Here is a 72,089-nt window from a genome sequence, read left to right on the forward strand (position 1 = left end):
GGAGATTTGAGTCCTCCCTCAGGCATGGAAGCATCGGTGTGTGTGTGTTGTCCTTAGTGTAAGTTAGTTTAAGTTATATAAAGTAGTGTGTTAGCCTAGGGACCGATGACTTCAGCAGTTTGGTCCCATAGGAACTTATCACAAATTTCCAAAATTCTCATCTGCAAACCATCAAAGATGTCTATTCAGATTATCTCTTAAATCAATTGTACATGGTGTTATGGGTTTTATGGGTACAAATGCAGATATTTCTATTGATAACGGAGGACAGTGCAGTGAACCACATTACACGAGTATCTAGGCTAGGCTATTACTAGCAGTTTGTTTTTAGATCGCTTTGTACCTCCAAGGAAGGGTAGCACAAGCAATCTATTAATGTTTACATTCCCCTGGGAAGCATGTCAAGTATTGAAATGTGAACTCATGGATTCAAAACGGATAATCTACACTACTGGCCATTAAAATTGCTACACGACGAACATGACATGCTGCAGACGCGAAATTAAACCGATAAGAAGAAGATGCTGTGATATGCAAATGATTAACTTTTCAGAGCATTCACACAAGGTTGGCGACGGTGGCGACACCTACAACGTGTTGACATGAGGAAAGTTTCCAACCGATTTCTCATGCACAAACAGATGTTGACCGGCGTTGCCTGGTGAAACGTTGTTGTGATGCCTCGTTTAAGGAGGAGAAATGCGTACCATCACGTTTACGACTTTGATAAAGGTCGGATTGTAGCCTATCGCGATTGCGGTTTATCGTATTGCGACATTGCTGCTCGCGTTGGTCGAGATCCAATGACTGTTAGCAGAATGTGGAATCAGTGGGTCCAGGAGGTTCATACGGAACACCGTGCTGGATCCCAACGGCCTCGTAACACTAGCACTCGAGATGACAGACATCTTATCCGCAGCCGGCCGGTGTGGCCGTGCGGTTCTAAGCGCGTCAGTTTGGAACCGCGTGACCGCTACGGTCGCAGGTTCGAATCCTGCCTCGGGCATGGATGTTTGTGATGTCCTTAGGTCACTTAGGTTTAATTAGTTCTAAGTTCTAGGCGACTGATGACCTCAGAAGTTAAGTCGCATAGTGCTCAGAGCCATCTTATCCGCATGGCTGTAACGGATCGTGCAGCCACGTCTCTATCCCTGAATCAACAGATGGGGACGTTTGCAAGACAACAACCATCTGCACGAACAATTCGACGACGTTTGCAGCAGCATGGACTATCACTCTGAGACCGTGGCTGCGGTTACCCTTGACGCTGCATCACAGACAGGAGCGCCTGCGATGATGTACTCAACGACGAACCTGGGTGCACGAATGGCAAAACGTCATTTTTTCTGATGAATCCAGGTTCTGTTTACAGCATCACGATGGTCGCATCCGTGTTTGGCGACATCGCGGTGAACGCACATTGGAAGCGTGTATTCGTCATCGCCATACTGGCGTATCACCCGGCGTGATGATATGGGGTGCCATTGGTTACACGTCTCGATCACCTCTTGTTCGCATTGACGGAACTTTGAACAGTGGACATTACATTTCAGATGTGTTACAAGCCGTGGCTCTACCCTTCATTCGATCCCTACGAAACCCTACATTTCAGCAGGATAATGCACGACCGCCTGTTGCAGGTCCTGTACGGGCCTTTCTGAATACGGAAAATGTTCGACTGCTGCCGTGGCCAGCACATTCTCCAGATCTCTCACCGATTGAAAACGTATGGTCGATGGTGGCCGAGCAACTGGCTCGTCACAATACGCCAGTCACTACTCTTGATGAATTGTGATATCGTGTTGAAGCTGCATGCACAGCTGTACCTGTACACGCCATCCAAGCTCTGTTTGACTCAGTGCCCATGCGTATCAAGGCCGTTATTACGGCCAGAGGTGGTTGTTCTGGGTACTGATTTCTCAGGATCTATGCACCCAAATTGCGTGAAAATGTAATCACATGTCAGTTCTAGTATAATATATTTGTCCAATGACTACCCGTTTATCACCTGCGTTTCTTCTTGGTGTAGCAAATTTAATGACCAGTAGTGTATAATGACAGGTATAATCCACTTCACGGTGTAGTTACGACCGTGCAGAAAACATCAGGTAGTAAATTTCGTGATGCGTTTGTAGGAAGACCGTCAGATGCAGAGAAAAAGCAACTGACATATTAATGCAGCAATTATCAGAATATCTTTACCTATGATCCTAACGCCCTGTATAGATTAGTAACACCAGAGGTTCTATACCACATGGTGAACGCTCGAACACGTCTCGTGAATGCACTGAGAAAGGGAGGAATAAGAATGGAAACCATCCCATTCCACACAAAACGAGATGACTTGCGAGCCAAAGAAGCTCCACCGAGCGCATAATGTTCGACCTGTCAACCCGGCGACGATGCTGCGTTAATTCTGCGGAGTGATTATCCTTGACACCACTGCCAATGTCAGCTGCACAGCTGGTTCAGAGAATTCTGCTTGCGGCTGCGGCTGCGGCTGTCTTTCGCTGCCGAGGCCGCCAACAAGAAGTCCTGGAATGAGCCGCGGTGACGTCACGCCAGCCGGACGGCCAGCGACATTAAGTAGTTACGCGTGCCCTCCAAAGCGTGGAGTCTGACACCGGCCGCGGTGACGACGCGTGTTGCAGGTCGCCGCCTCCACGGAAGCGATCAGTTCCTCGAGCGCAACCACGTGAGCCACTCGCCTGCTGGAAGAGGACGCCGCCTACTGGGCACTGGTTGCCTTCCGCAGAAAAGAGACGCGAGGCGGAAGATGTCGGTGCAAGGCAGGGAGGACGTGCGGCACATCAGGGAGTGGCTGGAGCATCAGCCACACCTGCCGCAGATCACGGGTGAGTTACGGGACTTTTACTCATTTGTTTAACCCGATCATATAACGGCCTTCATTGCCTCACTTACCTCAGACCGAGGTGTTACACATACAATAATATTTACATCAGAGTTACTTATGGACGCTAAAAGTTGTATGTGACAGGTCAGATATTTTCTGAAATGATTTGTCTAAACGTAAGAAACGGAGTAAATTAGAGAAACTTTCGACGCACTCCATTTGTTGCACATGGTTTCGAGCATAATTCAAAGGCGCGTCAGATGTTCCTCTAATTACTTTATTTATTTCTTTCTTCTCTGCCTCGTGATGTCCTTAGGTTAGTTAGGTTTAAGTAGTTCTAAGTTATAGGGGACTGATGACCATAGATGTTAAGTCCCGTAGTGCTCAGAGCCATTTGAATCATTTTTTATTTATTTCTTGTTGACAAATAATTTCACAAAACATTTGACCGATTTTCTCCTCAAGTTCTTTCTTTTATTCTTTTATTTTCAAGGCTTGATCAGAAAATAGGCTCGATCAGAGAATATTATCTTATTGACAAGTCATTTACTTTCCTAACATCTTCTGCTCTGTAAGCGTCCTGAATTTAGTAATTGATTCGAAGGAAACCAGTTTGACAGTCAAATAGCACATCAGTGGAACTTTTTATGCACGAAATAGCCAGGCTTTGAAAGGATAAACTATTTTGCCTTCCTGGTGTCTGCTGATCTCGAAATTTCCTAAATTTAGTGCGTGATCCGATGGCAGTCAGTTTAAAAATCAAATATCACAGCAACGCGAGTTTTATTATGCAAAATAGCTACCCACTGAAGAGATCAACTTACTGACACCTCATTTGCCTTCCTATCTTCTTCTGTTCTCTAAATGTCCTGTATTTAGAACTTCTTTCTAAGAAAGCGTTTTTGACAATTACTTTCACAACAATATAACGTTTTATGCACTAAATAGCTCAGTCTTGCCGAGATAAACTTTTTGACGCTTTATCTACATAGCTAGCAGTAGCTGTTCGTGAAATATCTCAATTTTTCCCTCAAATCACTACGTAAGTTTTTCTGAAGTTCCCAGATTTCTTCAAGATGTTCATTTTGATACCCTTTGTCCATTTCCCACTCTTAGTTTCGCTATGAAAACGGATGAAAACTTACTGGCAATCTTGTTTTTACTCCACTTAGTTTTGAACAAAAATAGTAGTAATAGAATTAAAAGTGCCGTAAAACAAGTTACGTATGTATGTGGTGCTACTTTGAGCAACAGTATTGACGAAGAAGTAATAGGAATAATACTACCGATGCTAGTACTGCTATTGCAACAACAACAACAATAATATTAATAATAACAATAATAATAATAGTGACAGTAAAAGTTAAAAAGCATATGAAGGTTGTAAAAAAGTGTGGTTTTCTGACCGTTCAAGTTGTGAGGAAGTTATGGGCTTTGGAAAACGAATATGCTGTGGAGGGAAGGGAGGGTAATTAGTTCTTATAGCGTAAGGAGTACGTACAGAACAAAGAGATCCATATTAGTTGTTTTAGTAGATATGAGTTGCTTTTTGAAGCTGGAGATTTTATCATTTCTCTGATAACTCAGGGAGACCATTTCAGAGATAGCGCTTGCTACTGAAACATACTTAGAGAAGACAACTGAGTGATGAAAAAAGAAAAAGGTATTCCTCTGACGGGAAAGAGAGTTTCGGTTGCATTGTTCAGACAAGAAGGTTAAGGTCGTCGAGAGATATGAGGGCTATATACTTTGATAAGCTGGTAAAGGAGAGAGTTTGTGGAAACCTCTGCCTCTGCCCATCGTAACCAGGACATCTGTACGTGATGTGGTAAAATACAGTCAAGAACGTAGCCGCCCGGTGTGGCCGTGCGGTTAAAGGCGCTTCAGTCTGGAACCGCGTGACCGCTACGGTCGCAGGTTCGAATCCTGCTTCGGGCATGGATGTGTGTGATGTCCTTACGTTAGTTAGGTTTAATTATTTCTAAGTTCTAGGCCACTGATGACCTCAGAAGTTAAGTCGCATAATGCTCAGAGCCATTTGAACCATTTTTTGAGTCAAGAAGGCTAATGTCACAGATGTGTGGTACGCACGTGTGCATCACCAGTTACAAGCGCTCCGAGCTTTCCTGAAAAATTTCTTTTTGGATGACATCGTTGAATTCAACAATTGGAAGTACAAGCGTTCGTTTAAGTTTTTCTTGCAGTTGAAAAGGAAGAGCTTTATTATTTTTGTAGGGAATGGAGAGATGCATTCTTGAAAACCGTGGCTATGCGCTCAGCCCAATGTAGATTTCCATGTATTAGTACATCTAGACTTTTTGCAAAGGGAGAAAAATTTATATTTTTTCTATTTTGGATTGAAGACGATAGCGACTCCCGAAACCGGCTCTTTAACTGTCGATCACGTGCCACAACTATAGAACAATGCGTCACGTACAAAAGAAAAGATTAAGAAATAAAACGAAACTACGATAATACATTGTCGAGCAACATTGATGTGATCACCTGTCAAAAACCTAAATAACTACCTTTTGCGGACTGCTGTGATACGTGCAGGAAGAGAGTCGACGAGATTCTGGAAGGTATCGACAGTGATGTGGAGTCATGTCGACTCCAGTGCCGTGATCATCTGTGCTCGGTTTTACGGTTGGGAATTCTCGCCGCGAGCAGTCCGATCGGAGTGGTCCCACAAATTATCGATTGTGGTTAAGTCGTGGCAGTCTCGTGGCCAGGGAACAACGGTAAACTCACCCTGGTGTTCTCCGAACCACACACGAACACTGCAAACCGTGTGACCGGTTACATTGTCCTGCTTGTACACTACTGGCCATTAAAATTGCTACACCACGAAGATGACGTGCTACAGACGCGAAATTTAACCGATAGGAAGAAGATGCTGTGATATGTAAATGAGTAATTTTTCAGAGCATTCACACAAGGTTGGCGCCGGTGGCGATTCCTATAACGTCCTGACATGAGGAAAGTTTCCAACCGATATCTCATACACAAACAGCAGTTGACCGGCGCTGCCTTGTGGAACGTTGTTGTGATGCCTCGTGTAAGGAGGAGAAATGCGTACCATCACGTTTCCGACTTTGATAAAGGTCGGATTGTAGCCTATCGCGATTGCGGTTTATCGTACCGCGACACTGCTGCTCGCGTTGGTCGTGATCCAATGACTGACTCTGCATCACAGACAGGAGCGCCTGCGATGGTGTACTCAACGACGAACCTGGGTGCACGAATGGCACGACCACTACGGTCGCAGGTTCGAATCCTGCCTCGGGCATGGATGTGTGTGATGTCCTTAGTTTAGTTGGGTTTAAGTAGCTCTAAGTTCTGGAGGAATGATGACCACAGATGTTAAGTCCCATAGTGCTCAGAGCCATTTGAACCATTTTGCACGAATGGCAAAATGTCATTTTTTCGGATCAATCCAGGTTCTGTTTACAGTATCATGATAGTCGCATCCGTGTTCGGCGACATCGCGGTGAACGCACATTGTAAGCGTGTATTCGTCATCGCCATACTGGCATATCACCCGGCGTGATGGGGTGCCATTGGTTACACGTCTCGGTCACCTCTTGCTCGCATTGATGGCACTTTGAACAGTGGACGTTACAATTCAGATGTGTTACGACCCTGGTTCCACCCTTCATTCTATCCCCGCGAAACCCTACATTTCAGCAGGGTAATGCACGACCGCCTGTTGCAGGTCCTGTACGGGCCTTCCTGGATACAGAAAATGTTCGACTGCTGCCCTGGCCAGCACATCCTCAAGATCTCTCACCAATTGAAAACGTCTGGTCAATGGTGGCCGAGCAACTGGCTCGTCACAAGCCGCCAGTCACGACTCTTGATGAACTGTGGTATCGGGTTGAAGCTGCATGGGCAGCTGTACCTGTACGCGCCATCCAAGCTCTGTTTGACTCAATGCCCAGGCGTATCAAAGCCGTTACTACGGCCAGAGGTGGTTGTTCTGGGTACTGATTTCCCAGGGTCTATGCACCCAAATTGCGTGAAAATGTAACCACATGTCAGTTCTAGTATAATACATTTGTCCAATGAATACCCGTTTATCATATGCGTTTCTTCTTGGTGTAGCAATTTTAATGGCTAGTAGTGTATAAGCCATCGCTCTGAGTGGAAACAAACTGCGTGTAAGGGCGGAAATGGTATCCAAGGACAGATGCATACTTGTTTTTAACTGATCTGCCGGCCAGAATGACGAGATCACACAGCGAATGCCACGAAAACATTTGCCTGACCATAACGCTCATTCCTCCGGTCTAGACAACTTGCTTTCAGACGTTTTATGCTCTAGATGCCAACGGCAATCTGTCCGATGGAGCATAAAAAGTGATTCATCCGAAAGGGCCACCTGTCACCGCTCAGTGGACTTCGAGTTGCGATACCGGCGTGCAGATTCTATCCTTCCTTGCGCCGCGGGGATTAGCCGAGCGGTCTAGGGCGCTACAGTCGTGGACTGTGCGGCTGGTCCCGGTGGAGGTTCGAGACCTCCCTTGGGCATGGGCGTGTGTGTTTGTCCTTAGGATAATTTAGGTTAAGTAGTGTGTAAACTTAGGGACTGATGACCTTAGCAGTTAAGTCCCATAAGATTTCACACACATTTTACATATCCTTCGTTGCCGATGAGCAGGCTATACGCAGCAGCGTTCGCTAAACGATCATTAAGGAGACCCTGTTGTTAGCCCCTTGCTTCATCTCTGCTGGCCAGTTGCTCAACGGCTTCACGACTATTTGCCGTACATGTCTCCAAGGCCGCCGTTCACCCGTCATCTATGGCCCCTGGTGCACCATAGTTGGCTTGGTGCCGGATTGGATAGAGCCATTTTGGCATGCACTGCATTCTTCAACTACGGCAGCACGTGAACAGTTTACGAAATTAGCCGTCTCGGAAGTGCTTTCATCCTTGGCCCGAAAGCCAGTGATCGTGCTATTTTCGACGTCAGATAAATCGCCGCTTCTCAGCATTACAACGACGACTGCACTGTTTTCCCGCACATGCCTCTTCTGTGAGTATTTCATCTCGGTCTGCGTGTAGTATTAACCCCTTGTAGGTTTCGCCTGTTGATTCTTTTGGTCTGTGTCGTCAAGTGCTTCTAGTTGTAACGGTACAGTAGTTTCCGCTCTATAAGCAGCAGGTTTCGCTGCTCGCTCGCACCGGGAAATAGAAACAGAGGCGGCTACGCAGCCAATTTTATTACACGACGAGGCCGGCCGCGGGTGCAATAGAATCCAAGTGGACGGGTGGAAAGAAATGTGTCAGGCTTCATAATACGTATTTATATGTGTCGTGTATTATGCATTTCTTGTACGTGGATGTGAATCTGCACATGGACTTTCCTAATCCTCCTCACACCTTTCCGTAAAGCGTGGCCAAATCTTTGTTGGGAAGTAGTTCTGTAGTATAGTAGTGCCAACCTTACTCCTGGCTAGGGGATCAGAGAGACAGCACAGGCAGGTAAAAGTCAAAGACTTTCCAGTGTCACAAGATTTGGGGTGGAGAGGTTGGTCACGGCCAAGTGGTTCGACCACCCCCTCCACCGGGGCCCAGGAAGACCTCTGGGTGCCCGCCATATTCTGGGAGTGTTACAGAAGACGGGTATGTGAGCAGACGTGCCCTCAGTGCGTCTGACTCAATGTTCACGCATGGAAGAGAGGTATTAGACATTTGTACTAATTCTTTTGTTTCCAGCTTCGGATCGAGTAAGGTAATGAATGTGCTCGTTTGATTTCGGAAATTTGACCCCCTGTGTTAAAGTATCTGGTCCCCAGTTTGCCCGTTATCCTCCTCACATAGTGAATGTCCTATGTAAAATATTGGGAGACTTTGGTGGTATACATTTGGACAACGCAATTCCGTCTTACCCGTAGAAATGTGCGTGCAGATTAGTATATAATACACCCGAGCTATAAGTTGTAAAATTGTATTATCTGTAAACTGAAACAATTGGTGCTATCGCTATAGAGTCGAGTAATAATGTTTAAAATAAATAGGTAATCAACTGTCATCAATCTTTAACATACCTTAAAAATCACAAAGAAGTCAAGTTAAAAGAATTTATTTAAAATAAAAGCTATAGAATGCAGGGACCCACACATCAGCGTGTGAGCCCTCCAGCCCCTTGGCTAGTATCGTACAGAAAGGACACGCTCTCTACGTAGCGCTCTCAAGCTCCTCTCCCCAGTTATCCGTTGAGCTATTTTGATTCAGGGGTTGACATCAACTTTCTTCTGGCGTCCCTAGGCAAGGAGGTAAGGCGGTAAACTTTCATAGTGTTTATGCGTCTTCACGATTGGCAGTTTCATGGGCAGTGTCCTCGTCTGGTGGACTCCTCTCTTTAAAGGTGGAGAAGTGTCACCGGCCGTTTGTGGCGGTCCCGGTCGTCATTGGTATGTCCGAGTTGGTTGAGAAGTGGGTTGTCCGAAACCCAAGTCTTGTCGTAGAATTTCGCTGCTATCTGGCGAAATCTGTCGATGACTAGTGGTTCCTCCGCTGCTTCATGGAGATATGTTGCGGGGAAATATCTCGGCACATGGTATATCCTTCTGAGACCCTTGTTTGGCAGCTTCTGCAATCGGTCAATGTGTGTTTTTGCTGGATTTCCCCAGACTGTACATGCGTAGTCCATTATTGGTCGTACACACGTTCTGAAGAGATGCAGTCCGTCTGTTGGAGGGAGCGTCGAGTTCTCGTTTATGAGTGGGTATAGTTGATCCAGTTGTAAGTAGGCTGTTTAGGTTCTTATATTGGTAACGCCACCGCCACCTAGCGCTCCGTATGAAAATCACTGGCTGTGCTGTGTGCAGTCTGTGGCTGGGTGGCATTGTTGCAGTATTGCTATTGTAGTGTTGGGCAGTTGGCTGTTAACAGCGCGTAGCGCTGCGCAGTTGGAGGTGAGCCGCCAGCAGTGGTGCATGTGGGGAAGTGAGATGGCGGATTTTTGAGAGCGGATGATCTGGACGTGTGTCCATCAGAAACAGTACATTTGTAATAATGGATGTCATGAACTGCTATATATATTATGATTTTTGAACACTATTAAGGTAAATACATTGTTTGTTCTCTATCAAAATCTTTCATTTGCTAACTATGCCTATCAGTAGTTAGTGCCTTCAGTAGTTTGAATCTTTTATTTAGCTGGCACTAGTGGCGCATGCTGTATTACAGTAGTTCGAGTAACGAAGATTTTTGTGAGGTAAGTGATTTGTGAAAGGTATAGGTTAATGTTAGTCAGGGCCATTCTTTTGTAGGGATTATTGAAAGTCAGATTGCGTTGCGCTGAAAAAATATTGTGTGTCAGTTTAGTGTTGATCAGAATAGGTAAAGAACGAAATGCCTGAGTAAGTTCAGTTTTGCTCAGCTGTTTGAAAATCAAATAATGTAAGAGATTTATCAGCACAGTAATTCAATATTTTTTCTAAGGGGACGTTTCACAATCTCTGAGACGATTTCCGCCAGGCTGCGTCTATGTGTTTCTTCCAAATGAGTCCTCTATCAAGTATGACTCCCAGATAGTTTGCAGAGTCAGTCCACTGAATGTTGGTGCCGAAGAGCTGTACATTCGGTATCACCGGACGGCGTCTCTTAGTGAGCAGCAGAGCTTGGCTTTTAGTGGCGTTGAAACCAATTCTCTTCTTCGTTGCCCAGCTTTCTAGGTCTGAGCAGGCTTCTTGCACTCTTCTGTGGAGGGTGTCTGGTCGTCGACTCCTCGTGATGAGTGCTGTATCGTCAGCGTATATCGCTCGGCGGATACGTGGCGTCTCTGGAATATCTGCAGTGTAGACACTGTAAAGGGTGGGGCCCATTACAGAACTGCTTCAACAGGTCGCTCTGTAGACAGTGCACCGTCCAGTCTGACCTTGAATGTAATGCCAGTGAAGTAACTTCTTAGCAGCTGCATGTATGCTGTTGGTATGTGCACTGTTTTCCCAATCTCCCCGTCGCGCTTCATATACGCTAGACTTCTAGTGGTGCTCCCTACCTCCAGCGAGCGATTGTTGCTAGTTGACGTCGAACATAGCCGGTGGTCACATTTATATGGCAGGACCATCTACTAATAAATACGAGGCCTGTCTAAAATGTATCCGACCTCTGGCCAGAAAAAAATATTTCGAATACCTGACGGAGTTGGAATCCTAATCCTCTTCAAAGGAGGCCCCTTGTGCTTGCACACACTTAGCCCACCGATCCTTCCACTGCTGGAAACACCTCTGGAAGTCTTCTTTTGGACTGGTGTTCAGCGCCGTCGTCGTGTTCCGCATTATCTCTCCTCTACTCTCAAAACGGGATCCTTTCAGTAGCGTATTCAGTTTTGGAAACAACCATAAGTCGCATGGAGCCATGTCTGGTGAGGAGGGAGGTTGGCGAACGGCATATTTGACCAAGATATTTTGGATCAAGTGGGATGAATGTGCGGAGTGGTTGTCATGGTGCAGTTGCCAGTTTTGCTACCAACTGCGTCACGGAGTCGCCGGAGAACATCTTGATAGTACTCCTTTGTCACTGTTGTCCTTCCGGTGCGTATATTCGTGACGCACAATTCCACGAACATCAAAGAAGACAGTCAGCATCGCCTTGATTTTGCTTCGCACCTGCCGCACTTTCTTCGGTATTGGAGACTCGGGATGCTTCCATTGCGACGACTGTCTTTTTGTTTCTGGGTCGTACGCTACACCCATGACTCGTTTCCAGGTATCACGGTGTTCAGAAAACCAGGATCAGTGTTGGTGGTGCCCAGATGGTCCTGTGCAACGTCAAAACGGAGGTCTTTTTGTTCCGGCACGAATTTCGCAGCCACTCGGTGCATGTTCAAATCATCACGCAAAATTGCATGTGCAGAATCTTTACTCACTGCAACCTCTTGTGCAATCGCCCGCACCGTCAAACGACGATCTACCATCAGCAAATTTTGCACCCTCTCAGCAACAGCTGCACACCGAGCAGTTTGGGGCCTGCCAGAACGCTGGTCACTCTCCGCTGATGTGCGGCCATTTTTGAATCGGTTGAACCGCTCCTTAATTTGAGTTACACCCATCGCATCTTCTCCAAACACCTGCTGAATCTTACGAATTGTTTAGCTTTGAGAATCACCAAGCATTTGACAAAATTTGATGCAGTATCTTTGCTCAACACGGGGCTACCGACAGGCAGCGACTGAGGCGCTGAAAGGCGGGGACAAAATTCACGCAAACACATAAATGTCTCTTCCTTTACTATGTACAGTGGCACAGCGCTATCGTCTCTGTTTTGCGCGGGAAAATCAAAGGTCGGATACTTAGACCTCGTACCATCAAGTTACAGCAAGTGAACATTCAGTTTGCTTACTAATATCACAGGTCCATCAGAACTCTACGTTCAGGGATATTTATCTCCAGGCCACGTCCGCCAAACATGGTCCAACGCTATTCTAAATCGCAAGGAGTGAGCTGGTGTACGCTGTTGAGACCCCATACAGTGTTTCTAGATTTATCATGACGTTTTGAAGGTGAGAAGGAATGTACTGACTCGATAGTCGCTATGGACTGATCAACAGCACATCTTACACCATCCTCGGTCAGTTACCTACTGTCGCCCGAGACGTGGGATGCTATATTAAATAAGGCACGAAGCCAGGGAACTTGTGTCGAGTGGCTGTGTCAACTCTTGCTGTGTCGTACAGCTGGGCATCAATCTTGACATAACTGCATCTAGACCTCAGAGGAGCATAGTATCCGCCAATAATGGCACTGTGCTGGTGCATGTAATTTGTCTGTTTGTGCTCCGCAGCTTGTTCCAGTCAACTTCCTAATAATGTTGTTTCTAGTATTCATTTTTGTTGTCCGCTTATATCAATATGTTGTTAAATACAGAAACCTATGGAGTTTTGTGTCTAGATATTTAGGATGAGGAGCCGGCCAGGGTGGCCACGCGGTTAAAGGCGCTACAGTCTGGAACCGCGCGACCGCTACGGTCGCAGGTTCGAATCCTGCCTCGGGCAGGGATGTGTGTGATGTCCTTAGGTTAGTTAGGTTTAAGTAGTTCTAAGTTCTAGGGGACTGATGACCTTAGAAGTTAAGTCCCATAGTGCTTTGAGCCATTTGAACCATTTTGAGCCATTTAGGATGAGGATTGTGGTTTATTTGTGCTGCACTAGCGTCGGTACTTTAATTCTTGTTGTCTTCTTTGTTTTTCGACCTCTTTTTTCAGCTGTCGCTGTTATAAAAGTTATATACCTTCAATAACGTATTTTGGGCCTGTCATGAGAGTCTTATTAAGAACAAACGCGTTTGCTATATTTTAAAGTATTTTCTGTGTGGTCACTGTAACAATATTGTTGTTTCTTACAACTTTCTTTGCTAGGATCATGAAAAAATTACTATATAAACGGTATCAATTTTTATCTTTACTCACGTTTTTTTTCCTACCTCACTCTTGCATTCTTCTACACATAAGTGGTACAGTTTTGATCACAGAACATTAACTAACACTAAATATATTCGTGTTTTTGTGCTGTGAAGAGCCAATGATATCTTGCTATTGCGTGTGCTTTGTTTTACAGTTATGAGATGCATTTGTCTCTTCTTTGTTTTGGTAGCAGCGGGAGCGTCTGCTATTACTCTATTTGTGTGTATGTTTTGATCTGTTTTACGTAAATGGGGACGATTGTCCTTGTATTTGTGTGAGGGAGCTTACATGTCTCACCTACTGTGTGTATCAATCATTGTTTTGCCATGGTACATTGGGGGGGGGGGGGGGGGAATCTAGGGTGGGGATGTTCCCTAGTTTGTCGTATTATTGTATGGTGTCTAGGAGGTTTGTTTTTTGTCTACGATATGTTCAATTAATTTAAATAACGTTTGTGTGGTGATGTTTGTCTGGTCATTTAATATGTGCTTCTTCTCTATTGTTGCTTTTCAGATTTGGAAGTTCCCTTGTAGGGTCAGGAGATGTTTCTGGTTACTGAATCTGACTATTTTCATGTTCTTTTCTACTGTGGTTGGGTGATGGTTTTCTTGCCGGAGGTGTTCTGATAATGCTGAATGTCTGGTATTATATTTCCATGCTCCTTTATGTTCTTTATACCTTATTCGCATCCCGCAGTAGCAAAACAAAACATACGAAATGGCAAGATGGCAGTGGTTCCTTACAACACAAAAACGTGAATATATTAAGTTTTAGTGCAAGTGCTGTGTGCAAAAATCTTCCACTTTAGTGTGGCAAAACAGGAGGAATGACGTAAGCAGCGGAAAAACCGTGAGTAAATAGGGTAATTAGTACTGTTTGTAGTAGTAACTTAAAACATGAGAATTGTTCATGGTCTATCAAACAAAACTGTAAGAAAAAACCATATTGTTACCATGACAATTGAAGATGCTTTAGAATGAAAGGAAACGCGTTTGGTCTTATTGAGACATTCATTGCAGTCGCAAAATATGGTATTTAGTCTATATAGCTTGTATACTTTGATTATGATGTTGTAGTAGAACATATTGTCGGTATATTTGCTCGTGGCAATGTTGTAATTTTTTGCTTCTTCGAGGCCCATGTAATACTTGACCGCGATATTATTGCATTGGGTCTCGTGGTCGTTACCGAAAGCAGACGATTACAGGAAACAAGTGCAGTGTTGATTAAGGAAAACGCATAGCGATGTGAATGCTTTGAGGATACTTGCGTGTTATTAAATGATTCAGCGTACCCTTCTGAAACATCGCGACAGAAACTCACGGCAAGCCGAGGGAATCGCCCTCACGCCCAGGTGCAATAATACGGTATTCTTCAAGGGAATATCTAAAGCAGTGCTCGCTGGCTACTGTTAGCTCGCGGGGACATTTTCGGTATCCTGTGGTAACGTTCCCGTTGGCTAACCTGGATTGCTGCAGTGGGCTCAGACCGCGCCCACAGCAACACCCGCTTGTTTCTCCTGCACTACTGCCTCTGTCAGTCAAGAATTATACACCGTCAGCCTCCTGGTTCGTAAGCGCATGAGGTTATACTTTCCGTGAGTGTATCAGACGTTTTTTTGCTAACGTGAATAATTTGATTACAGATTAAAACTGTGTGCCCGACCGAGACTCGAATTCGGGACCTTTGCCTTTCGCGGGCAAGTGCTCTACCAACTGAGCTACCGAAGCACGACTCACGCCCGGTACTCACAGCTTTACTTCTGCCAGTACCTCGTCTCCTACCTTCCAAACTTTACAGAAGCTCTCCTGCGAACCTTGCAGAACTAGCACTCCTGAAAGAAAGGATATTGCGGAGACATGGCCTAGCCACAGCCTGGAGGATGTTTCCAGAATGAGATTTTCACTCTGCAGCGGAGTGTGCGCTGATATGAAACTTCCTGGCAGATTAAAACTGTGTGCCCGACCGAGACTCGAACCCGGGACCTTTGCCTTTCGCGGGCAAGTGCTCTACCAACTGAGCTACCGAAGCACGATTCACGCCCGGTACTCACAGCTTTACTTCTGCCAGTACCTCGTCTCCTACCTTCCAAACTTTACAGAAGCTCTCCTGCGAACCTTGCAAAACTAGCACTCCTGAAAGAAAGGATATTGCGGAGACATGGCTTAGCCACAGTTTCTTTCAACAGGTCGCAGTAGGATCTAAAAACGCCACAATAGGTCAGAAGTTTCATTAGTTTGGCGACCGCTGGTCAAAAGTGTCCTTTTATTTGTCGCGCCCTTTTTTGAAGAACAGCACTGCACTGTGCTTAAGAAACTCGATTCGCATTTAGGAGCAGTTGGTTTCAAACTCCCATCCTGCCATTCAGGGTCAGATTTTCAGTCCTTTCCCTAATGACTTCGATGTAAAACAGGGCTGGTTTTAGTAGAAAAGGGTATGGGCGATTTGTGTCCGAATCTTCTACCAATCCGCTGTCTCTACTGACTCGATGTCGCCGGAAAGTTAAAAGCTTGTCTTCCTTTTTTTCAAGCTTTCTTGTTCCCGTCGTAATTAAGACGGGGAATAGTTACTGTCTGAACGTCTTGATCTATTACACAAACTCTCCTATCTCGTTCAACATTTTGTGTAGCTGGAGATGTTGAGAACTTTGATTACACATTCATTTCGCAGTCCACCAAAACTGTTTATCTGTGCTCAAATCAAACGTAAACAGCCCCGTACTACCATACCACTAACAACAAATATTCTAATGTCCCCATTACAAAGTCTGGTAAACATAATTCGTTTCAAACGCGCCTTTTTGTGTGGTACGCCATGTGTCATGGTGCAATATTTCATTTAAAATATCTTCCACTTATCTGCAGACCAATGACGAAGTTGTTTGCCGCACTTCAAACGACGTTATGCATCCGTTCTCGTGAAACTGAGGACGCGAGCACGACCATAAAAACAGACACTAATGACATCTCAACGAAACGTACCATTATGGATATCGCCGAGCGCGATGAAACGAAGGTTCAGCGTGAAAGTTGACAAGAATGTCCATGTAATTTAATAGGCCGTCAGAAAATGATAGGCTTAGTATTTTCCTAAGGTTTCCAATGCAGAAAAACATCGCTAATAGTGGATGTGTGCTCTTATAAGTCTCCGTGAAGGGTTGCTTGAAATTATGGTTCCTACATACAAGCCCCGCTCGAACTCAATTTACGTGTTTGAGGAACCAAAGTGTCTACGACAGTCATGCATAGTGTCCGTGCATACGCAATATGATCCAAATCTCAGCTACCAAAATTTCTTCAAAGAGCGTGGCAAGTTTCGATTAGTCAGCTTTTTGAACTTTATTTTTTGCAAAATACAGCAACAAAATACAAAACCAAACATATCGCACCTTCCCGCTTGAGGTGTGAAAAAGAATGTCTGGCATCCGAACCATCTGCATTGTGTAGCTAAACAAAGCAGTCAGTCAATATGTAGCCCAAAGCCGCTATCTTGACAATGTTCTAATCTACCGAATGACCTGAATTACATAAACTGGTGACATGTTCAGAAGTATCCAAACGACCTGAATGCATAAACTGGGGCCATGTTCAATAGTATCCCAACAATCTAAATTACGTAAACTGGCCAGATGTTCAAAATTATTTAAATGAGCTGAATTGCATAAATTGGTGTCATGTTCAAAAGTATCCGAACGACCTGAATTGTGGAAATTGATGCCGTGTTCAAAATTATCCAAACGACCTTAACTGTATAAACTGCTGCCATTTTCTAACATCCGTGTACCGCAAGTCTCTAGAGGAACGGAAGGTTCCAAATGATTGGAAAAGAGCACAGGTAGTCCCAGTCTTCAAGAAGGGTCGTCGAGCAGATGCGCAAAACTATAGACCTATATCTCTGACGTCGATCTGTTGTAGAATTATAGAACATGTTTTTTGCTCGCGTATCATGTCGTTTTTGGAAACCCAGAATCTACCATGTAGGAATCAACATGGATTTCGGAAACAGCGATCGTGTGAGACCCATCTCGCTTTATTTGTTGATGAGACCCAGTAAATATTAGATACAGGCTCCCAGGTAGATGCTATTTTTCTTGACTTTCGGAAGGCGTTCGATACAGTTCCGCACTGTCGCCTGATAAACAAAGTAAGAGCCTACGGAACATCAGACCAGCTGTCTGGCTGGATTGAAGAGTTTTTAGCAAACAGAACACAGTATGTTGTTATCAATGGAGAGACGTCTACAGACGTTAAAGTAACCTCTGGCGTGCCACAGGGGAGTTTTATGGGACCATTGCTTTTCACAATATACACTCCTGGAAATTGAAATAAGAACACCGTGAATTCATTGTCCCAGGAAGGGGAAACTTTATTGACACATTCCTGGGGTCAGATACATCTCATGATCACACTGACAGAACCACAGGCACATAGACACAGGCAACAGAGCATGCATAATGTCGGCACTAGTACAGTGTATATCCACCTTTCGCAGCAATGCAGGCTGCTATTCTCCCATGGAGACGATCGTAGAGATGCTGGATGTAGTCCTGTGGAACGGCTTGCCATGCCATTTCCACTGGCGCCTCAGTTGGACCAGCGTTCGTGCTGGACGTGCAGACTGCGTGAGACGACGCTTCATCCAGTCCCAAACATGCTCAATGGGGGACAGATCCGGAGATCTTGCTGGCCAGGGTAGTTGACTTACACCTTCTAGAGCACGTTGGGTGGCATGGGATACATGCGGACGTGCATTGTCCTGTTGGAACAGCAAGTTCCCTTGCCGGTCTAGGAATGGTAGAACGATGTGTTCGATGACGGTTTGGATGTACCGTGCACTATTCAGTGTCCCCTCGACGATCACCAGTGGTGTACGGCCAGTGTAGGAGATCGCTCCCCACACCATGATGCCGGGTGTTGGCCCTGTGTGCCTCGGTCGTATGCAGTCCTGATTGTGGCGCTCACCTGCACGGCGCCAAACACGCATACGACCATCATTGGCACCAAGGCAGAAGCGACTCTCATCGCTGAAGACGACACGTCTCCATTCGTCCCTCCATTCACCCCTGTCGCGACACCACTGGAGGCGGGCTGCACGATGTTGGGGCGTGAGCGGAAGACGGCCTAATGGTGTGCGGGACCGTAGCCCAGCTTCATGGAGACGGTTGCGAATGGTCCTCGCCGATACCCCAGGAGCAACAGTGTCCCTAATTTGCTGGGAAGTGGCGGTGCGGTCCCCTACGGCACTGCGTAGGATCCTACGGTCTTGGCGTGCATCCGTGCGTCGCTGCGGTCCGGTCCCAGGTCGACGGGCACTTGCACCTTCCACCGACCACTGGCGACAACATCGATGTACTGTGGAGACCTCACGCCCCACGTGTTGAGCAATTCGGCGGTACGTCCACCCGGCCTCCCGCATGCCCACTATACGCCCTCGCTCAAAGTCCGTCAACTGCACATACGATTCACGTCCACGCTGTCGCGGCATGCTACCAGTGTTAAAGACTGCGATGGAGCTCCGTATGCCACGGCAAACTGGCTGACACTGACGGCGGCGGTGCACAAATGCTGCGCAGCTAGCGCCATTCGACGGCCAACACCGCGGTTCCTGGTGTGTCCGCTGTGCCGTGCGTGTGATCATTGCTTGTACAGCCCTCTCGCAGTGTCCGGAGCAAGTATGGTGGGTCTGACACACCGGTGTCAATGTGTTCTTTTTTCCATTTCCAGGAGTGTATAACTGTGCAGTGCGTTACGCCAAGCAGTTAAGGCAATGATAGTCAACAGTTCCAAAGAAATAGGCATTCACAACTCAAATAATATTCTCACAATAGAACCTGAAAGTGTGTGTGCCATAGCCCGACAGCCAGTATCAGCTACCGAAAGAAGGCAATTATTGTTTAACTTACTCGTTAAGATATACTTGGCACCTAACGCATGACTGTGGCCTCTCAAATTAAGTGTAGTGATATTTTCAAGTCTGAATTCATTGTATTACTATTCCATAACTGTACAAAACATCTGTGGCTAAAATAACATGCTAAGTTGGCAAGTTAATAATAGTTGACAGCTCCTCTTCAGCCTAAATGAAGCTATGTTACTGGCGGTGCTAAAACGAACTTTTATCATCTGACCAAACACTATTTTAGAGCAGAAGAAGATAATGCATCATGTTCTGCGTTAAATGAATATAAATGACATTTTTGACTAGCTAATGCAGTCATTTTATTAAGTTACTATTGATCTTGATCCTGCTTGTGTTTATGTCCCACTGCTGTACAAAAACAAACTTCTGAAGAAGGGTTTGAAATATACTGATAGTAACTATGGTAACATGGCTTTCTAAAAAGGTTTACAAGTGGTATCTCAGTCAACTACTAATAATACGTTTATCCACCGATGCCACATTTTTCGACACTTTAGCACAAGAAAGCTTTCAAAAAATGTCTTACGGAGAGATCTTTAATGCTGTGTGTCATATAAACTGCAGTAAAGAGTATAACCTTGAAACGCATAAAATACGATGTTTTAGCTTCATAAACTTTTGGCTTTATATGGCTATTGCTCAGTGTGTTTATGTCAAAGACAAAGATGGAAAAGGTTTTGCGTGGGGGAAAGCTCGATCTACAAAAATTTGACCTTTGTACCTAAATAATACTGTCTACAATCCTTATCAAAGTAAGTAAATGCTTCTTGTATTACAGTACAAAACACACACTACACTAGTCATCTAATTTATAAATCAAAGTGCACTTGTCAATGACAGTACTTTGAGGAGGGAGGGCAAGGTATGGGATGGTGACTGCATGTGTGTAATCTCATAAGGACTGTACTGACATGTGTACATATGCTTAGCCTGCAGACTCGCATATGATGCAAGACTTGTCTAAATTTAGGAGGCATAGTCACTGGTGATATCATGATTACATAAGAGGGGGTGGGTGGAGAGGGAGGAAGAGACTGTGCTAAGACATGTACATATGCTTATTCAGCGAAGCCCCAGATCAGTAGATGAATTCAGACTTGTATCTGTCTTATTTCTTATGTTACAGAGATCTGTGCTACACATGTATCAGGTTTCTGTCAGATGGAGACACCTGAGATCCAATAGCTGATACTCCTCCCCCCCCCCCCCCCGCCCCCCACGTACACACACACTGTCAGCTTCTAGTCTTGGAATACCATTTGAGTCCTGAATCTCTATTTCCTGGAAATCATTTAATCATTTTAGCCAACATGTGTTGCACACAGTAATAGAAGAATAACACAAACAATTTAGATGTGGAAATATTTCATTTTTTGGCTCCATTGTACCTTGCACCAAGTGTGGTACAAAGATCGAACTTTGCTTGGTGCCAACTGCAGCTTAAGCTGTGAATTAGATCCGTAGTGTTACGTGTGTTTTGATAAACAACACAGTTATTTTATTTGTGGAAATACTGTAAGTCCATCAGTATTGTAAATATATTTTCGTACTTTTTACAAATACAACAGACATTTTATATGTGAAAATAACATTTTCTAGCATTGTGTAATTTAGACATGGAAATTCTGTAAGTTAAAGCAGTATTTTCATATATCCATTTATTTTTTATTAATAATGTGGGTGCATCAGATGTGGAAATGACACTGTGACACTTGACAGTTGATGATGATGATGATATTTGGTTTGTGGGGCGTTCAACTGCGTGGTTATCAGCGCCCGTACAAATTACCAATCTTTGTCACTGTCCAGTCTCACCACGTTCCAAAATGATGATAAAATGAGCAGGACAACACAAACACTCGATGTCTGGATGGAGAAAATCCCCAACCTGGCCGGGAATCGAGGAATCTAACCCAAGACCCCATGATCCAGACGAATCAACTAGCCATTGGACCAGGAGCTGAGGACGACATTTGTTATGAGCACTGTATGTGTGGGATGGCGGATGGATGTGTGTGTGGGGGGGGGGGGGAGGGGGAAAGGGCCGCTTTCATGCTTCGCTGATAAAGCGTATGTATTTTATATAAGTAATACATACATTTTAGGCCTTAGAATGTGTAGTTCACGACCAGTTAACAAACTATCTAAGTAAACACAACCTACGAGACGAATGTCAACTAGGTTTCGTAAACATCACACCACATCATCTGCCTCAATAAAGGTGATAGATGACCTGAAGCTTGCTGGACGCATAAGAGGTGACTGGCATGTTTCTTAGATTTCAACAAAGCAATTCACACTGTCGACTTCAACATTTTACTTGCCAAACTTAGCAGCCTAAATTTCTTGCCAAGTGCAGTGCAATGGTTTAGCCCGTATCTGACGTCTGGACAGCAATGCGTCATGTTCAGCGACATAAAGTCACAATAGAGGCAGGTAGTAACAGGCGTCCCCCACTTTTCGAAATTAGGTCCTATACTTTTTTCATTGTATGTCAGTTATGTATCTTTAGTTTTGTCCCATCGTAAATACCACATGTACACTGAAGAGCTCCAGTTGTATCTAAGTGCAAAACAAATAAATCCGAAGACAGTTATCGGGAATCTCAGTACCGACCTGTTTGTACTATCAGAATGGGCACAGAATACTGGGCTAAAGCTCATCCCAAACAAAACCGAATCGGTGCTCATTGGTCATTCTAAGCTGGGAGTAATGATAGATGAAAATCTAAACTGGACTGAGCATGCAACTGCAGTCTACAAGAAAACATCAACATCTCTCCACGCCCTAGAGAAAAAGAGGCGCTCTTCCCTCTTGCCCTGAAAAAGAAACTTGTAGAAACTAAGCGGTGTTATCCTGCAAGGTCTTTCACAGGAAAGCGCACTGCGCCTGGAACTGGGTATGAATACCTGTACTCGTTATATCTGTCACGGTCCGATTTTTGGTCGTATTAAACCATCAAATGCGCAGCTACTCTGGCTGCATGCCAACAAGCGCAGAGTTTACTATACCCTCTGTCTTCTCTACCGTCTTCTCAACGTACACTGTCCCCTGTATCTCTCCTCGACCTAAACGCTCTTGTCTGAACATCGTAGTGGAAACACCCATTCCCATCAGAGCAAAGTCCTTCCTGTCCACCCCACCGCTCAGCCACTTTCGGGGAAGTCCCGACTCTGGAACAACCTCCTGCATTATATTTGAGAAATGAATGACATCTCCAGCTTCAGAAGCCAGTTAATGACTTATCTACTGAAGCTACAATAATGACGACCATTGCCCCTGTGTACACTCGTTACCCCTATACTTTCCTCTTTCCAAGCAGATCTTCCTAATTTCGCAGTAATCTTAGCTGGTACAGTCTCCTTAAATTTTCTTTCTCCAGAACTCGCCAATATCTGTAATCGTCTATTTTGTACAGCTATAAACTCTTTTTATATCTGCCACTCTCATTATTGTTATTATTGTCATGACAATTATTATTATTATTATTATTATTATTATTATTATCCTCATTATCAGTAGTAGAAGTACAGCTAGTATTAATTACACTACTTCACTGACATAATTATTTTCTCACCTTGTCTTTATAGACACTCACACCATTTTAACACTATTTGTCATATCAAAATTGTTATTTCTTAGGCAAGTATTGGGTAAAAAAAAAGCACTGTATGTTTGAAACCTTCGTCCGGTGTAAGACGGTGTGTGTCGGCCCCAAGCATATCAGGTTAAATAAATAAATAAGTAAATATATAAACAGATGAGGAGATACAGTAAGTTTCACCAGTAATTTCAATATTTTTACGAATTTTTGATAAACAATATAGACATTTAGATATGGAAATAACATTGTGACACTTGACGTAGACATTATGTGTGTGTGTGTGTGTTTCAGATGAATGTTATACATCTTTGATAAATAATACAGACATTATAGATGTGGAAGTAACATTGTGATACTTGACATAGACATTATGTGTGTGTGTGTGTGTGTGTGTGTGTGTGTGTGTGTGTGTGTGTGCGTGTGTGCATGTGTGTCTGTGTGTGTATATTTGTGTGTGTGTGTGTTGCTGATGAAGCTCACGTATTTGTAGTAAATAATAAAGACATTTTACATACAGAAATACTGTAAATTACACCAGTATTATCAAAATCTTTACGAATTTATGAAAGGCAGTTCACGTATTTCTAATGCTTTGGAACATGGCGCTAATTTTCACAATTCAGGTCGTTAGAATAGTTTTGACCGTGGCCAAGACGGTGGCTCTGAAGCTGTATACTGATTGTTTCGTTTATGCAGTTCAGGTCATTTGGATATTTTTGACCATTGTGGTAATTTACACAATTCAAATCGTTCAGATACTTCAGTTCAGGTCATTTGGATATTTTTGACCATTGTGGTAATTTACGCAATTCAAATCGTTCAGATACTTTTGAACATAGTGCCAGTTTACGTAATTCTGGTTGTTCGGGTACTTTGGGACATAGCACCAGTTTATGTAATTCAAGTCGTTTGGATACTTTTGAACATGGCGCCAATGTATGCAATTTATGTCGTTTGAATACTTTTCAACTCGGTGCCAATGCACGCAATCCAGGTCGTTCAGATACCATACTTTTGAACATGGCGCCAACTTTTGCAATTCAGTTAGTCTAGATAATTTTAAACATGGCGCCGATATACGCAGTTCAAGTTATTCGGATACTTCTGAACATGCTCAGGATTGAAGCTCTGGGGTTACAAGCTGACTCGTTGTTTTGTTTTAATTGCTCTTAAATTATTGGGTTGTGTATGGGATATATATATATATATATATATATATATATATATATATATATGTGTGTGTGTGTGTGTGTGTGTGTGTGTATGTGTGTGTGTGTGAGAGAGAGAGAGAGAGAGAGAGAGAGAGAGAGAGAGAGAGAGAGAGGGGCAACACGTGCTTGTGACGTTTAGGGGACGGTGCTAAGCCCATACAGTACCTATGTGTGTTGGAAAAGTGTTCCAGAAGCCCTGTAGCTATATCACAGCTCACGCTGCACGGTAGTAAACTGCTCCATAGTTGGTGACAGCTGAAGAAATGCGAGACAGTCAGACTGAAGCAACAAGCGCAATAAAAATGGAAACTGCAATGATACAGAATTATGTCGTTACAAATAATGATATATTACGTGATTCAAAATCCTTTGCAAAGCTGTTTAGGAGACAATCTAAGCTGGTTGTTTTGAGACAAATAACTGGTAAGTATTTGTTTCTTTTTTTTAAATTGGCATAAATAACTCACATCTGTTAACCAGCACTCAGTGTGTGCAGTATAGTGCAAACTCACATCTGTTAACCAGCACTTCAGGATGATGACAGATAGACTCAGTGTGTGCAGTATAGTGACACATAAATTCCGCTGTACTCCCTCGTGCAACTATGTTGTCTGTTGCACGGTGTGGCAGGCAGCTAGGACCCTACCAACCATTTCCTAATCAGATTTCGTATTGAAAACCGTTTGCGTTTGACGACTTTCATGTCCTGTATTTGTTAGTGAATTGCAGAGCACTTGTACGATTCAGAAACCCTACAGTCAATATTCTCCTGTGCTAGAGTTGTTCTATGTTTGACAGGGAACTGTAAGGGCTGTTGTTAGCTAGAACGCTGAGTATAGCTTGGCGCTGAAGTTTTAGTTCTCTAGGGTAGCGTGGACTGCCGGACAAAGACACTCGTCTTTCCACTTACCTCCGTGGACAGCCCTCTTCGTTTGCCGCCGTGATTGCACTGGCTCGTAAAGTATAGACGCTTTGTCTTATGATCCTGAGATGGTTACATTGAAACTATATCGTCCTGGAGTTCGGTGGGTTGGTTGCTGGCACACACTAGATTTGCATAATTATAAGTAACGTGGTTTTTCAGATTTACTAACATGAGATATTTTGCAGTCGAATTTCATGCGCGTGATGCTAGTTGGTTGTAAGAAATCGTTTCTTGGTTAGAACACGTGGAAGTCGATATGTAATTTCTCTTCGGTCATCCGTCTATACAAATCGCTTATTTCTGTATCTTCCAACTCACTGAATAATTTTACAGGCAGATTAAAACTGTGTGCCGGACCGAGACTCGAACTCGGGACCTTAGCCTTTCGCGGGCACGTGTTCTACTATCTGAGCTCCCTTGCAGAACGTCTGCAAGGTTCGCAGAAGAGCTCCTGTGAAGTTTGGAAGGTAGGAGATGAGGTACTGGCATAACTGAAGCTGTGAGGACGGATCGCGAGTCGTGCTTGGGTAGCTCAGATGGTAGAGCAGTTGCCCGCGAAAGGCAAAGGTCCCGAGTTCGAGTCTCGGTCCGGCACACAGTTTTAAGCTCCCAGGAAGTTTCATATCAGCGCACACTCCGCTGCAGAGTGAACATCTCATTCTGGAATTTTACAAATGGCTCAAATGGCTCTGAGCACTATGGGACTCAACTGCTGTGGTCATCCGTCCCCTAGAACTCAGAACTACTTAAACCTAACTAACCTAAGGACATCACACACACCAATGCCCGAGGCAGGATTCGAACCTGCGACCGTAGCAGCAGCGCGGCTCCCGACTGGAGCGCCTAGAACCGCACGGTGGAATTTTACAGGCGTTTGTATAAATATCGGGTTATATCTCAGTCTTTTGTACATGTATGGGTCCCTAATTACACGTGGTCAGTTGAGGGACATTTGGATGTATTATTCGTGAGCATTTGCATCCACTTTCTGAACGATACAATAACTTAATATCAATCTTCATCTAAACTGGGTATCAATTCATCGTTATTTTTCAGTCTTCTTCTAAACTGGGTTTCTTTCATCGTTATTTATCAGTCCTTCGATCTTTATGTTAATTCGCGCATATACTCACTTGAAGCGTACTCATGACGGAACCATGTTCGATTGCAGAATGTTCAATCATCAGAGAACGTATACTGCCTGAAACAGAAACAGCATTTCTTAATTAAAAATGAACTTTTCAACTAAATAAGTTGAGTGTGATGTGCAGCGACGAATAATTCGAGACTTGGCGTTTAAATGAACCATTTTCAGTTAGTTAGGTATGACAGAATACAATGTACAGGCTCATCTGCAATGCACGTTTCATTCCTGTAAGGAGTGATCACCAACATTATAGGCTGCATTAGATCAATTGAAGATTTTGGTTTCGATTTAACTCGACTTATATTATGCAATCCCTTATTATATATAGTAAAAGACGTCGGTGAAAACAATCCAACCGCGACAGCCAGGGAGAACGCTGGGTGAGCTGCAGCCGTACATGGTGAGACCATCAACGGTGGCGTCATTCACATGCAGTGCTTAGCCGCTACGAACAGGCTCGTTGGTCTAGGGGTATGATTCCTGCTTCGGGTGCAGGAGGTCCCAGGTTCAAATCCCGGACGTGCCCTTGCGTTTTGTAGAACGGTGTGGTAACAAATCGCATGGCGGCGGCTGTTTAGCCCATTTCCAGGCCTCCAAGTCAGCGCTAAATCCGACAACCAGTTCTGAAACAGTTTCATGTTTCATTTGAGCCATGTGCACCCTGCTGGTGGAACGTTTGAAGTTGATTTAAATGCTCACAGTAGAGATCGTAGCAAGTGTCTTGATGAATGCGACGAAAACGTGTTTCCGCCCGCAATCGAACCGGGGACCTTCTGCGTGTTAGGCAGACGTTATAACCGCTACACCACGGAAACTGCTACGCTCTGCCCTACACATCTGATACAACTTGTAGGACGATCGCCATTGTGGCGTAAAAATCACTTTGCGGAAACGCACAATGCAGGTATTTCGCATTCGTGTGCAACAATCGACAGCACCCTAGACTGCCTGAATGCCATGACGAATAAGAGCTCAAAAAGTCATCGGAAACGCTCGAGAGGGAGAGTCCTCAGCAGCATCTGCTGCTCTTTCTTTCCTTTCAAGATACCGTCGATTCGCGCAGCCATTAGAAGTTTGGTTCACTACAGCATATTCATTCCTGACAATCAGATCGCGTTATTATTCACATATGAGCCAAATTTCATACAAACGGAAATGTCTTCAGGGCATTAAAAGCGGTGTCATAACATGTACTCACTGGTTAAAGTTTGAAAGTAGAGACCACTTTCAGTACAACGATGACTCCATGTCACTGCATAGGAAAATGTCATTAGAAGTGAGAGCTGGTAATTGCAATGGCCTTGTAATAAGACCTTCCGATCCAACGATGAGGGCATCTGCTGTTGAGGTGCTCATGGAAACTAATATCGAAATGGGATGGTGCACCATAATCTTGAAACCACATCCTGTCGCAGACAACAAGAGATATATCAAGCACTGTGGCAGCAGATCTCAAATGAACACCAGGCAATGTGTACTATTTTCACGCTTTGGCATCAAGTAGGTTCTATCAGTTGATCTTGTACAGCTGGACACGAAGTTCTACAACAGCCCTCCCACCTTTTTCGAGTTGAACTGAACGACGTAAAAAGAATCCTGTTGGGCAGTATAGTTATCATGCAGTAAGCTGTAAAAACAAGCCTGTATCTCCTGAGAATAAATATGTAAACTGGTTCTCCGAGTGATTAGAGATACTTCGTGTTCTAGCCATCTACTGAATTACGGTAGTAGTTTTTGCTGAAGTCGGGTCGCAAAGAAATAGTTTCCTAGCCTGACAGCGGCTGTGCAAGTATTTTGGAGTAGGATGGAGCACTGGTGGGGAGAAATTCGAAAAGGCAGCTCCGGCAAGGTGAGCTACGTGGTGAGGCGGTAGTTGTCTAGAACGCTCGGCCCCGCTATGGCGGCGGAAGTGGGCAGAAAAGCAGCGTCTAGAAGCGATAGTTGGGAACGGAGGTCGCCGACGAGAGCGAGTCGCCCTGTGTGCCACAGTTTTCTGGGATACTGGTAATGGGTCACGTGACTGACTCAGAATCAGCCATTGGTCCGCTCATTGCTGCTGTGACGGAATCCAGACCAACGCGTTGTACAATCTCACTACCTACGCACATCGCCTGGCCATTGCACCCTATTTGGAGCTATGAAAGTGACGAGTAAGTTTTGTATCGTACTTATTCAGTAGTGTCGAGACTCATACCCGTTACAAAGTATTCGTTACTCATTATTTTCATTCTAAATCTCGTCTATATTACTAAACACCGAAAACGGTGCGTAATTCCAATTGTAAGTTGCCTGCCTAATGGCTTCCAGGGGCAACAGAAATTTTATTTTCAATATTTAATACAATTATTGGCGAACTTCAAAACTTAAAATCCGGTGATAATCTACTTACAGTATTAATCCTTGGAGCCCAAGTGCTTTCTGCCCGAAACCACCATTTTATTATTATTTATTTTATTTTATTTGAAGTAGCACTGCAATCCCCATGAAACCACTGACGCTATTGCGGACAGAGACCGCTACTGGTACACTGAGATATTTTTACGCATGAAGTGCGTTGTAGGAGTCACTTTGACAGAGTTCAAAGCAACAGTTGGCACAGAGATTGTGCTACCTCATTGCTGGCGATTCTGACATGCTTCATGCTGTTTATATACAGGGTGTTACAAAAAGGTACTGCCAAACTTTCAGGAAACATTCCTCACACACAAATAAAGAAAAGATGTTATGTGGACATGTGTCCGGAAACGCTTACTTTCCATGTTAGAGCTCATTTTATTACTTCTCTTCAAATCACATTAATCATGGAATGGAAACACACAGCAACAGAACGTACCAGCGTGACTTCAAACACTTTGTTACAGGAAATGTTCAAAATGTCCTCGGTTAGCGAGGATACATGCATCCACCCTCCGTCGCATGGAATCCCTGATGCGCTGATGCAGCCCTGGAGAATGGCGTATTGTATCACAGCCGTCCACAATACGAGCACGAAGAGTCTCTACATTTGGTACCGGGGTTGCGTAGACAAGAGATTTCAAATGCCCCCATAAATGAAAGTCAAGACGGTTGAGGTCAGAAGAGCGTGGAGGCCATGGAATTGGTCCGTCTCTACCAATCCATCGGTCACCGAACCTGTTGTTGAGAAGCGTACGAACACTTCGACTGAAATGTGCAGGAGCTCCATTGTGCATGAACCACATGTTGTGTCGTACTTGTAAAAGCACATGTTCTAGCAGCACAGGTAGAGTATCTCGTATGAAATCATGGCGGTGAATCGAGGAAGTACAGTACATGCTGACGAAACTAAAGTGAGCTCTAACATGGAAATTAAGCGTTTCTGGACACATGTCCACATAACATCTTTTCTTTATTTGTGTTTGAGGAATGTTTCCTGAAAGTTTGGCCGTACCTTTTTGTAACACCCCGTATATACAGGGTGAGTCGCGTAAGACGTAACACTCCCATTATTCCGGTGGCGATTGCACGTATCGACAAGCGGTGTGCGGTGAATCATAGCCGACTATGGGGCACATACTTTTGGTATATGCACAACAATCACAACGTTTATATTGACCGAGATAATGAGGCAAGTACATGGTTTTTAAATAGGACGCTGTACTTTTTTTACCATCATTCGAACGCTCTGGAAAAGACGCGTATAGTGATGTAAGGCATGTTGGTATTGTGATTCAAACTTCGCTTAAAAGACGCTGGGAAATATTGTACGATTGAAGGTCGAGGTGGTCGGAAGCGGCTGCAGACTGTAAACACTCCCCGCGCGACCCGCTGGCCGAGTTGCCGTGCTCTATGCAGCATGCACGGCCTATGCTACGTAGGCAAATCCTCATCCGCCCTCTTTTAAGCTAAGTTCGAATCACAATAGCAACATGCGTTACATCACTATACGCGTCTTTTCCAGAGCGCTCGAATAATGGTAAAAAAAGTATAGCGTACCATTTAAAAAACATATACTTGCCTCATTATCTCGGACAATATAAATGTTGTGATTATTGTGCATGTCCAAGCATATGTGCCCCATAGTCCGTTACGATTCGCCGAAAAAAGCATGCCGGTACGTGCAATCGCCCCCGGAATAAAGGGGGTATTACGTCTTAAGCGACTCACACTGTATAATTGGCACATGGAGGATATCTAAATTATTTTAATGTTAATTTGAGTTTGTACTGCTGTTTTTATGAGTATTTTGGAGAAGAAACACGGGGTCAGTATGTAGTTGTGATATGAAATTTATTTTAGTCCCATTTTTTCTTGTTATTTAGGAATATAGTTTGTTTTAGGCGTATGAGTTCGTGGAAGTTTCAAGGTGCTGGATTTTGTCCAGGAAAAATACGAATTTGCCTGCAAATATATCGCATGAAACTGCTTGAAAACTGTAATATTAGTGGTTCTACCACGTTAAAACAACTGATTGTTTACTTGCCACTTTCGTCTTAGATTTCTTGCCTACTATAGTGATGCAGATTAATTTCGTGAAAAATTTTACATTTATATGCCAAAGCACAACCATGTCCTTCAAGCAGTTTCTTCTTGTATTCGTTGCTTACCGAGATAATGAGAGTTAAGTGTGAGAAAAATATAAAAATTATATTTTATTCATACTGCTGGGATTCAAAGGGTTAACAGAAAACTGTGTATGTCTTCACGAATCGTAACTCGCGGCGCGTAAATTACCCAGAATACATTTATCCATTATTTGATAACAAGAGCAATTAGCGACTTCCAACGAACTTTAAACAAAATTTCAAACCTTTTCTAAACTTTCTCTCGCATACAGGCCGACAAAATAGTGAAATTATATAATTGAACGACACATTGTCCAGGAAAAAAACTAGCTTTTCAGAAAAATCAGAAGATACATATGGTTCTTAATATCTACATCTACATCAATCGGTTGTATAGATTTTTACTGTACGGGGATCGTATTAAACAACTTCTCAAGTAGCACGGAAAAAATACCTTTTTAAGTGCCAAACTTGTGGACCTTGGTGGTCAAATACGTGATCCACCTTGACTTGTACACCTTTTCCCGAGTATTGTGTCTACACGGTCTGGGAAACGCAATGCAAAGTGTAACACGTCATCATGTTGAATCCGTATTTCTTCACTAATTTCTCCGAATAACTCCACCAGAATTTCGTGCAGCAAAATTGTGTACCTTTGACACGTTAGGCGAGGAGGAAGAAACTACATTACTATCAAATTGCTATTAATACAAGTGAATGTGTAGCGTGAGCATTTACTTCATTGTAAGCGTGGTTGTATCTACTGGGAAACTACGTAAGAAATATTAATATCTCCAAATTAACTGATAACATGAGCCGCCTTCTTTTTCATTGTAACTTGCAAATGGACCGTTTACGGATACTTGTTTCCAATTAGATCTTTGTGTCCTAAGTCTCTGTAAAGGCTGTAGAAGTGTAAAACGTATTGTGAGGCAGCCTCTGTTCTGTGAAGAAATGGGATTTCTGCTGTTGCACGCCAGAAATTTGATGGTTCGTCCTCTGTGCCATACAATGTCCCACTGAATGATCTCTTATCACTGAACGATTAGTCATGGATATCTTGCAGGTAGACGATTCGTCCGTGTGAATATGGCTTCCCTTGATAATTCCACAGATGTCCTATCAAAAGAGTATCCCATTACTTTGTATGGCATTCGTTTCGCCCCTTTTGTCTTCGACTGAACTTACGTGGAAGTGGGTGGCTACCAGTTGCAGCAACCGAAAACCGCCGTCCGAACAGGCCATGAAGGCCCAACGGTACTGACCGGCCGCCGTGTTATCCCCAGCCTATAGGCGTCACTGGATGCGGATATAGAGGGGCATTTATTTATTTATTTATTTATTTACTTACATGTCAAGTTCCGTACGACCAAATTGAGGAGCAAATCTCCAAGGTCATAGAACGTGTCACTACATGAACTTACAACATAAAAGTAATAACAGATAAAACCAAATGTTCATGAACCTGAAAGAAAATCAGTCCATAAGTTTAAGCAAACGCTATCAGCAATACAATGAGAATCAGCTTAATTTTTCAAGGAACTCCTCGACAGAATAGAAGGAGTGACCCATGAGGAAACTCTTCAGTTTCGATTTGAAAGCGCGTGGATTACTGCTAAGATTTTTGAATTCGAGTGGCAGCTTATTGAAAATGGATGCAGCAGTATACTGCACACCTTTTTGCACAAGAGTTAAGGAAGTCCGATCCAAATGGAGGTTTGATTTCTGCCGAGTATTAACCGAGTGAAAGCTGCTTATTGTTGGAAACAAACTAATATTGGTAGCAAGAAACGACAATAAGGAATATACATATTGAGAGGTCAATGTCAAAATACCCAGACTCGTGAACAGGGGTCGACAAGAGGTTCGTGAACTCATACCACTTATTGCCCGAACCGACCGTTTCTGAGCCAAAAATATCCTTCTAGAATGGTAAGAGTTACCCCAAAACATAATACCGTACGACATAAGTGAATGAAAATAAGCAAAGTAGACTAATTTACGTGTCGAAGTATCACTCACTTTAGATACCGTTCGAATAATGAAAATGGCAGTATTAAGTCTTTGAACAAGATCCTGAACGTGGGCTTGCCACGACAGCTTACTATCTATCTGAACACCTAGGAATTTGAACTGTTCAGTTTCACTAATCATATGCCCGTTCTGTGAGATTAAAACGTCAGGTTTTGTTGAACTGTGTGTTAGAAACTGTAAAAACTGAGTCTTACTGTGATTTAACGTTAGTTTATTTTTTACAAGCCATGAACTGAGGTCATGTACTGCACTACTTGATACCGAGTCAATGTTGCACACAACATCCTTTACTACCACGCTAGTGTCATCAGCAAACAGAAATATTTTAGAGTTACCCATAATACTAGAGGGCATATCCTTTATGTAAATAAGGAACAGGAGCGGCCCCAACGCTGATCCCTGGGGCACCCCCCACTTGACAGTACCCCACTCAGATCCCACATCACAGCCGTTATCAACATTGTGAATAATGACCTTTTGCTACCTGTTGCTAAAGTAAGAGGTGAACCAATTGTGAGCTACTCCCCTTATTCCGTAATGGTCCAACTTCCAGAGCAATATTGTGAGATCAACACAGTCAAATGCCTTTGTTAAATCAAAAAATACGCCAAGCATATTTTGTTTAGCTTTTTTGTTTTTGTTTAGCCCATCCAGTATCTCACAGAGAAAAGAGAATATAGCATTTTCAGTTGTCAAACGACTTCTAAAGCCGAACTGCACATTTGATAGCAATTCGTGTGATATAAAATGATCAATTAACCTTACATACACAGCCTTTTCGATAACTTTTGCAAACACTGATGGCATAGAAATAGGTCTAAAATTATCTACACTATCCCTTTCTCCCTTTTTATAAAGCGGCTTTACTACTGAGTACTTTAATTGCTCAGGAAACTGACCATTCCTAAAGGAAAAATTACAAATATGGCTAAATTCGCGGTTAACATGTGCAGCACAGTACTTTAATATTCTACTAGACACTCCATCATAACCATGAGAGTCCTTAGTCTTCAGTGATTTAACTATTGACTCAATCTCCCTCTTGTCTGTATCACAGAGGAGTGTTTCAGACGTCAATCTCGGAAAGGCATTTGCTAAGAAATTTATATGATTTCCTGTAGAAACTAAATTTTTATTTAGTTCACCAGCAACGCTCAGAAAATGGTTGTTAAATACTGTACATATATCTGATTTATCAGTAACAGAAATATTATTAGTGCGAACTGACTTTATATCATCAACATTGTGCTGCTGACCAGACACTTCCTTCACAACTGACCATATGGCTTTAATTCTATCCTGTGAATTAGCTATTCTATTTGCATACCACATACTTTTTGCCTTGCTAATAACATTTTTAAGCACCTTACAATGCTGTTTGTAATGAGCTACTGTAGCTTGATTGTGACTACTTCTAACATTTTGATATAATTCCCGCTTTGTTCTACATGAAATCCATATCCCACTAGTCAGCCAACCGGGCTGTCCATTACTGCTAGTACCCCGTTTAGAATGTTCTAATGGAAAGCAACTCTCAAAGAGCTTGAGAAATGTGTTATGGAAAGCATTGTATTTATTATCTATATTATCGGCACTATAAACATCTTGCCACTCTTGTTCCTTGACAAGTTTTGAAAAACTCTCTATTGCTGTTGGATTAACTTTCCTACGTAGTTTGTAATTAAATACGACATTGGTTTGAGTAAAAAAACCTTTTAGTGTTAAAATTTTTTGTACATATTCACATACACCTTTTACTAACAGAATGCCCATCTAGTAATGAAGAATGAATAAAAATATTGTCTATGACTGTGCTACTGTTCCCCTGCACCCTAGTTGGAAAAAACACAGTTTGCATCAGATCATATGAATTTAAGAGATCTACCAACATCCTTTTTCTTGCACAAACATGTACGAAATTAATATTGCAGTCACCACATATACTACTTTCTGGTACTTCCTACAAAGTGAATCAGAACCCTCTCTAGCTTAAGCAAAAATGCTCAGAAGTCGGAGTTAGGGGACCTATAAACAACAGCAATTAGAAGTTTAGTTTCACTAAATTCAACTAATGCTGCACAACTTTCAAATATCTGTTCAGTGCAGTGTCGTTATACGTCTATGGACTCAAATGAAATACTGTTTTTTACGTACAGAGCCACTCCCCCACCCCGCAAGGAACTCCTTGAGAAACAGCCAGCTAATCTGTAGCCTGATAAAAGAAGCCTCTGAATTATCAAATTATTTAAGTGGTGCTCTGATATACCAATAATTTCAGAGTTAACATCTATTAGCAGTTCACTAACTGTATCTCTAATACCTCTTATATTTTGATGAAATATGCTAATTCCTTCTCTACTTGGAAACATTACATCCTCTGGAGGTGAGCCCTTAGTTAGAGGCACTTCCTTTAAGCAGGTATACCTGTCAGCTGACTTCAGTCTAAAAAAGGTGCAGCTCTAACACCAACTACTACAGGAATTTTTCCATGAGTGATACCACTACCACCACCACCACCACCCACTACACTGTCACCTATAAGCTTAGCTCGTCTCCCCTTCCCATACCTATTGAAGTGCAGGCCATGCCTAGTGAAACCCCATCTACTGATAGACCCAACTGGCACCACTGAGATGTGATCCATGCCCTCCGCCATCAGTGCCCTCCCCAGCCCCACATTAACGCGCCTAACAGCTGCATTAAGGTGAGGCCGATCATGAAGCTGAAACAGTTGCACGAAATGCACATTAGTGCCACCAGTTTGAGTCACCACTGACATCATATTCACCATCCCTATCGAGACTGTTCCCTGCTCCACCCACCATCACTACCTGATCCTCTTTCGTAAAATTCTTACATAACTCCCCTATGCTTTCAGTCACCTGAGCCAACCTGGCACTAGACTTTACAATGCTGGTGACCTGATACTCACTCCCCAACACTTCCTGCAACTGCTGACCCACACCTCTACCGTGGGAACTACCTAGCAGCAGAACCTTCTTTCTGCTAGACTTTGCAACTAACCTACACCTCCTAATTGCTGAGGACTGCTGCAAGTTACCTACATCCATGGCTACACGAGGCTCCTCTCCACTCAACTCTGACAGTTGTTCGTATCTATTGCATGTATGCAAAGTAAAACTCCAGAATGAGATTTTCACTCTGTAGCGGAGTGTGCGCTGATATGAAACTTCCTGGCAGATTAAAACTGTGTGCCCGACTGAGACTCGAACTCGGGACCTTTGCCTTTCGCGGGCAAGTGCTCTACCAACTGAGCTACCGAAGCACGACTCACGCCCGGTACCCACAGCTTTACTTCTGCCAGTATCTCGTCTCCTACCTTCCAAACTTTACAGAATACGACTCCCCGCTATATCCTTTCTTTCAGGAGTGCTAGTTCTGAAGGTTCGCAGGAGAACTTCTGTAAAATTTGGAAGGTAGGAGACGAGATACTGGCAGAAGTAAAGCTGTGGGTACCGGGCGTGAGCCGTGCTTCGGTAGCTCAGTTGGTAGAGCACTTGCCCGCGAAAGGCAAAGGTCCCGAGTTCGAGTCTCGGTCGGGCACACAGTTTTAATCTGCCAGGAAGTTTCAAAGTAAAACTGCCTGAATACCTCCTCTTCCTAGCTATCTTCTTGCCAACTGCCAGTTCCCATTCCCCACCACCCTTCACCCTCCTCAACCTATCTAGTTCCTCCTTTGCGCACTGTAACTGCACCTGAAGGGCACAGATCTTGCGCTCCTGCTCCTCTACTAACTTGTTTGTACTACAGATTCTACATTCCCAGGAGAGGATCTCCCTAAAATGACCACTGGCTTCCCCACTGCATTCCCCCCAATGAAAATACTTTGAACAAATCCCACACCGTAATCCACTACTCACAAACCTACGACAGAGACCACACTTTTCACTCATGGTAAAATTTTACAGTTACTGAAAAAAATATACGTCTACGTTACCAAAGTTCAGTTACACCAGTAGAACTATTTAAGAACTAACAATAATGGTCTCGAAATTCTCTGCCTACTAAGAAAGCAGCTACTTGTATTAATACGAGGGCAGTTCAATAAGTAATGCAACACATTTTTTTTCTGATACAGGGGTTGTTTTATTCAGCATTGAAATACACCAGGTTATTCCCCAATCTTTTAGCTACACAACACTATTTTTCAACGTAATCTCCATTCAATGCTACTGCCTTACGCCACCTTGAAATGAGGGCCTGTATGCCTGCACGGTACCATTCGACTGGTCAATGTCGGAGCCAACGTCGTACTGCATCAATAACTTCTTCATCATCCGCGTAGTGCCTCCCACGGATTGCGTCCTTCATTGAACCAAACATATGGAAACCCGACGGTGCGAGATCGGGGCTGTAGGGTGCATGAGGAAGAACAGTCCACTGAAGTTTTGTGAGCTCCTCTCGGGTGCGAAGACTTGTGTGAGGTCTTGCGTTGTCATGAAGAAGGAGAAGTTCGTTCAGATTTTGGTGCCTACGAACACGCTGAAGTCGTTTCTTCAATTTCTGAAGAGTAGCACAATACACTTCAGAGTTGATCGTTTGACCATGGGGAAGGACATCGAACAGAATAACCCCTTCAGCGTCCCAGAAGACTGTAACCATGACTTTACCGGCTGAGGGTATGGCTTTAAACTTTTTCTTGGTAGGGGAGTGGGTGTGGCGCCAATCCATTGATTGCCGTTTTGTTTCAGGTTCGAAGTGATGAACCCATGTTTCATCGCCTGTAACAATCTTTGACAAGAAATTGTTACCCTCAGCCACATGACGAGCAAGCAATTCCGCACAGATGGTTCTCCTTTGCTCTTTATGGTGTTCGGTTAGACAACGAGGGACCCAGCGGGAACAAACCTTTGAATATCCCAGCTGGTGAACAATTGTGACAGCACTACCAACAGAGATGTCAAGTTGAGCACTGAGTTGTTTGATGGTGATCCGTCGATCATCTCGAACGAGTGTGTTCGCACGCTCCACCATTGCAGGAGTCACAGCAGTGCACGGCCGGCCCGCACGCAGGAGATCAGACAGTCTTGCTTGACCTTGCGGCGATGATGACACACGCTTTGCCGAACGACTCACCGTGCTTTTGTCCACTGCCAGATCACCGTAGACATTCTGCAAGCGCCTATGAATATCTGAGATGCCCTGGTTTTCCGCCAAAAGAAACTCGATCACTGCCCGTTGTTTGCAACGCACATCCGTTACAGACGCCATTTTAACAGCTCCGTACAGCGCTGCCACCTGTCGGAAGTCAATGAAACTATACGAGACGAAGCGGGAATGTTTGAAAATATTCCACAAGAAATTTCCGGTTTTCTCAACCAAAATTGGCCGAGAAAAAAATGTGTTGCATTACTTATTGATCTGCCCTCGTACTACTACAACACAGCCGATACCAATATCAGCAACACTTCACAATATTATTAGCTAAAACCAAAAAATTAACACGACCACTGTACCACTAAGCGAAGTTAAAACACTAAATGTGTGGTCAACACATAGCTATCCCGCCCAAATGTCAGTTTACGAGACCGGAGCCGCTACTTCTCAATCAAGTGGTTTCTCAGTTCGCGTCACAAGGGCTGAGTGCACCCCACTTCCCAACAGCGCTCGGGAGACCGGATGGTAACCCATCCAAGTGCTAGCCCAACCCGACAGCGCTTAATTTCGGTGTTCTGACGGGAACCGGTGTTACCACTGCGGCAAGGCCGTTGGCAGTTGCAGCAACCAGTCTGTGCAAAACGCAGTGTAGACGCGCCTTCTGATCCCAGACACGTACAAAGAGGGGCCAGAATGTTACCTCGTGTCCAAATAGTTAAGCTTGACGTAATGGCACTACATAGCACAAATATTACAAATTTTTATTCGTAGTGGTGAGCAAGTGAAGTACACTTCATGCCACAAGTATACCGTTCACAGAGTCACTACATCTTGCACACACTGTAAGCGATCTTCTTGTGTGTGTGTGTCTGTGCGCGTGTATGTATGTGTGTGTGTGTGTGTGTGTGTGTAAAAGAGAGAGAGAGAGAGAGAGAGAGAGAGAGAGAGAGGGAGCAGTATCCAAAATGAATGAAGACTGACTCGGCCCTGTTCACTTTTTATGTTTGTTCGGGTTACCAGTATCGACCTATTTTTCATATCCGACATCTAATTACTGCCGCGCGGGATTAGCCGAGCGGTCTGAGGCGCTGCAGTCATGGACTGTTCGGCTGGTCCCAGCGAAGGTTCGAGTCCTCCCTCGGGCATGGGTGTGTATGTTTGTCCATAGGATAATTTAGATTAAGTAGTGTGTAAGCTTAGCGACTGATGACCTTAGCAGTTAAGGTCCATAAGTTTTCACACATATTTGAAAATTTTTGATCGTCTAATTACTGCCAAATTCGGCTCTTCTACAGGGAGAAGATTCAGGCGTTTGGCATAGTTTTAACTGGTTGTTCACTCTGCTGAAGCGCTGCCCTTCGCAGTAGTTAATTATTGGATCTGAGGATGACCTGAAACAAAGGCCGAAAGGGGTTATCAATATAAACCTGAAAAAGTAGCCTGAAACATCCCCCAGGCTGTGGCTAAGCCATGTCTCCGCAATATCCTTTCTTTCAGGAGTGCTAGTTCTGCAAGGTTCGCAGGAGAGCTTCTGTAAAGTTTGGAAGGTAGGAGACGGGGTACTGGCAGAAGTGAAGCTGTGAGGACGGGGCGAGAGTCGTACTTGGGTAGCTCAGTTGGTAGATCACTTGCCCACGAAAGGCAAAGGTCCCGAGTTCGAGTCTCGGTCCGGCACACAGTTTTAATCTGCCAGGAAGTTTCATATCAGCGCACACTCCGCTGTAGAGTGAAAATTTCATTCTAGAAACATCCCCCATGCTGTGGCTAAGCCATTTCTCCGCAACATCCTTTCTCTCAGGAGTGCTAGTTCTGCAAGGTTCGCAGGAGAGCTTCTGTAAAGTTTGGAAGGTAGGAGACGAGGTACTGGCAGAAGTGAAGCTGTGAGGACGGGACGTGAGTCGTGCTTGGGTAGCTCAGTTGGTAGAGCACTTGCCTGCGAAAGGCAAAGGTCCCGAGTTCGAGTCTCGGTCCGGCACACAGTTTTAATCTGCCAGGAAGTTTCAACCTGAACGGTGTCTGTCTTCCTTCATTATACACTCTAAGGAAGAATAACGACGCATAACAAAAGAATTATCGAATATGACGGAAATCGGTAGATGTGAAGTGCATGACCAGACAAACAAGAAAAAATTGGATGATTTATTCAAGAGAAACAGCTTCACAAATTGAGAAAGTCAACAACGCGTGGGTCCATTTCTGTGGTTTACATAAGCAGTTATTCGCCTTGGCATTGATTGATGGAGGTGGTGGATGTCCTCCTGACGGATATTGTTCCAAATTCCGTCCACCTGGAGCGTTAGATCGTCAGAATTTCGAGCTGATTGGAGGGCCATGCCCATGATACTCTGAACTTAGTTTGGGAGAGATGCAGCGACCTTGCTGGCCAAGGTATGGTTTGACAAGCTACAGAATCTCTCGCCGAATATGAGCAGGCATTATCTAGCTGAAATATTATTTCGCTGTGCTCTAAGGGTGCCGCGGATGATAACCAAAGGGTTCCTGCTATAAAATGAAAAATCACACTATCACTCCTTGAAGTCAGGCCGTATGTTGATAGTCAGTTGGCATGCACTGCTGTCTGGGGCGTCTCCAGACATGTCTTCCTTGGTCATTTGGATTCCTTTCGAAGCGGTACTCATCACAGGTGACAATTCTGCTCCACTCGATGAGATTCCAGGCCGATGACGTGTTTGCCACACGGCCCAATAACAGGGTGTGATGGTCGTAAGTGCCATTTCTTTCCATGTCAGGAACCATTCAGTTGACATCCACGTCACTCTTGTAATACAGCGATACGTCGACGATATTCTACGTCCCATACCGTTGCTCTTCGTGGCAAACCATCCGGGGATTACATTTTAGCAAGATAATGCCCGCATGCACTCGACGAGAGTTTCTACTGTCTTAGTGCTTGCTGAACCCTACCTTAGTCAGCACGTTCGTCGGATCTCTCCCAAACTGAGGGCATTTGAAGCATTCTGGGCAGGACCCTCCAATCTGCTCGGGATTTTGACGATCTAAGGCGTCAGTTGGACAGAATTTGGCATGAGAGTATCCAACAACTCTACACAATTCTATCCATTAGTGAAAAGCCGATTAGTTGCATGCATGAGGGCCAGAGGTGGACTAACACGTTCTTGACTTTCTCAATTTGTGAAGCTCTTTTTCCTTCGAGTGTGATCCAATTTTTCTGAAATGTCTGTGCATGTACATCATATCTATCGATTTCGATCCCATTCTACATCTACATGGATACTCTGCAAATCACATTTAAGTGCCTGGCAGAGGGTTCATCGAACCACCTTCACAATTATCTATTATTCCAATCTCGTATAGCGCGCGGTAAGAATGAACGCCTGTATCTTTCCATACGAGCTCTGATTTCCCTCATTTTATCGTGGTGATCGTTCCTCCCTATGTAGGTCAGTGTCAACAAAATATTTTCGCATTCGAAGGAGAAAGTTGGTGATTGTAATTTCCTGAGAAGATTCTGTTGCAACGAAAAACGCCTTTCTTTTAATGATGTCCAGTCCAAATCCTGTATCATTTCTATGACACTCTCTCCCATAATTCGCGATAATACAAAACGTGCTGCCTTTCTTTGAACTTTTGCGATGTACTCCGTCAGTCCTATCTGGTAAGGATCCCACACCGCGCAGCAGTATTCTAAAAGAGGACGGACAAGCGTAGTGTAGGCATTCTCCTTAGTAGGTCTGTTACATTTTCTAAGTGTCTTGCCAATAAAACGCAGTCTTTGGTTAGCCTTCCCCACAACATTTTCTGTGTGTTCTTTCCAATTTAAGTTGTTTGTAATTGTAATACCTAGGTATTTTGTTGTATTTACGCCTTTTATATTAGACTGATTTATTGTGTAGCACTCACGTGGACGACCTCACACTTTTCGTTATTTAGGGTCAACTGCCGCTTTTCGCACCATTCAGATATCTTTTTTTAATCGTTTTGCAGTTTGTTTTGATCTTCTGATGACTTTATTAGTCGATAAACGACAGCGTCATCTCCAAACAACCGAAGACGGCTGCTGAGATAGTCTCCCAAATCGTTTATGTAGATAAGGAACAGCAAAGGGCCTATAGCACTACCTTGGGGAACGCCAGAAATCACTTCTGTTTTACTCGATGATTTCCGTCAGTTGCTACGAACTGTGAACTCTCTGACAGGAAATCACATATACAGTCACATAACTGAGACGATATTCCATAAGAACGCAATTTCACTATGAGCCGCTTGTGTGGTACAGTGTCAAAAGCCTTCCGGAAATCCAGAAATACGGAATCGACCTGAAATCCCTTGTCAATAGCACTCAACACTTCATGTGAATAAAGAGCTAGTTGTGTTTCACAGGAACGATGTTTTCTAAACCCATGCTGACTGTGTGTCAATAGACCGTTTTCTTCGAGGTAATTCATAATGTTCGAACACAATATATGTTCTAAAATCTTGCTGCATATCGACGTTAACGATATGGGCCTGTAATTTAGTGGAGTACTTCTACTACCTTTCCTGAATATTGGTGTGATCTGTGCAACTTTCCAGTCTTTGGGTACGGATCTTTCGTCGAGCGAACGGTTCTATATGATTGTTAAGTATGGAGCTAATGCATCAGCATACTCCAAAAGGAACCTAATTGGTATACAGTCCGTGAGTTCCTTCGTGGTGCGTCGTTAATTTTTTTTATTTTTATCTTTATTTATTTTTTATGTTAGAGTGTAGTGAAAGTTCTTTACGGTATCTTCACACGTAATGTCATCGGTTATGAAAGATCCAAAATTCTAGCGTTTAATGATGTTATCAAACAGTGATCCTCTATGCAATATTTGTATATTTTATTTTTTCTGATCCGGCAGACGAGAAAATAATGCTCTTCCTGCACAGCTGCCATTACAGCCTCGAGAGAACGAAGAGCACCATTGACACGTACTTCTCGCTCAAAACAACAGCGCCGGAATTCTTTAGCGAAAGAAATCCTGAGAACGAAGAACTGAGGCGAACTGCCAAGATCATGTAAGTACCGAACACAACATTAAATGCTTTAATTTAGGAAGACTGGATCACTGAGGAAATAATATAATCAAATGATTTAGTTCCCGCTAGAAAACTTTGAATCTACAATGAATAATCTGAAAGAATGAAGTGATCAGGATCCATTATTGAAAGTGGATCTTCGTCTTTCGCGGCCAGCGTTATATTTACTTAGCCATCCGAGTTCGCCAAATGATAACACTAAAAATAATCAAACCAGGTTAGAAATACTGCCAGACTGGAGACTTCACTTGGTAAAACTTCGACGATGGGAAGCAAAGCCGCGCGGGATTAGCCGAGCGGTCTCGGGCGCTGCAGTCATGGACTGTGCGGCTGGTCCCGTCGGAGGTCCGAGTCCTCCCTCGGGCATGGGTATGTGTGTGTGTTTGTCCTTAGGATAATTTAGGTTAAGTAGTGCGTAAGCTTAGGGACTGATGGCCTTCGCAGTTAAGTCCCATAAGATTTCACATACCCGGTGATTAAAAAGTCAGTATAAATTTGAAAACTTAATAAACCACGGAATAATGTAGATAGAGAGGTAAAAATTGACACACATGCTTGGAATGACATGGGGTTTTATTAGAACAAAAAAAAACAAAGTTCACAAAATGTCCGACAGATGGTGCTGGACAGCAAAACTGCTACCGTGACGGGTGAGACGTACGCCGATATGTTACAGAATCGCATCATCCCCAGCCTGGCTGATAAACACCTGCTGGAACGTACGATGTTTATGCAGGATGGCGCTCCAGCCCATATTGCTAGACGCGTGAAGGATCTCTTGCGCGCGTCGTTTGGTGATGATCGTGTGCTGAGCCGACACTTTCGTCATGCTTGGTTGGGCTCCCAGGTCCACAGACCTCAGTCCGTGCGATTATTGGCTTTCGGGTTACCTGAAGTCGCAAGTGTATCGTGGTCGACCTACATCGCTAGGGATGCTGAAAGACAACATCCGACGCCGCCAACGCCTCACCATAACTCCGGACATGCTTTACAGTGCTGTTCACAACATTATTTCTCGATGGTGGACATATTGAGCATTTCCTGTAAAGAACATCATCTTTGCTTTGTCTTACATTGTTACGCTAATTATTGTTATTCTGTACAGATGAAGCGCCATCTGACGGACATTTTTTGCACTTTTGTATTTTTTTGGTTCTAATAAAACCCCATGTCATTCCAAGCATGTGTGTCAATTTGAACCTCTCTATCTACATTATTCCGTGATTTATTCAGATTTCAAATTTATACTGACTTTTTGATCGCCCAGTACATTTGAACTTTTTTTTTTTTTTGGGGGGAAGCAAATTTTTTGGTTTCGAATCTCTGCGAAGCATAGAGGATTAATCGTATTAGGACGTTGCAAGTAAGGTACAGGTAGATCATCACCTCAGCCGATGTTTAAAAAGTGCTTTCATTTTCATTACCGATCGTTTTCACCAAACATCAAAAGGGTGCTTCTAAGGATCTTCTTATAATTAACGTTTCTGCTACAAGTCACGTTTTTTATTTTGTGCAAAATAAAAATAAACAAATAGTGACTGGTAGCAGAAAAGTTATTTACAAACAAGTCTACAGTATTATGTAAGAGAGACACACTTTAAGATACGATGGGACTTCTAAAAGTAAGTTACACATTATCATGGCAGACCAAGTAACTATTAGTGAATGTTGCACTGCTCTTTAGAGTGACATAGATTCATGACACTATTTTCCATCAGTCAATTCTCTGTAAAAAACGGTCGACTGGTTCTATCAATCTTCCGATTCCTCGACTCCAGAAATCAGCTCCTTGTTCGCGGAGCCATACGAGAACCAGTGCGTGAACGTCCTCAGAGTCGGAAAGTCTGCGATTGTCGCAGAACCGGTTCCTCGCCTGCGTGGACATTGTTGTCTGTGGGTGCTGTCGACGATCTTCTTTCACGATGAGCATCGCCCACGGGTGAGCTGCCATGGTCAAATTGTTTGGACCATTTCACTACAGCTAGACGCGAGACTGCATTTGGTACATACAGCGACAGTAATTCACGATGAATCTGTATGTTATTTAAACGTTTTTTCCACAAGAATCGTATTCTCTGGTGCATTTCAATTCTGGAGTACGTTTCTAGTTCCCTCGCCATTTCACACCCTTACTGTGACGTATTTGTCATCCTTATCGCAGCATAACTATGTCTGCAGGGAAACTATAACATGTACTGTACTGTCTTCTAACAACGCGCCACCTTTGTTGCGCGATGGCGCTTGTGTGGGACTACATCGTAGCTTACACAGGATAAAAATAAACTGCAGATGGAAATCCATGTCCGAAACGATCATTCACCAAGGTAACAGTGTATTGCATTCATAGGAAACAGGGCCTGTCTACATAGCAACTAGCCTCTTCTTCTCCATTGGGATCAAATGACCCTGAGCACTATGGGACTTAACTGCTGAGGTCATCAGTCCCCTAGAACTTAGAACTACTTAAACCTAACTAACCTAAGGACGTCACACACATCCATGCCCGAGGCAGGATTCGAAACTGCAACCGTAGCGGTCTCGCGGTTCCAGACTGTAGCGCCTAGAACCGCTCGGCCAGCCCGCCCGGCCATTGGGATCGTAGCAGTTGGTCGCGATCAGTGAATAACAAACAACATAGCTAAAACTGTTCCGCCTACTGTCCATCAGCGTACCAAGTCACGTTTGCTGCTGAACTGGTGGTCTAGTGGCAGGCGCCGGCACCTATAACTTACACGCTCTGTAACGTCGTTGGATGACGTTCCTATCATCGATTTGTTCCTCAAGCCACCCGCTACAACCCCTCGAAGTTTATCGCAACTTTTCTGGTACACCCTGTATATATTTTAAAACTAATTACGCAACCTGTGGAGGGTTAAGCCTTATTTCATCGATTGTGCACCATCTTGTACTTTAAAGTGGTAGAAGATCTTCTAACATGGAACATGTGACATTTGCAAAGGAACTGAATTTCTTTAATGCCTTAACAATTTTACCTAGCTTGAATATGGAAATCTGTGTTACATTTCAATAGCTTCTATTTCAAAATTAACTAACAGCTGGTTTTTGATAATGCTTCTGCGTAATTTTGCTTCACTTTTTGATTATGGGGATGGGATAGAGTAATAATATAACAATAAGACTGTTAAATACAGTATTGGCAAAATTTTCTCGATTGCTGCACGTTTAAATTTCAATAGATTATTTATTCCTGGATCCATTACCATGTTGTACTTTGGAACACTTTAACACATTTGTAAAAACCTAATTTTGCTGGAGTAGCTTTTGTAGTCTCAGGAAAACACTGCAGCTTATTAGAACTGAATGCTGTCATCAAAAAAGAGAGTACGAAATTATCTACCTGTATTACAAACGTGGCTGTAGGCGAAAGTCTTGATTTATAATGGCTGTATGATCAAAATATGTTCAGACATATCCGAAAGAGCAAATACTTCATATAGACAGGGTGATTCAAAAAGAATACCACAACTTTAAAAATGTGTATTTAATGAAAGAAACATAATATAACCTTCTGTTATACATCATTACAAAGAGTATTTAAAAAGTTTTTTTTCACTCAAAAACAAGTTCAGAGATGTTCAATATGGCCCCCTCCAGACACACGAGCAATATCAACCTGATACTCCAACTCGTTCCACACTCTCTGTAGCATATCAGGCGTAACAGTTTGGATAGCTGCTGTTATTTCTCGTTTCAAATCATCAATGGTGGCTGGGAGAGGTGGCCGAAACACCATATCCTAAACATACCCCCATAAGAAAAAATCGCAGGGGGTAAGATCAGGTCTTCTTGGAGGCCAGTGATGAAGTGCTCTGTCACGGGCTGCCTGGCGGCCGATCCATCGCCTCGGGTAGTTGACGTTCAGGTAGTTACGGACAGATAAGTGCCAATGTGGTGGCGCTCCATCCTGCTGAAATATGAATTGTTGTGCTTCTTGTTCGAGCTGAGGGAACAGCCAATTCTCTAACATCTCCAGATACTGTAGTCCAGTTACAGTAGCACCTTCGAAGAAAAAGGGACCAAAAATTTTATTGGCTGAAATGGCAAACAAATGTACAACTAAATAAAACTTTATAGCTCCCTTAATTCGCCGACAGATAGTGCTTAGCTCTGCCTTTTGTCGTTGCAGAGTTTTAAATTCTTAAAGTTGTGGTATTCTTTTTGAATCACCCTGTATAGTTAAGGTGAGGGAACACCACACTCAAACGCGAAATGCCACGAGTAATGAAGATAATGGGTAAGGGGCACTACATGAATAGTGTGTGGATAAGTTGAGAATTGCGTCTGACAGGTGGCGTGCCAGGATAGTCCGTGCAATGCCCACTGTGCCCAGACGGTGCAGTGGTCAGCGCATCTGCCTAGTGAGCAGGATATCTAGGTTCGAATCGCAGTCTGGCATAAATTTTCAACTTTCTTGACGGTTGAAATCAACGTCCACGAGCAGCTAATGTTATTAATTCCATTATGTCTGGAAAGTATTCCACGGGACAACCCTGGTTTTCATTTCATTTTTACTCTCTTGTTTCCACTACATAAATGGTAGCAGAACAGCTTCATGAATTAATGCCTCGGTGAGGCTAAATGTTCTGAGCTGAAGCTGTTACAAGAATTTTATTATCTCATTATACTGCAATACAGAATGTATGTCATGTCGTACATTCTCGAAAATCTACCGTCTTTCAGTCACACTAAGGGACAACCTTTGTTTGAAACGCAAACGTAGTATCATCTTATTCAGAAGTATAACAATTGTAGTGGCAACCAGAGAATCCTATAATGTTCCTACCACAAAAAATAATAACAAGGAGTTAGTGAAAAATAGAAGCTATCGTAGCTGTGGCGTTAGTAGCTTTACCTTTTAATGGAGCATATCAATAAGAGCATACGCCATCTCATTAAAAGCATCTGGTAACCAATCAGTGGCCATTAATATGGGGTGTGTTCACCCTTTTCCTTTATGTCGTCTTGGTCTGTTCTGGAGGTACTTTCGGAAGTCTCTGGATGCCTGTAGAGAAACTGGAGCCCATTCTTCCACGAGAACGGAAACCAGAGAAGATGATGATGTTAGAAGTTGGGGTCTGGAGCGAAGTCGACGCTCTAACTCACCCCAAAAGTGTTCATTGGGTTCAGGCTGGAAGTCTGGGCAGGTCAGTCAGTTCCATAATTGTTACTGTCCACAAACGAATCCTCACAGATACAGCTTTGTGACAGGGTACATTGCCCCTGAACTGATCCTCTAATGCACGCTGTACACAAAGCTGTGAAAAGTGTCCGTATCTTTCCGCATCAAAAATGGGACTGCACCATACCGCTCCTCCGTGCGTAGCTGTTGGCACTACACATGTTGGCAGGTAATGTTCTCCAGGCGTCCACCAAATCCTTCCATCGGACTGCCACAGGGTACAGCGTCATCCATCACGACAAATCACTCGTTTCCACTCGTCCATTGTCGAGTGGCGTCGCCCTTTACGTTACCTCAAGCGTCGCTTATCATTTATGTCAGCCGGGCTGCTGTTAGCTCTTTCGAACTCACGAGTGGTACCTTCCGTCGATTTTATGTGATTTTTTTGTTTTTACAGCCGCCCTCCAGAGTGCTCGAAAGTCCCTGTCCGTCAGTAGATCAGGTCATCCCATCATCAACAGTGTTCTTGGTCAGCTTTAGATGATTTGAAATGCCCGTGCTGGATTTGGTACTCAGGAGCATCCAAAGACTAGTCCACGTTCGAATCCATTGAGCTCTCTTGACCAACACTTTCTCCTGTTGTTTCTTCTCTGCTGGGAACACAATACTACCCGCATCCTTTTATACTGGTCTATTCGCCTCTCGTGACATCTAGCGGTCAATTCTACATTCTGTGTCGGTGTCCGGATACTTTTGATAAGACTGTGCATGGTATGGTTCAATTAAAACTACCCTCTGCCATACACTAGGCAAATTTTCTTGTTCTTAATCACGAGGACAACCAGAACGACTAGATTATTTATACACAAGAAAATTTTAGCTAAGCGTGGAAACAAAATTCTGTCTTGTCTTAACAGGGTTTGTTGCACAGAATGTAAATGTAGACTTTAATCAGTTAACCATAAAACTGAGGAAATATAACAGAAGTTCGATACTTATAAAGGTTTGTTCAATAAACGTTATATTTTTCGCTTTGTACATTCTTAGGCCATGGCACCATCGTGCTAAGCTAAAAAGGGCACAAATATCCTGAGTAAAAGGTGCTAAAAGACTCAAATAGTAGTCGTAATTCTGTCAGCAAAGGACCTGGAAGAGCAGCTGAACGGAATGGACAGTGTCTTGAAAGGAGGATATAAGATGAACATCAACAAAAGCAAAACGAGGATAATGGAATGTAGTCGAATTAAATTGGGTGACGCTGCGGGAATTAGATTAGGAAATGAGACACTTAAAGTAGTAAATGAGTTTTGCTATTTGGGAAGCAAAATAGCTGATGATGGTCGAAGTAGAGAGCATATAAAATGGCAAGGAAAGCATTTCTGAAGAAGAGAAATTTGTTAACATCGAGTATAAATTTAAGTGTCAGGAAGTCGTTTCTGGAAGTATTTGTATGGCGTGTAGGCATGTATGGAAGTGAAATGTGGACGATAAATAGTTTAGATAAGAAGAGAATAGAAGCTTTCGAAATGTGGTTCTACAGAAGAATGCTGAAGATTAGATAGGTAGATCACATAACTAATGAGGAGGTACTGAATAGAACTGGAGAGAAGAAAAATTTGTGGCATGACTTGACTAGAAGAAGGGATCGGTTGGTAGGGCATATTGTGGGGCATCAAGGGATCACCAATTTAGTATTGGAGGGCAGCGTGGAGGGTAAAAATCGTAGAGGGAGACCAAGAGATGAATACACTAGATTCAGAAGGATGTAGGTTGCAGTAGGTACTGGGAGATGAAGAAGCTTGCACAGGATAGACTAGCATGGAGAGCTGCATCAAACCAGTCTCTGGACTGAAGACCACAACAACAACAATTCTGTCACTAGTGATACACCCGTCTGTAAAGCAGTCTTACTAAAATTTCTATAAATAATTGACTGACTGTTACAAAAATAAAAAGAAATGTTATTTCTGTATTTTAGTTTTCACTACTCTTTTACAGCGAGTATTGTGCGGCTTGACTTCAACTGGTAGATGTGACGTTTAATTGCGCCATGAAAACAATCTGTCTTTGCAGACAAGTCAGCCCGTTCCCACAGAAGACTCCAGAAGGCTACCGGATAATTTTCGGGCGGCTGCTCAACACAGACCCTAGCCAGTTCGATCTTGCTTCTGCCATCAAGTACCTGTTTATGGTCATCGACGCAGTGCTTAAGGAAGATGGTCTGATCCCTGGGTTTATAATTGTTTACGATATGACGGGTGTCTCCCTCGGTCATCTGACGCGGATCAACATCGCAACAGTCAAGAAGTACTTCATGTATGTTCAGGTAAAATAGTGGTTCAGTCACCATGCTGAAAGTTCTTTAGTCGAGATGTACCAATAACCATCTGCACCTGTGTTTTTATGTGTATGCATGGAGGTCTGTTTGACTTGCATGATTCCATTCTGCGCCGTCGCTTTGAAACGTCCCCTTTGGAAAATTATAAATGACTGTGCTGGTAAACCTCTTACGTTATTTGGTTTTCAAACAGCTGAGCAAAACTAAACGTACTCAGACATTTCTCTCTTTACTTATTCTGATCAACAGTAAACTGACACAATATATATATATATTTTTTTTTTTTTTTAGCGCAACGCAGTCTGACTTTCAATAATCCCTACAGAAGAATGGCCCTGACTAACAATAACCTATACCTTTCATGAATCACTTACCTCACAAATATCTTCGTTATTCGAACTAGTGCAATACAACGAGCGCCAATACTGCCAGCTAAATAGAAAATTCTAACTACTGAAGGCACTAACTACTGATAGGCATAGTCAGCAAATGAAAGATTTCAATAGGGAACAAACAATGTATTTACCTTATTAGTGTTCAAAAGTCATTTTATATATATATATATATATATATATATATATATATATATATATATATATATATATATATATATCAGTTCATGACATCCAGTTCTTACGAATTTCCTTTTTCTGGCAGGCACACGTCCAGATCGTCCGCTCTGAAATTCTGCCAACTCTCTCCCCACATCCACCACTGCTGGCGGCTCACCTCCAACTGCGCAACGCTGAGTGTTCACATCCAACTGCCCAACACTACAATAGCAAATATTCCAACAATGCAAATCAGCCACAGACTGTATACAGCACAGTCAGTGATTTTCATACAGAGTGCTACGTGGCGTTACCAACATAAAAACCTAAACAGCCTACTTACATAGAAAACTTAAACAGCCTACTTACAGCTTTCCTTGACATTCTACATGGAAAGTCAAGGATAGAAATATACGAGGGGCGTTCAGTGGGTAATGCAACACTTTTTTCTCCGCCAATATCAGTTGAAAAAATACGAAATTTGATGTGGGACATCGTGGAATATTCCCGCTTCAGTATCTGTAGTTCCATGAAGTTCCGATAGGTGATGGCGCTATACATAGCCTTCAAAATGGCGTCTGTAACGGAGGTGCGTTCTAAACAGAGAGCTTTCGTTGGGTTTCTTTTGGCGGAAAACCAGAGCGTCGCAGATATTCATAGGCACCCGCAGAATGTCTACAGAGACCTGGCAGAGAACAAAAGCATGGAAAATCGTTGGGCGAGGCGTCTGTCGCGCAAACCTGTCCGGTCTCCAGCGTGTCGTCCAGTCGCACATAGCTGTGACTCCTGCAGTGTTGGAACGTGCGGACACTCTCATTCGATGTAATAGACGGATCCCCATCAAACACGTCGCTGCTCAAACGGACGTCTGTGTTCTCAGTGCTGATACAATCGTCCACCAGTTGGGGTACTCAAAGGTGTGTGTGTGCTGGGTACCTCGCCGCCTAACAGAAGACTATAAAGAGCAACGAAGGACGATCTGTGTGTATTTGCTTGCATCTTAGGAGGCGATCGTGACAATTTTTGTCGAACATCGCCACAGGCGATGAAACATAGGTTCATCACTTCGAACCGGAAACAAAACGTCGGTCCATGGAATAGCGCAACACCATCTCTCCTCCAAAGAAAAAGTTCAAACCCGCACCCTCGGATGGTAAAATCGTGGCGACGCTCTTCTGAGAATCTGAACGTGTTATCTCGTTTGACGTCTTCTTTCATGGTGCAACGATCAACTCTGATGTGTATTACACTACCCTAAGGCAGTTGAAGAAACGACTGCAGCGTGTTCGTCGCCACAAAAAGAAAACGAATTTCTCCTCCTTCACAAGTCTGTGCAGCCAAGAGGAGCTCACAAAACTTCTTTGGACTGTTCTTCCTCATCCACCCTACAGCTCGGATCTCGTACCTTCCGACTTCATCTGTTTGGCCCAATAAAGGATGCACTCCGTGGGAAGAAGTACGTAGATGATGGGAACGTTACTGAAGGAACAAGATGTTGGTTTCGAGGTGGACCTGTAGAGGGGTACCATGCGGACATACAGGCCTTCCCAGTAATATGGAGTAAGACCGTCGCATTGAACGGAGATTATGTTGAAAAATAGGGTTTTGTAGCCAAAAGATTGGGGAATAATATGGTTATAGGAATCCTCTATAAAACCAACTTGCTTTCAGAAAAAAGTGTTGCGTTACTTACTGAACGCACTTTGCATATTGGTCTTCTCTAATTGTGCAAAGTAAGGAATGAATATTGGCCCTGCTGTATTCTCCCGAATAGGATTCCACTCAATCACTTATTTCGATTCTGGAGAAATACAAAAGTGAAATAAAGATCATTGAAATCCTTAAGAGTAACAAGACCTTATCAAAACATTTAGTATTTTGACAACTACTTGACAGTATATGTATTCATAGAGTTCTTTACCATCATCAACATTTCTGTCTTCTCACAAAATAAAGGAAACTGAATAAAACGCTGGGACCTAATTCAACATTGACAAAGACTTCGAGGGACATCACTGCAGAAAGGAATCGATACATGGACAAACATGTATTTAACAGAATGAGATTTTCACTCTGCAACGGAGTGTGCGCTGATATGAAACTTCCTGGCAGATTAAATCTTTGTGGCGGACCGAGACTCGAACTCGGAACCTTTGCCTTTCGCGAGCAAGTGCTCTACCAACTGAGCTACCCAAGCACGACTCCCCCCCCCCCCCCCCCCCCCCCCCCGGCCCCCGTCCTCACAGCTTTAGTTCTGCCAGTACGTCGTCTCCTACCTTCCAAACTTCACAGAAGCTCTCCTGCGAAACCTTACAGAACTAGCACACTTCGCAGGAGAGCTTCTGTGAAGTTTGGAAGGTAGGAGACGAGGTACTGACAGAACTACAGCTGTGAGGACGGGGCGTGAGTCGTGCTTGCGTAGCCCAGATGGTAAAGCACTTGCTCGCGAAAGGCAAAGGTCCCGAGTTCGAGTCTCGGTCCGGTACAAAGTTTTAATCTGCCAGGAAGTTTCACGTGTTTAACAACCTGCCAGAGCCTACCCTGTCAATCCCATGTATCGACACTGAGTTATACAATATTTAGAAACCTTAATATGGTGTTTTTAATGCTTTGGGTGTTCTATTCAGTGTCCTCGCGCTTGAACACAACGCACAGAACTTTCGTAAAACCATGTTGTTTTGTTTGAACAAACAATCGTAAACAATAGATGTGCATTTGACCCGTCGGTTGTGAGCAGGCAGTGTTAAGTAGTGGATCTAGGAACGTAGTCTGTCGACCCTGTATAAAAGTGGCAATGGAGTCACAGCTCTAAGTCAAGTGTTCAAGACATTCACCAAAATGTTTTAAATAAGACAAAAATGTTTGAGAAACCTGTTCTGCACACCTTGACTCTTTCTTTGGGCTGTTGTTCAACTTGCACGTCGCATTGGCATCAGTGTCGGTTATGTCGCCGAAGCGTTCACCTTTCTTGTCAGTTTCTGTGCTTTGTAATTCGGTGGTAGGTTCATACTGATAACACAAAGCCTCGTCAATTGTGACGATTTTCTTTGCAGACAAGAACAGTCCGCATTTTGCATTTCAGTTAATTCGTGGCTGGCGCCAACGCGTCGTTTTGTTCGGGAGTCCAGGTGTGCAGAACAGGTTTCTCAAACACTTTTGACTTCTTTAAAACATTTTGGTGAATGTCTTGAATACATGATTGAGAGGAGTGACTCCATTGTCACTTTTATACAGGGTCGACAAACTACGTTCCTAGATCCACTGCTTAACACTGCCTGCTCACAACCGACGGGTCAAATGCACATCTATTGTTTACAATTGTTTGTTCAAGCTGCCACCGTAATTACTGCGCTGACATTCCTTATAGGCCAGGAACAAAATCAGTTTCGGAACTTTTTGGACGGACATAGTATTAACACTCCTCTGCTACGGTGGTTTCAGATCACACATATACTACTGTTGGTTCGGATCCGACCATAGGGGGATAAGTGAATATGTGTACGTACCTTATCGACTGACGAGGACGTGCCCTTCGACGAAAGCGTGGAGCGCCCCCTACGTTAGCCGTGGCACGAAATGTAACTTTGAACTGGGTCGCATACGACCCGCCTTAGTAGAGAGGGGTTAAATGTCACGTAGGTCATGTGGCGGAGAACTTGCTCTTAGGCAATTCCTTCTACTCCATGGAAGATCATAATCTTTACAAAACTTCGAAAATTTTATTTTTTAGATTATTTTCTATTGTAATTAGAATTAGCACTGTAATACAATAATCTTTCGTAATGTTAAGTCGTATAATCGTATTGCACTTAAGTTAAATGAAATAGACACCTTTAACTTCTCTTCACATCTCAGAGACCACTCTCCATGGGACCCATGGAATGCGAGTAACATAATGTAAAATGCAATGTAAAAATAAGCCCTATACAGGTCTTCGATGTGTGGATCGGTGGCTAAATTACCAAGTGCTGAACTACAAATCCAAAGGTTCATGGTTCATTTCTCAGCTGATCCTATGACTTTTTTTCTGTCAATAAACGCTTTTATCACTTCTGGCAACGATTGGGTAATATGAAAATTAGTATGAAGGCTTTCACGACCGGATGACATATCTTCTGGTAAACATTCCGGGATGTAAGGTCGTGGTCCATGAAAGAGTTTCATGGACCACGACCTTACATCCCGGAAGGTTTACCAGAAAATATGAAAATTGCTAGGTTCTGTCGTCATTCAAGTTAATATGCGGATCCCACTAGTTGGGTAACTCAGTTTGAAGACCAGAGGAAGACGAGTGACATTTCTCCTAAAATACGATGATAACTGCCAACTGTCTTATCGTTTGAGGATGGCTTTGCCTTTGTTAATGTCCTCTGAAATTCTGTATTCAACTTACTTTCGGATCCGAAACGCAAGGTTAGATTAACACATTACAGCATGCATATCCGTGAACAGCGTGAAGTGAAAATTTCTGTTGGCAGCCTTGTGGAAGCTGTTCTCCGCGAGTTTCGCAGTACAGATATAGGGCCATACAAAAGTATCATATGAAATGAAATGTACGTTGTTTACTTCTTTTCCCGCTGTGCTCTGCAAGAACCATGGATTGTGTTTCATGTAATATAATACTAAAGTACATCGTAACAATACATCTTGCAAATGTTAGTACTATTTCCACATATTACAATAAAATATCACTGCCAGGTCATTCTAAAATGTCTTATAGGAAACCTGTGTCGTTATTGTCGTTCAAGAACGCGTTAAGAATATTTAAAATTTAATTTAGTGTGGTTGCTGAGTATACCTCCTAATACTGTCGTTTGTGTTTATTGCAGGAAGCAATTCCACTGCGTAGGAGAGGAATCCACGTAATAAATGTGAATTCTGTCATCACCAGTATTATGAGTATAATTAAGCCTTTTATGAGTCAGGAGCATATGCAAGCGGTAAGGTTTTAGTTTACTCAGAAATTCTGTGCCACAAATGTTCGGATATTAAAAGAAATATTGATAATGCAAGATTATTAATGAGCCTACTCATTGAGAAATATAACTGTAATGTAGTTTCAGATGAACAGCAGATGGATAAAGTGGTGGATTTTCTGAAAATTGTGTCAGGCGACAATCTAAAATCTTTCTAATTGTCAACCGCCCTTTACAAATAATATAATCTATCTTTCACTGAGGATAGACAGCCATAAACGTAGTTTACATGCACTGTTTATCAGAGTCTGCAATAATCTACATTTTGACTCCTTCCACAGACCCAAGGATTATCTCACATGATAAATCCAACATAAGACGATGTGATACTAAATGAACTAATATGAAAATGATGTTATCATAGGAAATCATTTATCTGAATAACAAAGGAAAATAGCAAGGAAAAGAAAATTTAATGTTTTACTTTGCTTTTCAGCTACATTTTCACACATCGAACAACTTCGAAGAATTTTACAAGCATGTACCACAAAGATTAATGCCAAAGGACTTTAATGGAGAAATGACCTCCTGTGATTCCCTTCACAGTAAGTACAGAAAACTTACAGTGGATAATTTTTCAAATTCCCTTCCTTGTCAGTGATGTTCCATGGCAGTAGTGCTTAGTTGAATATTAACTGATATCGTTATGTTTATTTTTATAGGTGAAACAATAAAAAAACTAGAAAGCTACAAGGATTGGTTCCACGAGGAAGAGTCCCTAAAGTCAGATGAAAGTAAACGTGACATCAGAAGTGTGAATTTGAGTAACGGCTACAGTACAGTTGGGTCATTCAAAAAATTAAATATAGACTGAAATATACAGCTTACATGAATTATGCGCAGCTTCTGACTGCACTCTGCTTTATTGTGTACTTTCGTAACAAAAGCTTCTTTGTATCCAGAATGAAACTTCTTTGTACATTAGAACATGACTTAATGGAATTTATTGGCAGAAAAACTGCAATCATTCATCATTGTTTCTCATCACTTGTGTAAATATTATTTTAAATAAGGTGTCTTGAAGTAAGATACATTCTGCAAATTCTCTGGCTCCTATCCAACATAGGATTAAGATTTTAAATTCTAACTGTTAAATAGAGAAGAACACTGTAACATCGGCTGTAGTTAATCAGGCAATACAGTTTCAGAGATGTGCTTTCTGTAGACAGAAATTATTATGTGCATACTGATATCAGTAAGTTATCTTTGTAAGAAGCAGAGTTTTTACACCAAATATACACATTGTTATCCTTCCTTTCTGCAATGAAAACATTCCCTCCATTTAAAAACTACAGACAGTGCAACAATCTTATGGCTATACTTTTGGCAGTTATAGAAATACTTTATAGAATATCAGTAATAAATCTGGTAAATATCTTAGTTTTTACGTGTTAATCTACGTTTTCTTTGTGGGATCTCACTGTGCATTGACTGAATTAATAAGTCATAAGTGAGAGATTTATTGTTAAAGTCAAATTTACTGTCACAAAAATTAAATCTTCTCTCAAGACGAAAGATAGAGACTGAAGAGGAAAAATGGTCACTCGCCTTTTTGTGCCTGCTAATTTCAATAGACGATACACTGTGATTTTTATTGTTTCCTTGTGTCACTTCTCAAATGCTCCCGCAAGAGAAAAATAAAGTAGACAGTAAAAGACCACAGCATGCTGATAATTTGAAAGGTACATTTGTATGTGCTTTTTGGGTGTTCCTGCAGTTCTATTGCCTTATTAGGTCAATACAATTACCTCCAAAATGGGGATTGCCTACCAAGAATTAGTGGAATTCAGGAAACTGTTTTAACTATAAAAGTAGGGCTCTGAAATCAAAAATCTGATTGCCCTAATTTTTGAATGGAGCATCAGCCTTAATCAAAAGAAACGATACACGTTTCGGTCTTTTTCTGTATTTTTTCAAATTGCTGTGAAAGTAAGTGTTTAATCGAAAAAGCCAAGATTTCCAGAAATATAGAACGCTAGATTCTGCTATAGAAAAGCTACGTCAGAAAGTGGTAATGTTCATTCGTTTTTAAAACACTCGTTTCGACGCTGAGAATTGGTCAATTTGACGCAAAAATTTTATAAGAGAAAAGTTGTAAAGCATCAAATTCTGTTTTCAGAAAGACGAAAAAAGTGACAAAAAAACCTGGCAGGTAAGTACTTATCGTCATTATTCAGTCGTATGTAAAACACAACGTCAGCGAGCAATATAACTTTCTAATTTTCATTAAATGAGTTTCTCCTGCATTCACATTTTTATTTTTGTTACTATTACATGATCCATAAGCCCAATTTTCATGTTGTCTTGCACAGTGTAGCCTCTTCTGCCTATTAATAGCCGTCACTAATGGTTTCTTAGCCTTCACACACCCGTTCAGGTGTCTTTTCACAGTACTTACACCCACCGACTTTTCCGTATTACGGTTGACTTCTGCTCTTAAACTGGCACTGATTTGAGCGATCACGTTTACTTGTGACTACCGCATATTTGTCATCACTTTTTGATGTGACTTTTGGCCTAACCTTTCGAGGTCGGTCCATATGGTGGCCAGTATTGTCGCATAGTAAGACCGCCTGCACATAGACATAATTGCATAATGTTTTCTGCTGAAAGCTCCTTTCTTCATCTCATTATCAATGTTTAAACTAAGCACTTACTGAAGTTCACATTTTGCTACCCTGTGCATAACTAAATGCTATTTACTTACCTGTAACAGTGTTTACAGATTTGTTGACGTCTTATGAACGTCATCTAGTGAGGAAAGATTAAACGGGGTGTACATAAAGTCTGGGAACACTTTCAATTATTTATTGTACAAGAACCAAACATTGTACAGATATACATATGTCATTTTGTAGAGAAACTCTGATGAAAGTTTACTTCCAAGTACACCGCCACAGCATAGTTCGGTAATTTGCCGATAGTCAGCGCTAGTCGCAAACATGGCGAGTTCAGGTGCGGAGCGAGCTTTCTGTGTGTTGGAGTTCGACAAAAACAAGTGTGCTACAGCTGTTCAACGGATGTTTAGAACCAAGTACGGTAAGAAGCCACCAACAAAGAAGGCCATTTACCACTGGTAAAACAAATTCTTTGCCCGGCAAAGAGAAGCAGACTGCCACAGTCGGCGATGCCAAGCTCGGACGAGTAGGACAAGAATTCGATTACTGTATTGACGTCTGCCGGGTCACTTATGGTTCGCATATCGAATGTTTATAAAAAAAAAACTTTCAGAGTTTCTCTTCAAAATGCAATATGTATGACATCTGTACAATGTTTAGTTCTTGTGCAATAAATAATTGAAAATGTTCCCAGACTTTATGTACACCCTGTATTATGCCACCACAATACAAAATCAGCGGCATGCAGTGCTTGGAACCTGAACAGCATAACAACGGAAAGTTATGTTTTGAACGATTTCATTTTTAAAAACATGTAACACTACTCTTAAACGTTATATTGAGCATGACACTGGGGAAACAATATACTTATTCGAAAACTTTCGAGTGGTAGTGTAGTGTATCATCATCTAATTTAAGTTTTGCTATTTGAAGTCAAATTGAGGCTGAGGTACATTTTATAGCGTTCTTAATGATCGCGGTAACATAATTTAATTTGCAGTGTGAGGTGTTCTAGACTCTGAGGAATATGGAGATTCTGAGGTGAGAATTCGCGGTATTCTTGTAATTTATTTATCGGAGATACCGGAAACTTATTTTCATGTGTGTAAGACGATCATGAGCACAAACCAGCTCCAGGGTATTTATTAAACAGAATAATTTCATGGAATGCTGTTAAGGGGACCACACCCTGCCTATCTAACCCATGTTAATTCAGGCAAGTATTTGACCAATTTCTGAAAAAACAATTTGATGCAGGACCTTAACATTTTTCTTGTATGTGTCATGATGCTAATAGAGTCCACTGTACTAAAATCTACTTTATCCATCTTATAGTTTTAAGAAATCCTATTTTTAAATTTATTAACAAAAAATATTAACTTTTTTCAACAGAAAATATTTTTTGTGATCTTCCTAATGGGGGAATATTAATGAATGTAGTACCAGAGGTGAATTTTTATGTTATGCAGAGTCTCTGAAAATTTCATTCATTTATCTATGATAGTTTCTGATATAATGGGGCATATGTACTGAAAATTTTAGTTTGCGGGAAATTGACTTTAAAGAAAAAACTTTTGAAATTTGTTACTTACAGTTAATTAAAACTGTCCTGCTGCATATGATGGCCCTTCTTTGGCCTCTAGCAGGTCTTCCAGCTTCTTTTTCACCTTCCTGGATGTTTGTCTTGCTTTCTTGGCCATATTAGATGCAGACCTGTCTGCATTGGCTATCCTCATTTTATCGCAATGTTGCAGCCCAGTGACCATATTTTCACCAGGTTTAATTCCCAGCATTTTCAGTACCCAACAATTTTTAATATTACCGCAATTGAATGTAATAACAGCATCATGAACTACTAGTTTCATTGTATGCATGCCTACAAATACAGTTTTAGGAAGGCGGTTCCAAATTACATTCATTTGGGTTCTGTGTCTACCCACGCAGACATTTCCTTAGAAGGTCAGGATGAGTCAAGTCTCTGAAAATAGGTTTAATTGCTGTAATAACAGCAGCAGGAAGGGAATGCTGGGGAGAATAAGATTCTCCAGTTGCTTGAGCCCTATTGTATTTGCACCACGAATTTTCCTGATGCACACAATCGATGACATAGCTTATCATCAGTAGAGAACTTGTGGGAGAATATGGCCCAAACATCTCTCTTCACTGCCTCCAGATTTTCTTTATTTCTCCTAATTGCCTGCCCATAGTATACCTGCAAGTTTTCTATTTCAGTTTTAGTTAACAGACCCTGTCCGGTCTACAATTTTCCTGTCATTTCAACAGCTAGATTTCTCAGCCTTGTTCCCAAACGTTTTTTAACATGGCCTACACATTCTATTTTGCTAATAATGGCATCTGCATATGGCTTAGAGTTCACCACATTGTTGTATGCCTTACTGTGACCATCGCCCAAATATTTGGTGTACCGTCCGCCTCTTGTTTCTACGGAGCGATGTAATATTTGTTGTACTCCATGAACTTCCATACCACCACTTGTTCCTCTAAAATTAGCCACACAGTTGTGTTCTTTATATTCATTGACTTTACAACATTTGCAATATTTAGACATTATCTCCACATCTAACACTTTACTGGTGTCTACACTCATGGTAGTCACTACTCCACTCATAGAAGTATGCCCTCTTTTCTGCCAACTTCCATCAAGTGCAGCTGCAATATCCGAACATCCATCATTTTCTTCCGCTGCTTCCCTAACAGCCAGTTTCGTGCTTTCCTCACTGAGTTCACATACAACTTTCTTTAATATTGCAGTCAGTTTTTCAAATTTATTTGGTGGTTGATGTAAGTTCATTACTGAACAAAATGTTCTCCCTGCAGCCATGCTCCTGCCAATGGACTGTAAGGCATAAACTAATCTAGTATTGATTTCATAAGGGCCACTTGCATCTGGTTTCGAAGAACTCATAAATGAAATCACATCTGAACAGCGAACGGTCTACCCGACGGGAGGCCCTAGCCACACGACATTTCATTTCATTTCAGTGCAAATTAAATCCAAAGCAATTGCTAGGCCTTTTCTCTCACTCGCACTCTCACAAATTTTCACTCTCTGTGATTCACCACACTGTCTACATTGTACAAATTTAGAAATTACATCTGATAATATTCTCAAATTTATAATAATGTTACTGCACCCCTTGTCACTTACAGTAATGGTGAGAGCTTCTTTAATGATGCAGTTGTTGAAGAATTACAATTAGAAACATCGTTGCGAGGCGACATAACCTCTTGTACAGAAATCTTTCTAAACTTGTTTCCTCTAAATTGTCGTTTCTTGAAAATGCCTTTACGTTTCGTCATCTTCAATAAACACAACAGAGCACATGTAAACAAGCACTGCAAACGTAAGTATAACAACTACTCGCAATCACACTTGAACAAAACGAACTGCGTGTTTGAAAGCGTGTTGTTTCCAGACAGCAGAAACAAAAGAATACCGAACGTTGCATTTCAAGGATAGCCAACATACTCGGGAGTAAAAAAAATCCCTAACGTGCAATTTAGGGGATATAAAGATCTAAAATGTATGCAGAAAAATGGGTGACAGAGAAGTGAGCGTGGCACATAAACACACGTGGTAGGAAAATGCTCTTTAAATGCTCGAAAAAAAATTTTTTCAGCAATCTATCGAAATTTCATGAAAACCGAAAATCGATTTTTTTCCACCTGAACCACGGTGTGATCCCCTTAAAAGAAAACGCGAAGACTTGGACGACATGTCTTTAAAGCTTATTCGTTAAGAAGTAAGGATGTAAGGATTGTACGCAACAGTACTTGTATTACTCATGCTCGTTTGAACAGTTTGGTTATGTTCGTTTACTCGGTGCTGTTGTGCAGTCGTCGCTCTAATATAACTGATACTTATGAACCATAACACCAATAAGAATGTACAATCTACCAGAAATGAAACGTGTACTCGGCTTGAAAGAATTTAAAACGAAGAATGACAGAGGCATTTTTTTCACTCCATCTTATCCTGTCTTCCAAAAACTTTTTTTCGCGAAATTTTGCAGAGCTATTCAAATTTTGTACAGAGAACTCTAGAACTATAGCATACTTCAAAAATTTATATTTCTCGAAAGTCTGGTACCAAATACACATGACCTAGGATTGTCGTTGGCAGAGTTTGCAAATGGTGGTACACTTAGTGCCTTTTTTCCTGCAGGAACAACCTCCATGTCATCCTGTGCTGCGTGTGGAGTAAATGGTTTTAAGCAGTTCCGCTTGTGGAGTAAACGGTTTTCAACAGTTCCTTAGGTATTGCTTATTTAGATATGAGAGCTGCCTTGAGGTCGAATTTTGAAGCCTTCTAGCCCCATTGTAGTAGATCTAGTGGTTCTTTTACCAAGTTCACAATTGCAAATAAGTCCTCAGGGAATGCTGTCAACCAGCTGCTTCTGTAGGAGTCAAAGGTTGGTCGGTTTGTTGATCTGGGGGGAGGGGACCAAACAGCGAGGTCATCGGTTCCATCGGATTAGGGAAGTATGGGGAAGGAAGTTGGCCGTGCCCTTGCAAAGGAACCATCCCGGTATTTGCCTGAAGCGATTTAGGGAAATAACGGAAAACCTAACTCAGGATGGCCAGACGCAGGTTTGAACCGTCGTCCTCACGAAAGCGAGTCCAGGGTGCTAACCATTGCGCCACCTCGCACGGTGTAGGTGTCAGAGGCGACGTTGAGTGATGTCTTTGACACACATTTTTCAAAGATTTTACAGCGCAGCATATTTAATGGCTTTTATTTCATCTTCGAAGAACAGGGCTGCTATGAATTTCTGTCCAGTCTCATCAGCAGTAGCAGTGAGATTGTTGAATATCTTTGGTGCTTTCTGTAGGCTCTTTTTTGTCTTCATTCTTTTGAGGAACTTCACTTTTCCTCTGTCAAAAAACGACACAGTTGCATTGCAACCACTGATGGCATGTAGGAAGAGAATGATGTGTTTCGATACTTGAGACGACTTGAAATTTAAGGTGCTATAACTATACCACAGCTCCTTGTTCGCTTTTTTCTGGCTTCAGTTGAAAAATGTGGGGGGAAAACGAGACTGAAACGACAGAAACAGGAGAAAATCGGTTGCGGTAGAAATTTTTTTTCTTTTTTTTTCTTCCTTTCTTTTCTTTCGTTCTATTTCATATCTATATGTATGTTTCCGATGATATGGCATAGTGTTTATTTGTCCTCTGATTGTTAGAGATAATATGTTTTGAAATTAATTTTTTACATGAGTAAATACGTTTCTCTTGTTTATTGAGTCGGTAAAATATTTTGATTCTTTGCTTATCATTCGCTGAAAATTTTTATTGTGATTAAAATAGTTTGTGTAATTAAAAATGTATTGAGATACTGAGTAAATAGAACGAGAGTGAATTGGGAGTATCGTCAGTGACGGTCCAAAACTAAAATTAAAAGCAAAGTAGGAATCAATCTAGCCACCAAAAAAAATATGTATATAAAAAGAAAGAAGGCTCAATCTAGCAAATGAACAATAAAATTGGAGTCCGTGTTAGATGGAGGAGGCGCGAACGCGTAGGCCTATGGTGTGCTGTCTGTAATGGTTCTCTTTCAAATCGGTGCAAACGAAACTCTTTAATGGTGATATGTACTTCTGTTCTTTCCGTACCGGATTCTGAAAATGTTTATTGTGGTCAGAGAAGATGGACTGTGTAAAACCGCCAACTCAACTGGGTGGTGTAACTACGACAATACAGCCGTGTACGGACGACATTGCATTTACAGGTTTTGAGGTGAACTGTGTTCGCTTTTACTGGATCACGTGCACTTAAATTTCAACTTATGTTCACGTTGTGACTGAGAGCAGAGTAACTAATCATTAACTGTGCCAATTGCGTATTAAAAATTGTGTACCATGAACGTGCTGATTGCCGCCAAGCGTGGTGTGTTCGCGGTCGTGGTTTTCGCGAAACTGGTAATTACCAAGAATGACTGACTATCGAAGTCGCGGGGAGCAAACGATAAATATAGAACGTGCGATCCTAAATCGATCGTGCGACTTTTGTGGCGGGCATTGTGAGTATGTTTACGGTGGTCACTACAGCAATGAGAAAAGAAGAGCATTACAAAAATATAATTACAAAGGAGACGACTTGCCTTACTCGTCGTCGGTGTTGTCGTCATGTGAAAGTCCACTAGAGGTGTACGCTACGGGAACGATTCCCTTTTTGCCATAGCCTGGGTAAACTGTGCCAATATCACGCAAGAATATGGGTAGATGCACTGAAGTGACCTTATCTCTAGACGATACTCTGACAACGAAACACTTGCGCGACTCTCGTTCTATTCCACCGAAGCCCAAATATGATCGATTTCACTCTTTGAAGGTCGTTCTCTATGGTTCTTCCTTCTTGCAATGTGCGAGTCGTCCACTTCAACAACTGTACTCGGTCCACCAATCGGTACACCGTCGTTCGTCACTACCACATAAGACACATCTTGGCAAAACCCGAAATAGTCGCACACGGTATTAGAAGATAAGCTTGCAAGGTGTAGTCTCGATTCCAGCAAGACAGAAGAATTACTCTAGTCTGGATAGATAGTTTTGAAGAGTCGCACCATTAATTCCTCCTTATACTCGTTCGTTTTCCGCACTGTCTGCAATGAAACTGTAACGGTATTTCAGCGTCGAAACTCTTCTTACGAACTTTTGCACACTTCGCACCACCACAGTCCCTTCTTTCCTCGTCCGGTAGTACTCCATATTTGCGACAAAAAGTACAAAAAAAAAAAAATTCTACGCTGGATAGGCATGGAATTAGATTTTTCCATGTGAGAGAATCGCCAGAAACGGTCAGCAACACCAGATATCCACTGATTACCGACATAAATCGTCTGCTTTTCCCTACCAACTCACAAATAATTCGTGGAGATATGTAATTTAGAGCAACTAAGAGAACAACGGAAAACTGATAAAAATGACGATCACTAATAATTGACCATAACGCCCGCCACCGGAGTCGCATGATCCAGTTAGCATCGCAAGTTCGATATGTATCGTTTGGAACCCGCGACTTCGATAGGCAATCACTCTTAGAAATTACCGCCTAACTAATGAATTGTAATTACGCGATCGGAAAACTTTTAAACTGTGTAATGGACAGTGTTACCTAAAATCTCGTGTGTGATAGATATGAAATCATGGACACACGCCACTCTGAGTGTTGTTAACAACAACAACGTACAGTCCGCCAGTGGCCTATACGAGTAATATGCCACTGACGCCATCTGCGCTGGATTGAGATCATTTGCTACAAAAGAAAATCATCGGCAGTCTTAATCCAATCAACGGAGCTGATCCAACACGCCGCCTGTACCGACGAGCTGCTGTACTATCATCTTCCACATCACAACACACTGTCGTTATCTCAACACATCAGCAACGAAAAGATAAGATGTAATGCTTTGCGCTCTCCCTATTGGAAGACTAAACAGTAATTCTTTAAAACCCATAATTTTGTTTAACTTTGCCTATGGTATTAAAACTACTTTCATTGAACTGTTCGCTTTCATTGTAGGTATTGTTGACCCGCCATTATTTATAAGCAGTTTTCATTCATTTAAACTATATTTCATTTCAAGTTAACGCTGCTGCTTTTGCGTGTATTTTTGTTTGCATTTTGGAAGGAAGTATTATAAATGTGAGCGTAGTACTTAATTCAAAAGTGAGCTGGCATGGTTTATTGTGTGATACGTTCGCGCGCGAAAAAACGCGGTGTCCGCCATTACTTTCTGGGCAATAACCAATGGGATCAAAGCTATTTATTCGGTATTGGTGCAAGCTTTGCGACGAGGGCAAAATTGAATGTGACAGCTGTCAGACCATACAGGCGGTTTACATCGTACTCAGAGTCATGTTACCACACTATCACGAGTGGAAACATAGAGTTTTGTTGATTTCAGGGGATAAGTGTAGAGAAGTAAAGCCTAAACCTTAATCGTATACGGGTTTATTACTAGAAATATGTGGGATTTACACTTTTGGGAGACTATTTCATTCAAGTATGTTTTGTTCCACACAATTCGGAAGTAAAACAAGATCTTTTGGGGCGATATAATAAGACACATTCTCAATAGGGTTATTTTCACAAGTCTTTCTATAAACACATCTGTGATCTCAAAGTACAACCTCTGGGAACCGTTTTCTTCACACTCCCCGACCACAACAACAAAGGTCGATGCTGAGCAGCATCAATTTCAGCAACTACAATCAATTAGAGTTTCGGCGTCCTCATCAGTTTACTTAATATTGAAGTGCTCAGGAACAAATCTTTTGCCATTGTTACTGACGTTGTTTCATTAAATGTGACAATTTAAGCAGTTAATCTTTCACTATAAGTGAACATTCTTTGTTTTGTTGTATTAGTTCAAATGGTTCAAATGGCTCTGAGCACTATGGGACTCAACTGCTGAGGTCATCAGTCCCCTAGAACTTAGAACTACTTAAACCTAACTAACCTAAGGACAACACACACATCCATACCCGAGGCAGGATTCGGTCGCGCGGTTCCAAACTGTAGCGCCTAGAACCGCTCGGCCACTTCGGCCGGCGTTCTATTAGTTCAACACAATTTTATTACCCATAAGCAACTCAGTTTATTGTTAATTGAGTTAAGTTCCTTTATTCCTAATACAGCAATAATAAACCTAACGTATTTCGCTTCACTAATATGCTTCTAAAAAATCTTTTGTCCTTTATATTATACAAGGGTTCGCTGAAAAGTAATAACTTCTAACTTTAGTGTGGAAACTCTTAATGTTTTTAAATAAAACAAACTTTAGTAACATTCTATATCTTTATGTCTACGTGTTTATTTCTCAACACAGTCACCCTGGCGTCAAACAACTCTCTCGCAAGGAGAGACCAGTTTATTGAGACCGTCACTGTAAAACGATTGACATTCTTGACGGAACCACGTCACCTCTGCTTGCAGCGCTTCATCACCAGTGAAGTACTCGAAGGTGTTCTTGAAATTTCAAATGAAACCTGGATGGGGCCAAGTCAGAATTGTATGGAGGATGATCGATGGCTGTGAACCAAGGCATCGGATTGTTGTAGACGCTGCAGCGCTCCTGTGTGGTCTGGCATTCTCATGCCGAAGGAGAGAGTGCTCTATTTGTGGACGAAGTAGCGTGCGGTTAGAAAGTGGATTACAGTATGCTCTTTCTCACGTACCGTCACGTCACGTTACGCTCCGTCACGTTACACGGTACAATTCGGAAGGTTGCAATTTGAGTCGGCGAAACGTGAAAGTCGATCGAGTAATATGGATTGGCTTGCAATACCTCAGCCAATATTGAGAACAGAATAGAAAATTAATTTGGAGGCGTTATTTTTAAGCACGCTCTCGTATCTTTCTGCTAATTTCAAAGTTTTCAGAGTTGTTATCTTGATAACGTGTTTGTTAGGGATTATGTAACAGTAACAAAAATAAGTGAATAGTGGAAAAATTATTTGCTTGGCAAGTAGAAAGTTGATGTTGTTCGTTAACCACGTGATTGACATATCGCCGGCCGCTGTGGACGAGCGGTTCTAGACGCTTCAGTCCAGAAGCGCGCTGCTGCTGCGGTCGCAGGTTCGAATCCATCCTCAGGCATGGATATGTGTGATGTCCTTAGGTTAGTTAGGTTTAAGTAGTTCTAAGTCTAGGGGACTGATGACCTAAGATTATAAGTCCCATAGTGCTTAGAGGCGTTTGAAGCAGTTTGATCGATAAATCAAATAATGGTGACGCTTGTATAGCGACGAAACGAATGTTTTTCTAAAAGTGGGAAAAATTACCTTTTTCGGACATAGATTTTCTATATCAAAATTTAATCAAATACCGAAGTTTCAGTGCTCAGTCGATGTAGCATTTTATGCTCTACATTTTTATTGAACTTGGCTTTTTCGATTAAATACTTAATTTCAGAGGAATTTGAAAAAAAAAACAGAAAAAGCCCGAAACTTTCGTGATTTTCTGTTGTTCATTGCTGAAGCTCCATTCAGAAATCGGGGAATATTGAACTTATTCACATGAAAGGCCTTTTTGTGTAATTAAAACAGTCTCCGGATTTCTACTAATTTTTGGAAGCTAGCATAATTTTCTTGGCGTATTCGCACACAAGCTATCGTATGTGCTATCTGATATTGTGTGCTAAGGTAAACAACTGTTAACAGCAGAAATGCTGTGTCAGTCATTCACCTGGGTCATAGAAAAAACTGAACTAGACACTTATACACTTTGTCACTTTGCAGCAAGAAGCGTTGTCAGGACGGGAAGGTGCCCGCTGCATTTGCGGTCACCATAGCGACGTCATTCATGTAACCGCTATCGCGGGACACACAAATGGAAGATTTTCGGGTGACTGCAGACCTGCAAATTACTGCTCTTAGTTATCCCGAAGAGAATATATCAGAACTGAGCGTTGCCTTTTTAGAGGCAACTCAGTGGACTGCGTCGCTCCATACAGCAAGAAATCGCCTCCATGAGATCAATCTTGCCTCCAGGCGCCCTTTGCGAACATGGGACAACCGGTTGGCAAGTTGACTTTTTTTTTTTTAGTTCAGTCGGTTTTTTCAGTCGAAGGAAACAACCGAGTGAAACTAGTCTCTGTTGCCATGTAAGCTACATGAATGTTGTCACTCAGTGGGCTTTGTACTTTTCCAGCCTTTTCAGTTATCCACTACTCTGCAAAACTGAAGGACGAAAGTGACTTTCGCTTGATGTGTTACCAACTAACACAGCTTGATGAAACCTGGACCAAACATAGAAATGTGCAATGAGACGAATAGAAATGGCACTTTTATTCAAAGACAGCAGTTACACTGAAGTCATGTCGTTTCATAATGTTCCCCTGGACGGTAGAAAGGGCGGCCATGGTACTTAATAACGTGTTTGACTACCAAGGACGGTAATGCATGTTCTGCAACGTGCTCCCAGAGTGGTCACAAGGTTGGTAAGGAATCCTTGGGACAGGGCGTTCCATTCGCCCACTAACGCAGCTGACAATTGCTGGATGGCCATTGGTGGACGTGGATGTGGTCCACTACTGCTCCCCACCCCACTCATCCCACATGTGCCCAATGTTATTTAAGTCGGGGGAATGGGCAGGCCAGTACATTCGCCAAATACCCTATCATTCCAAGAGCTCCTCGATCTGCACAATTCGATGCGGTCGCGCATTGTCATCCACGAAATTGAAGTCAAGGCCGAATGCACGCTTTACAAGCCACACATGGGGAAGGAGTACAGTTTCACAATAACGTCCACTAGTGAGGGCACCGTGTTCAAAGACTTGGAGGTCAGAACGCTCATGCAACATTATGGCTCCCCACACAATAACTCCCGGACCATCAAAACTTTCATGTGCGACAAGGCTGGACGTACCCTCGCGCGGCGAGAGGTGGCAACACGTCATGCTCCTGGTAATATTGTCGAACATGATCGTTTTGCCGGTCCAAGTGTTACAGTGTGGAGAGCCATAATACTGCTTGCGGGTATTGACCTCCAGATATTTGAACACGTTATGCTCACTGGTCAATGTCATTAAAGCACTGTTCTGCTTTCCTTTGTGCGTCTTTTAAGTGGTGCATTCGATCGTGCCTTCAGTTTTATGGGTGAAAATACCCGACCGCATCGAAGTGCGCAAATGGAGGACCCCGTGGAACGAGAGGATATTCGGCGCACGGACTGGCCTACCCGTTCCCCCAACTTATGGGAACCACACCGTGGTTCAGGTCGAAAAAAATCGATTTTCTGTTTTCATCATATTTCGATAGATTAAGGTTCTATTTAAGTACTCTGAAAACGATTTTGCTGAAAAAAATTTTTTTCCCGGGCATTTAAAGAGCATTTTCCTACCACGTGTGCTTATGTGCCACACCCAGTTTTCTGTCACCCACTTTTCTGCATACATTTTAGATCTTTATACCCCCTAAATTGTACGTTAGTGATATTTTTTTTACTCCCGAGTGTGTTGGCTATCCTTGGAATGCAACGGTCGGTATTCTTTTGTTTCTGCTGTCTGTAAACAACACGCTTTCAAACACGCGGTTAGTTTTGTTGAAGAGTGATTGCGAGTAGTTGTTATAGAAAACTTGCAGGTATACTATGGGCAGGCAATTAGGAGAAATAAAGAAAATCTGGAGGCAAGAGAGATGTTTGGGCTATATTCTTCCATAAGTCCTCTACTGATAATAAGCCATGTCACGGATTGTGTGCATCGGGGGAAACTTCGTGGTACAAATACAGTAGGGCTTAGGCAACTTATTCTCACCAGCATTCTCTTCCTGCTGCTGTTATTACAGCAATTAAACCTATTTTCAGAGACTTGGCTCATCCTGACCTTCTAAGGAAATGTCTGCATGGGCTGACACAGAACCCAAATGAATGTTTCAACATCATAATTTGGAACCGCCTTCCTATAACTGTATTTGTAGGCATGCATACAATGAAACTAGGAGTTCATGATGCTGTTATTACATTCAATTGTGGTAGTATTGAAAAGTGCTGGGAATTAATCCGGGCCGGCCAGAGTGGCCGTGCGGTTCTAGGCGCTACAGTCTGGAACCGAGCGACCGCTACGGTCGCAGGTTCGAATCCTGCCTCGGGCATGAATGTGTGTGATGTCCTTAGGTTAGTTAGGTTTAAATAGTTCTAAGTTCTAGGGGACTGATGACCTAAGATGCAAGTCCCATAGGGCTCAGAGCTATTTGAACCAATTAATTCGGGTGAAAATATGATCACTGGACTGCAACATTGCAATCAAATGTGGATAGCCGATGCAGACAGGTCTGCATCTAATATGGCCAAGAAAGCAAGACAAAAAACATCCAGGAAGGTTAAAAAGAAGCAGGAGACCTGCTAGAGGCCAAAGAAGGACCATCATATGCAGCAGGACAGTTTTAATTAACTGTAAGTAACGAATTTCAAAAGTTTTTCTTTAAAGTCAATTTACCGCAAACTATAATTTTTGGTACATGTGCCCCATTATATCAGCAACTATCATAGATAAATGAATGAAATTTTCAGAGACTCTGCATAGCACAAAAAGCCACCTCTGGTGCTACGTTCATTAATTTTCCCCCATTAGGAAGTCCACAAAAATATTTTCTGCAGAAAAAACTTAATATTGTCGTTAATAAATTTAAAAAAGTATTTCTTAAAAACTATAAAATGGATGAAGTAGATTTTAGTACAGTTGACTCTATTAGCATCATGTAACACAGTAAAAATATTAAGGTCGTGCATCAAATAGTTTTTTCAGAAATGGGTCAAATACTTGCCTAAATTAACATGGGTTTGATAGGCATTTTGTGGCACCCTTAAGCCCCATCGAGCAGACGTGGAATGCGTAGGGGAGGCGTATTTCTGCACGTCCACATGCATCGATGACCATTCAGCAGTTTTGCCATCTCCACTCGTGGAGGAATGGAACGCACTATTACAAGAACTTCCTGCCAATCCTGTAGTCAGCATTGGAGCACGTTGCGAAGCAGGCACTGCCGTCCGTCGTGGTTCCTATTAAGACCAGTGTCACGCCGTTTGCATTGTCCAGGGGACCATCATGTATTCGCGACTTTAGTGCAGTTGTATTTAAATAAAACTGTCATTTCTCTTCGTCTCATTGCGCATTTCTTTCAGTTATCACCTGTAATATGCTGT

The 72,089-nt window shown here is 42.6% G+C and overlaps 1 protein-coding gene, 1 non-coding gene and 1 pseudogene across 2 annotated transcripts; 1 reads left to right on the forward strand and 2 right to left on the reverse strand.

The window, feature by feature from the left end:
* The first annotated feature begins 2,627 nt into the window (after positions 1–2,627).
* On the forward strand, positions 2,628–57,048 carry LOC124711914 (alpha-tocopherol transfer protein-like). The gene is made up of 6 exons (XM_047242168.1): positions 2,628–2,855; positions 42,612–42,768; positions 50,003–50,255; positions 55,648–55,758; positions 56,231–56,339; positions 56,457–57,048. Exons 1-6 carry the CDS (start codon positions 2,777–2,779, stop codon positions 56,606–56,608), a joined length of 861 nt encoding a protein of 286 aa, XP_047098124.1. The 5' UTR covers positions 2,628–2,776; the 3' UTR covers positions 56,609–57,048.
* Positions 26,814–26,886, reverse strand: Trnav-aac. The gene has a single exon. It is a non-coding gene; the product is annotated as a tRNA-Val (tRNA).
* Positions 38,245–38,362, reverse strand: LOC124712832 (annotated as a pseudogene).
* Positions 57,049–72,089: the final 15,041 nt, after the last annotated feature.

Source organism: Schistocerca piceifrons, chromosome 8, assembly GCF_021461385.2.
Source record: "Schistocerca piceifrons isolate TAMUIC-IGC-003096 chromosome 8, iqSchPice1.1, whole genome shotgun sequence".
Lineage (NCBI taxonomy): Eukaryota > Metazoa > Arthropoda > Insecta > Orthoptera > Acrididae > Schistocerca > Schistocerca piceifrons.

Excerpts from the sequence above, each read along its gene's own strand:
- LOC124711914 (XM_047242168.1), top strand. The coding sequence starts at position 2,777 with ATGTCGGTGCAAGGCAGGGAGGACGTGCGGCACATCAGGGAGTGGCTG. Across the intron at positions 2,856-42,611 it reads ACACCTGCCGCAGATCACGG|ACGAGAAAATAATGCTCTTC; the intron begins GTGAGTTACGGG and ends CTGATCCGGCAG. Across the intron at positions 55,759-56,230 it reads GTCAGGAGCATATGCAAGCG|CTACATTTTCACACATCGAA; the intron begins GTAAGGTTTTAG and ends TTTGCTTTTCAG.